The sequence below is a fragment of the Podarcis muralis genome, chromosome 12, assembly GCF_964188315.1.
Source record: "Podarcis muralis chromosome 12, rPodMur119.hap1.1, whole genome shotgun sequence".
Lineage (NCBI taxonomy): Eukaryota > Metazoa > Chordata > Lepidosauria > Squamata > Lacertidae > Podarcis > Podarcis muralis.
Genome location: NC_135666.1, coordinates 21,751,147 through 21,821,768, shown reverse-complemented (window position 1 = coordinate 21,821,768; position 70,622 = coordinate 21,751,147). Strand labels below are relative to the sequence as shown.

Genomic DNA, 70,622 nt, shown 5'->3' with positions numbered 1-70,622 from the left:
TTGTGTTTCTTTACACAGCAGCATGTTTGAAAGAAGGAGAACAGGAGGAGGTTATGTGAGCCCTAGGATTACTATATGCCTACCTTGGAATCTGCTTATACCTGTACTGAAAAGCCCAAGAAGATAGAAGGTTTAAGGACTGCCCTTCTGGAGGTTAACTTTTTTAGGCTTTGGAATGTGGTACAATGCCCTCCTCACAGAGTAGATTCTGAATTATTTATTTAGAGGAAGAAAAAAAAGAAACCATCAGAAAGAAAAGAAGTTGTCCTGACCTGCACGTCTTTTTCCCACCTGGGGCTGCTGCAGCACTCTGACTCCATGCTGGATAATTGGGTGCGGGAATGGCTACTGGCGCTGGAGGTCCCAAACCTTTTCCTGCACTGATGCAGAGTTGGGGTCAGACTCCTCACAGGCATTCCTGGTGTCATAGCCGAAGAATCTAAACCTTCAGAAATAGCAATTCATGTTTTTATGAAGACACAAAAAGCATTGTAGCCAGTTTCATGGCAAATCAGCTCAACAGTGAGGGAAGACTAGAAAAAGTATGTAACTATCAGCTTGCCCTGCCTTACAGCCCCACCCCCCGCTCACAATTCCAGAAGAATTCTTGATAATTATTTTTACTGTGACATTCAATATGAATAATACAATACAGTGGTGCCCCGCAAGACGAATGCCTTGCAAGACGGAAAACCCGCTAGACGAAAGGGTTTTCCGTTTTGGAGGTGCTTCGCAAAACGAATTTCCTATGGGCTTGCTTCACAAGACGAAAATGTCTTGCGAGTTCCTGCAGGGTTTTTTTCCTTTCCCTCTCTTTTTCCCAAGCCGCTAAGCCGCTTATCAGCTGATCCGCTAAACAGCTGATCGCAAAGCCGCTTATCAGCTGACCCGCTAAGCTGCTAATCAGCTGATCCGCTAAGCCCGCTAAGCCGCTAATAGCGTTAATCCGCTAATGGGCTTGCTTCACAAGATGAAAAAACCGCAAGACGAAGAGACTCGCGGAACGGATTCTTTTCGTCTTGCGAGGCACCACTGTAGAAGTACATTATGCAAGTGGCAATGAAGCAAGGTCTTATTTCAATTATTATAAAATACAACCAAGCTATAAAAAGTAGTAATATAAATGCAGTCAAAAGACAAAAAGGGGGAAATGGGATTGGTGCAATATGGAATTCTGCCCGGTGGAGAGGGTGTGAATGTGGTTGCTACACTTGGTCGCTACATTACACTGGCACTAAGATTAGCCACTTATCTGGAGGAAAGAAACCATCTCAATAAATAATATGAAAGAGAAAAGAAAACAAGGCAGTCAAGGCAGCTAGAATGCCCACCTATCTATTCTGGAGAATAAAACTGCATTCACATCACAGCAATTTGGTTTCTCTGTTGAAGGCTGAGGCTAAGACAAGCCCCAAATCTCAAAAGTTTAAAGACTATTTCAATAAAACAGTGTGAACCCTAGTTCTGTATATCTGAATTTCTTTGGGATCAGCCACCAGAAACCCTTCTTGGCAGCTTGCAATACAGAAATACCGTATACAGGCAGTGACCATTTTAGGCATGTCCAATATGTGCATGACCACATGCGTGCACACCACACTGAACCTGGAAGTGTCACAAAAGGGGATGTGGTGATCACACACAGTGCCGCCACTGCAATTGCTTTTTCCTGTACCCTGTATCTCACGGGGACACACAGAGTCCAGTCAGTTGTTAACATAAACAAATAATCAAGTTTATTTTTAAATGCAGGAACAAGCTTATGGTTTCAGTTAATTTTTCTCTTGTCAGTTTCTTATTCTTAGTTCCTAACAACTCCAAACTGATTATTCCAACTATCTATCTGACTCCACCTACCAATTCCTCTCACTCTCACAATACAACTCTACCAACCCACACCTAAACCTCTCTCTTCCTTCTTCAACTCCCAAACCTCAACTCTCAACTCCCAAACCTCAACTGACTTTCAAAACCTCCCACTCTAACTTTTATTCCCCCCTTGCATTCTCACTGGCCAATCACATCACACCTATTTTAACCCTTTCCTTATGACCCATCCTAGGAGGCAAACGCCACAGGGGGCAGAACGGAGTAGGGTAGAGGCAGAATGGGGTGTTTGCAGGCTTTCTCAATGGTGTTTCAAATACAGGTATACACAATTTCACTTAAATGCACATAACCCCTACATAAATTGGGAGTTGCCTGTATTAATAATAAACACCTACAAAGCACCACCACACACAAATCCCAAAGCTGTACAAAAAGCAGCATAAATGATAATGAATAAATTAAAAGTTAAAAGAACCTGGAGCTGGAAGGAGACCACAATATGTTCCATGACCTATGTTCCAAAAATGGGTCACCACCACCTGCCACATCTCTGATGGCAAGGGCATTCACAAGAAAGTATTTAGACACATGAAGATAGGAAACTCTTTTATACTTACATGCTTTCAGTAGCTTGTTTGACACAGAACTGTAGTCTTTGTGGTTCACGGATAGCGGGGAAACAAATCGTTGAGAAAGCTGAGGTGTATTTCCACAAAGAGGGCTTGGACTAGGTGCATGCACTGTCCCTGCCACTGGGGTATACTGTCAAAATGAGAAGCTTGTTCAACAGATACACAAACAACCAGATATAAGACAGTCCATAACATTTTATTATTTCATATCCTATACACACTTGATGTAACTGGATCTTTGCAACAAAAGGTTCTTGTAACATGCTTTATGCCAGGGACAAGGAAGTTGTAGCCCTCCAGATGTTGCTGGACAAGAACTCTCACCATCCCTGGCTATTGGCCATGTTAGCTGAGGGTGATGGGAGTTGGGGTCCACAACATATGGAGGACCATAGACTCCCCATCCCTGCTTTACAGGGGGAAGGAAACATCAGCTGAAATTCAGGGACTGTCTAATACTCCAAAAGATTGAGAACTTTCTCAGGAAATTTATTAGAACCAGGAAAAGAGTTGTGCTCACAGGTTGAGAAACATGCTTTCCATGCAGGAAGTCCCAGGATCAATACCTACTGTCAGGGAACTGACATCGGAGCAGAGGAGAGAGGGGGTGCTTCCCGACTCTGCAGGAGAAGGAACTAGTAAGGGTAGAGAGAGAACGTCATCTGGGGAAGAATGTCCAGGGGACACCAGGAAGGAGGAAGAGAGGGAAAGCATCTTGGAGGAGAGGCTCCGAGACTCTGGCACTGAAGGCAGTGAAGAGAGTGGAGGGCCGCCCCTGGGCACGCCCACTCTGCGCAGAAGGGTTTCGCGCAGAGAGGGGAGGCGGAGAGTAACGGTCAAGGAGCTTCTATGCTGGAGGAAATTTAGAAAACGCCCACTCACGGATTCGTCGAGCGACTGAGCAGCAGCAGCACCCAAGCTGCTCAGTCAGGGAAGACACACCACAATCCTAAGCAGTTTGGAACAGCTAGAAGGTTACACACAAGCAACCCCTATTCCTGTGACAGCAATCCGTGAGTCTTTTACGTTGCTTGTGTGCTAGAGCACTGGGGAACAGTCATGAGTCAAACAGAAGGAGCAGGCGCCGGAGAGGGAGCCAGAGGCGGGCAGAGTCTTGAGGAGAGAAATCGAGACCTGGAGCAGCAACTGGCACTACTAGCGGCGCGGCTGGATGAGAGGAGGACACATGACGCCCAGGGAAAGATCACCCCCATCGCAAGAAAGGTACCGGGACTAGTGCAGAAGTTTGGGGGCAACCCCAGAGACTATAACGCTTTTAAGACTGAAGTGCAGTATGCGTTGGATCTGCAGTACCATGATTTTACCGACGATGGGGGGAGAGTTGCTTTCGTGGTGGGGCACCTGGAGGGGCGAGCCAGGGATTGGGTCCGCCCCTTGATGGCAGCGGAGAATGCTGCCTTGAAGGACCTGAGAAAGTTCTTTTCCGCGATGGACCACATGTTCTCGAGTGATGTGGAACTGAGTGTGACGCGCAAAGAACTGATGGGGTGCAAACAAGGAAACCAGTCAGTGAGAGAGTACTGGTCGAGATTTGCTATGCTGATCCATAAACTTGGGTGGGATTTGAGTTCGGAACCGATTCAAATGCTTTTTGAGGAGGGGCTATCCCCTTGGGTGAGAGACGAACTTTCCCGCTCGCCCCGCCTGCAATCGATGGATCAGCTGACCAAGTTGGCGCTCGCTGTGGGAGTTAGACAAGAGACGCGCGCTTTGGAAAGGCGGGAAGGGAGGCCAGAGCGTTGGCAGGAGAACCGGATTCCAGACATGCCAACGTCAGCAGTGCCGCCCGAGGAGCCAATGGAGATCGGAGGAGTGAGCGCGCGCGGGCTTTCAAACTCCAGCGAGGTACGCAAGAAGGAGGGGAAAAACAGCAAGAGGTGTTTCCTCTGCCAGCAGCCGGGACATTTTGCCAGAGCATGCCCTCAGAAGAAGGCGTGGCAAGGAATGGTGGGGGCAGTGGGGAGTGAGGAGGAGAAGAAGGAGGAGCCGGGAAACGGCAAGGCTTGGCTGCAGGAAGGAGGGCACAGCAGCCAGGCGAGCAATCAGTAGAAGTGCCCAAACCAGAACCCCCCCGAGCAGCCATTGCAATAGAGGTGGTACTAGAACTCCCAAACGGACACCCCATCAAGGTGAAGGCGCTGCTGGATTCAGGCAGCTCGTGCAACTTCTTTAGCAAGGACTTTGCGCTAGAGCACCAGCTCCAGGTGGTGCCTTTGGAACATCCACTGCAAGTAACCACGATAGATGGGAGAGAACTTTTGGGAGGGGAAGTAACCCACCAAACCCCTCCCATGAAAATGACAGTTTCCAGACACACTGAAACCATTGCCTTTCACGTAGCCACCCTAGCAGGACCACCCATCATACTGGGAATGAGTTGGTTGGCATTACACGACCCAGTAGTAGGGTGGCACCAGAGGACAGTCACGTTTGGATCAGCTCACTGCGTAGAGCACTGCCACGGAGGGGAAACCTCGAGGATGGCAGTAGCCAGGGTGGCAGGAATGGCGGTGGGAGAAAAGGGGAGAGTACCACCTCAGTATGCAGACCTGGAAGAAGTCTTCAGTGAGAGAGAGGCGGATAGACTCCCCCCTCACCGGCCCTTTGACTGTCAGATAAATCTACTCCCAGGGGCACAGTTACCAGTGGGTAAGCTGTACGCCATGTCTGATAGGGAGATGCAGGAGTTGAGAAAGTTCATTGACAAGAATCTGAAGAGGGGTTTTATACGTGAATCAAGGGCGGTGGGGGGCAGTCCAGTGTTCTTTGTGGACAAAAGAGACTCCAAAGAACTACGCTTGGTCGTAGATTTCAGGTCCGTGAACAGGGTGTCGGAGCCTGTGACCTTCCCCATGCCCAGGATTGATGACATTTTGGCCAGGGTGAGGGAGGGGAAGATCTTTACTAAGCTGGACCTTCGGGGGGCGTACAACTTGATAAGGATGAGGGAGGGGGATGAATGGAAAACCACCATGTTCACCCCTCTGGGAGCCTTTGAGTACTTAGTTATGCCCTTCGGACTCCAATCAGGCTCATCGACATTTCAAAGTTTTATGCACCACGTGTTGGGGTCATTGCTCTACAAGAATTGTGTAGCCTTCCTGGACGACGTCCTAATCTATTCAGAGAACGAAGAGCAACATGTAAAAGACGTCAGGGAAGTACTGAAGAGACTGCAGGAGCACCAGCTGTGGGTCAAACTGGAGAAGTGCCAATTCCACGTGCGAGAGGTGGAGTTCCTTGGCTATCGGCTGTCAGACAAGGGCTTGGCGATGGACCCGGGCAAGGTGCAAGCAGTGCTAGAATGGAAGCCTCCCAAGAACAGGAAGGACGTGCAGAGGTTCTTGGGGTTTGCAAATTTCTACAGGAAGTTCATCAAGAACTTTGCACATCTAACGGCACCCATAACGGATTGCCTCAGCAGTAAGAAGAAGTTCGAATGGACGGAAGAGGCCCAGCGTTCCTTTGAAAGGCTCAAGAGGGCTTTTGCGTCGGAAGAGCAGCTCTTACATGTGGATCTGCGGAAGCCAATGAGGCTTGAGACGGACGCGTCAGACAGAGCGGTGGGGGGAATATTGCTCCAGCAGGCACATGGGGAGTGGAAACCGTGTGCCTTCTTCTCAAGAAAGCTTAACAAGTCAGAGCAAAACTACACAGTTTACAATCGAGAACTGCTGGCCATTCACGAAGCGTTTCGACGGTGGCGACATTTTCTCATAGGGGCGCAGCATAAGGTCCAGGTGTGTACTGACCACAAGAACCTGGAGTATTGGAGAACGGCCAGAGTGCTCAACCAACGACAGGTGCGGTGGGCTCAAGAGTTCTCCAAGTTTAATTTTGAGATTAGGTACGTGCCCGGGAAGGAAAATGTCAGAGCAGACGCCCTCTCCCGCAAGCCTGAATATGAAGAGGGGGAGGGAGGACAAGTAGCACGACATGTCATTCCAGAGGAAAATTGGGTCTGTGGGGGAGTGTTCGTAGGGAGGCAAGAGCTAGCCGGGTTGACGAGGGATGATCAATATGCACAAACCAAGATGCGAGAGATTGGGACCCCTGGGGAAACTCAAGGGGAGTTTGAAGTCAAGGACGGAGCATTGTACTATAGGGGGGCCTTGTACATACCTGAGGGGGAATTGAGAAGCAGAATACTCAAACAGATGCATGACAATCCCACGGCGGGACATTTTGGACAACATAAAACCATGTTACGGGTGACCAGGGAATTTTGGTGGCCACGGGTGAGGGAGGATGTGAAGCAGTATGTACGAGGGTGCCAGGTTTGCCAGAGAGCGAAGGGGGAGAGGTCGGCTCCTGCGGGGTTACTGGAACCATTACCTACACCAGGGAGACCATGGGAGGTGGTATCAATTGACTTTATGACTGATTTACCCAAGGCCAGGGGAAAGACGGCAGTAATGGTGGTTGTTGATTTGATGACAAAGATGTGCCATTTTATCGCGTGTTCGCATGCGGTGACTGCAGAAGAAACGGCCAAATTGTTTGTAGAGCATGTTTTCAGGTTGCATGGCGCCCCCTTGAGGATTTTATCTGACAGAGGCCGGCAGTTCACGTCACGCTTCTGGAGAAAGCTTATGAGTCTGCTGGACGTGGAGGTGGTGTTCTCTACGGCCAGGCATCCGCAGACTAATGGACAGGCAGAGAGAGCGAACAGCGTGCTGCAACAATATCTACGATGCTACGTCCACGAGAGAGAGAAGGACTGGGTGGACAAATTAGCGTTGGCTGAGTTTGCATACAATAACGCAGAACATGTGTCCACAGGGATGAGCCCGTTTATGGCAAATTACGGGTGTCATCCCAGGGCTTTTCCAGGGGAAGGGGAGGGAAGTTGGAGTGTTCCCGCCGCGGAGCAGTTTGTGGAAGAAATGGCGGCTTTACACCAACAGCTTAAGTTAAACCTGGAGAGAGCCAAGGAAGTGTATAAGAGGCAGGCCGATCGGCACCGCAGGGAGGGAGAAAGCATAAGGGTGGGGGACCAGGTGTGGTTGTCCACCAAAGGGTTACCGTTCAAGGGAGGATGCAAGAAACTACGGCCAAAGAGGCTGGGACCGTTCGAAGTCACTCAGCAAGTCAATCCGGTGACCTTTAGGCTCAAATTGCCATATCACATGAAATTGCACCCGGTGTTTCACAGGTCCTTACTTTCACCATTCAGGGAAGGGAGGGAATGTCTGGGCCAGCAAAATAGAACACCCTTACAGCCACAGATGGAGGAAAGAGAACTCAGTGGACATGCAGCTGAGATTCTCGATTCCAGGTGGAAAGGAGGGAGGGTGGAGTATTTGGTGGCATGGGAGGGGGAAACAACTGAGGAAAATGCATGGGTACCAGCAGAAGAAATGAGGGATGAGTACCTGCAGGAGGAGTTTCATAGGAGGTACCCGAGAAAGCCCCAACCACCAGAGAGATTCTGGAGGGAGCAATTTGGAACCACCGATGAGGAGGAAGAGTTTGAGGGTTTTCCTGTCTCCGACGAGGAAGGGGGGGTTGGCCCGAAGAAGAATCGGAGTGGGAGGATTGGGAAGAGGAGAGAGAGAGCAGCAAGTGGAGAAGGGTGTTTGAACCGTCAGAGGGAGAAGAGAGTTCTTTCCGAGGGTTCCCTGAATCTCCGTCAGAGGGAAGGTCGGGGGGAGGGGAGGGCCCTGGGAGGGAGGTGGATGTCAGGGAACTGACATCGGAGCAGAGGAGAGAGGGGGTGCTTCCCGACTCTGCAGGAGAAGGAACTAGTAAGGGTAGAGAGAGAACGTCATCTGGGGAAGAATGTCCAGGGGACACCAGGAAGGAGGAAGAGAGGGAAAGCATCTTGGAGGAGAGGCTCCGAGACTCTGGCACTGAAGGCAGTGAAGAGAGTGGAGGGCCGCCCCTGGGCACGCCCACTCTGCGCAGAAGGGTTTCGCGCAGAGAGGGGAGGCGGAGAGTAACGGTCAAGGAGCTTCTATGCTGGAGGAAATTTAGAAAACGCCCACTCACGGATTCGTCGAGCGACTGAGCAGCAGCAGCACCCAAGCTGCTCAGTCAGGGAAGACACACCACAATCCTAAGCAGTTTGGAACAGCTAGAAGGTTACACACAAGCAACCCCTATTCCCGTGACACCTACCATTCCGTCTGAAACTGCCAGTCAGTGCAGACAATACTGAGCTTTATGGACCAAAAGTATAAGCCTATGTTCTAATCATCTGGGAAACAGGAAATTATTTTGTCTACTTACAAAACCCAAGGAACTGATGAGAGACAGCACTTGTCCAGGAGTGCGTGAATAGTCTTGCATAGGTTTAGACATGGATGGTGTAGTGAGAATATCCATCATATTTAGTTCTGAAGAAAGAGTAAGAGTATTAGGACCTGCTTTATAATTTGGTTTTAAAAAGTATTTTTAGACTGCAGTGAAGCGCATTTAGCTCTAACTTTAGACTTGGCTATAGGCCCCATATGAACAGTAGAAATGGTGATAGGAGCACCAGGTTGGGAAAATGATTTAACATCATGAGCTGGTTTGTACATAACACTAAGTCAAACAATGGTTTAGTGTGAATATGTGGCTCCTGGAGAGAAAATGCTGCAGCTACAACACTCTTCCCTCAGTCATCTTGCTACTGAGCTGCTGCGAGCCAAGGCATCATTTAGCTCATGGTTTGTCTCGCTCCAGATAAACCATAAGCTGCAACAGAGGCTTAGGTTTACAGCAGAGGTGGGGAAATTCTGGCCACCAGGGGGTCTGATTTGGGCTTTGAGGCCATTTTCCCATCCACCCCCTGATGCAGGGAGGACAGGGCTTAATCCTGCACTGGCTGCTGGAGGAGACAAACCACAAGCCCAGATTCAGATAGCACACTGAGCCAAACCATGGCTTAAGCTTATGGGGTACATCAGCAAGAGGTCCTGGGGAGGAGCACAGTGGTCACGCAATTTCCTCTCTAGGAACCCTCAGACTTGTGCATTTGTGCTAAGCCATGGTCTGACTTAGTGTTATATTTGAACCAGCGCTACATCCAAGTCTTTCCTCCATCCCCAACATCTCCCTTGGATGTCCCATCACCTGAGGGAATTAATTGTGCTGTACTGAATTGTTATAATCTGTGTAAAATGCACAGGGGATTATCTGATCAAATGGTATAAATCTTAGTACATTGTTTAGCTATTTATACTTGCACTTACCAGTAGAGGTCACTGCAAGCCAAAATATTACTTTATTAAATTCCATAAGCTTGAGCATAGTAAAACGAAAAGCAGATCCTCACAATGTTGTTTTTTTGGCAATGTGGAGAGTTCCAAGCTTCTCCAAATGTTCAATTAAATAAGAAAAAAATATAGGCATGTTAAAGAGGCTTGTTTTGCATGTAGCTGGCAGCAGTTCCCACACTGTGGCTCTTGGAAAATAACTTGAAGAAATTGCTTCTTTTGATCTACACAGAAGCATATACCTAAGGTCAGGATTGCTACTGAAGATGAAAAATATATGTGAATCAGACTGAAGAAGTTTTACAGGGGGAAAAACTTAAACTGAAAAAGCACAAAAATGCTTACATTACACCTTGCAAATATTTCCGTAAGAGTCACCAGCCTGAAAAACTATTTGACTTTCACATGTGCCAGCACAATCCTATGCTTGTTTACGAGGAAGCAAGTCCTGCTATTCAAGGAATCCTACTTGCTAGTGAGTGTTTATAGCAGCTTTCCTCATCCTGGCATTTTGGATGACCATTCCCATCAGTCCCAACCAGCATGACCAATGGTCAATGATGATGGAATCTGCAGTCCAAAACATATGGAGGGCCTCAGGTTTGGGAAAGGCCGGTTTATAGGATTGAAGCGGTTGTCACAAGCAACCTGGAGGGAAAAAATGAACTTCTCCAACTTAAAAAAAAATGTCCCTGTCTGGTCACCTACAGGTGACGAGGCAGACTTGTTAACAATGAATCTTGGTACATCTAAACTAATGCTAAGCATCAATATATATCTGGGAGAATTCCAATCATCTCTTAGATACACACACATATACACATGTGTACGCATGAGATGGGCTGCGGTGTATACATGTCTCACCTCTATTCAGAGTAACTCTGGAGAGACCAAAGTCTGTCAACTTAATGTGACCCTCATTAGATATCAGCATATTGTCTGGCTTCAGGTCTCTGCAGGTATAAAGAAAATGAAATAACATTGCAGCACAGATGCAGGTGGCTTATTGTAACATGGGGCACTGTTTTCAGAGGTCACTCCCCACTTCCCACAAAAAGCTATCAAAGGAACATTCATCCATGCTAGGTCAGCAGGTCTATGCACCGTAGCTTTCATAAGAAATAAGTCTAATAAGTTTGCATAAGAAATAAGTCTAATAAGTTTGCATGTAAAGGACACAAATCCCTGTGCTTCAAAAGAGGAGGGAATATTTGTCATATGTTAGTAGGGTTATTTTTTGCCATTAAGTATGATATAAATGCAATAAATAACAAAAAATAAAAACAATAAGGAGGTGGTAGTGTAAACTCCAGCAAGACACCTCAACAGGTGCATAGGATTTTTTTCTTCCTTTGATGAGGTTTTGCATTTATGTTAATATCACTTACTGGAAAACAAAATACCATTAGGAGAACAAGCTAAGTGACAGATTTGATTCCTTGAGGAACTGTGTTGAACTGCAAAGGCAACAGCTAGACTGACATTAAAAGTAACATAAGAGGGGAATTCAATTCTGCCTTGCTTAAACACCCGCAGTCTCCCTGGTCTCAACTAAAAGTGAATGAAATGCAGCAAGAAAAGCATCAAAAACCAATTTTACCTGTGGATTATCCCATGCCTGTGAAGGTAATCAAGAGCCAGTGCTACTTCAGAAATATACTTCACTGCCATTTCTTCATCAAAATAGCCGTATATGTGAAGAAGAGATTTAACATCTCCACCAATGAGATACTCCATTACCTGCCAGTGAAAAATGTTACTATAAAAGACATTCATTGTTCTCTTAGATCAGAGATAACATCTATTATAATTCTATGCTTGGAGTGTGTGTGAAGTTCCTGATTTCCTTATATTACTGTTTTCTAGAATGCATGCCAGTTTCTAGAGAGGCCATGTCAGAAGTCATGATATAGGCAGAAAAGGAAATTAAATTATGGGGATTTTTAAAAGGGCCAAATCAATGGTGCCTTAATACAGAGATATACTTGGGGTCTCTACAACTTGTTTCTTTTCCAAGTTGACTATCCTGAAAAAAGGTCAAAGTTGGTCAAGAAGAGAACAGAAAACAAAAAACAAATTAGAAATGTTTTTAAATGCTACCTTTCAAAGAAGACAGACTTCTCTAAAACTGGCTGGGGAGCATATTTTGGAAGCTACCTTAAGGCACTGTAAGTAGTTTACTCACCAAGTAGACATTGTTGGCAGACTGAAGTGAGTAGTATAAGTGCACAATGAAAGGACTTTTACTGAGAGCCAGGGCATCTCTCTCTGCCTGCACCTGATGGACCATATTCTTATTGATCAGGTCAGCTTTTTTTACTACCTGTAAAGCAATACATGAATAGGTTGATAAACAGAAGAGGGAGGAATTCATTGTTTGTTTGCTTTTTAAAATGTTTTCATCTATCCAATATGTCACACTTTCAACAGATACTTACGTTTCCAGCATATCAAACCAAGTAGTAAGAAATAACTGAAAATGCTATTACTGATAACTGGTAAAATAAAGGCATACAAGCTAATACAGCAAATCTGAAACCTAGGGGCTAGTCTCAACTCACTTACCTGAGAATAAGCCCTACTGAATTCAACAGGCCTTCTGAGTGGACCTAGTTAAGATTGCATTCCGAAACAGTAACAGCCAATTGAAGCCCAATGGGTGCCTAGCTAAAGTGAAAGAAAGTGTATATTTGCTGTTATTAATAGCTTGTGGAAATAGTTGTGGGGAGAGGGGAAGGAGGCCTGGAGCATAACTGACAGCATGTGACACCTGTAGGCGGGGCCTCCTTGGCTAGGAGCCACCACAGAAAAGTCTCTTGTCTCTGGTCTCCACCCTCGAGGAGGCGGGAAGGCACCAGTCGGATGGCAAACAGATGAAAAATATAGAAGAAGAAGAAGAAGAAGAAGAAGAAGAAGAAGAAGAGCCGGATTTAGGTATAAGCTAAACAAGCTATAGCTTAGGGCCCCACTCTCTTGGGGGTCCAAAAAAATGTAAAGGAAAAAACCTAGATGTACATTTCCAAAATATAAGATAAAAAACAAATAAAATAAAGCCTACATACAGCAACAATGTTTTGTATTGTGTAGGGTCCTATTTGTTATGTGCAAATGGCTTTAGATACCTATTAGGTCCATAAATTGCCATACAGTGGTACCTCGGGTTAAGTACTTAATTACTTCTGGAGGTCCGTTCTTAACCTGAAACTGTTCTTAACCTGAAGCGCCACTTTAGCTAATGGGGCTTCCTGCTGCCGCCGTGCTGCCAGAGCACGATTTCTGTTCTCATCCTGAAGCAAAGTTCTTAACCGGAGGTAGTATTTCTGGGTTAGCGGAGTCTGTAACCTGAAGCGTATGTAACCCGAGGTACCACGGTATAGCATCATAGGCGCCGACCCCATGGGGCCTGAGGGGGCCCGAGCCCCCTCAAAAATTTTATTGGGGGGGCTCCGCCCCCCCAATAATTAAAAAAATTATCGCGCGCCTTGGCTCCCGCGGCCGGCGAGGGGAGCCCGGGCCGCGCGCGGCTGCTGCTGCCGGCTCTCCTGGGGGCGCCGCCTCCCCGGGCGGGAACGCTGCGGTTGCGCGAGGGAGGAGGGCGGCCCCCGGGGGCTGGGAGAGCCGGGCTGCCGTGGCCGAGAGGGCTGCTCTGCCGGGCGCCGCTGACATAATTTAAGCAAATTATCGCGCGCCTTGGCTCCCGCGGCCGGCGAGGGGAGCCCGGGCCGCGCGCGGCTGCTGCTGCTGCCGCCGCCGTTTGTGGTCATGGCGGAGCTGCCGCCTAGGGAGGAGGGGAGAGGGGGCTGGCGGGGGGGGCAGGCGGTGAAGGGGGCTTGGCTGCGCTCTCTCTCTCTCTCTCTCTCGGGCTCTCTCTCTCTCTCTCTCTCTCTGGCTCTCTCATAGGCGCCGACTCCATGGGGCTAGGCGCAGCACGCTCTCCCCTATTCGCTCACGAGGAGGCGGCGCCACTTTATTTGCATATTCATGAGCTTATTTATTATTCATGAGCTTTCCCGGGCCCCCCCAATATTTTTTATAAGTCCGCGTCCCTGTATAGCATATATTCAACACAAAAAAGCGACAATTTGTTGTTGACAAAGGACAGCTGGACATAGAAAGGGGCCCATTACCTTCAGTAGCTTAGGGCCTCATCAAACCTAAATCCGGCCCTCATAATAATAATAGTAATAACAATAATAACATAAGGAAGCCGGTGGGCACTGCAGCGCGGAGGCCGCTCACCTTGACAGCGTACAGCTTCCCCGCTTTGCGGCCCAGGTAGACCTTCCCGAAGGCGCCTCGGCTGATGGGCTTGACGATGGCGAAGTCCTCGATGGAGGGCGGCTGGGGCGCCGCACCGCGCCTCGCCCGGGACGAGCCGGGCGCCGTCTCCTCACGCAGGCTGCTGTCCTGGGGAGGCGCCGCCGCCGGCTCCACCGACCCCATCCTCGCCTCCCTCCTCCTCCTCCTCCTCCTCCGCCCGCTCTCTTCCTCTCCCGTCCCCCCACCCGGCGGGGCCCCAGCCCCAGCTTCGCCCCGCGACAAATTCAAAGCTAAGCTCCGCCCCCCAGCGTGCGTGCGTATGACGCCGGACGTCAACTGAAAAAAAAGGGGTGGAAACGGTCCGCACGCCGGACACCCGGCCAAGTCGTAGAGGTAGACTCGAATTAAGAGGTTTTCGACAAACACTTCCGGCTGAGCATCGGCGTCTCTCGCCCTCCCGTTGGACTTCGAAAAGCGAAGGGTATTGTCGCTTTTCAACACCACAGGGCGGGGCTGCTGGTCTGATATTCAAGAGACAGGGCGTGTTCGTTTCATCAGATGTCAAACAGATAAACAACTACAGTATATGGCTTTTAGAGGACATCTGAAGGAAGGGGTGTTTTAAATGCTTGGTGTTTTACGGTGTTTTTTATATTTTGCTGGAGTGGCTGGGGCATATAAATAGTAAAATAATCATCACCTCATCTCTCTGTCCGGAGAGAACCAACAACCACAATCATATCATGCAAGCTTTCAAGTTTTCCTGAACTCTTCATCAGGCTGCATGCTAAACAAAACAATGGGGTGGAGGTGGGGCGGGGAATAGAACTGTCCAGGAGTCCTTTATCTTTAAGGGTGTGCGAAAGGCAGAAATTAGATGGATATTGGTGTCTAATATCACCATTGTAATGGATGAAGCATCACCAGTTCAATTGCTGTATGTCATGCACCTATTAAAGGTCAAGGAACCTGGAGTGGGGGAGGGGGGTTATTGGAAACTTTTACGTGATTGTATATGTTTTAACAAAGTGTAAAGAGTAGGGTTAAATGTCAATAAAATGTAAAAAAAAGATTTTGTGACAACTCAAATGAATGAAGCCAGTGCTTTTTTTCTAGGGGTATGCATACCGCTAAACATTTTGTGAATCTTTGTACTTTTGTCCATTTCCTGCATTTTATTTTCTCCGATTTGGACTATAAAATGGTGATTTTCTTGAGTCAAAATGAGAGTACTCCTAAACATTTTTTTAGAAAAATGCACTGAATAAAGCAGATGTAGTTGTTGAAAAATGCACATTTTGCATTTCGTTGTCATTTAGCCCCAGCTTTTACCTGTCAGTTGAAGATAACACTTTATGTATTTGATGCAGTGAACTGTGGGTCAATGAAAGATTGTACCATAATAAATCTGTTGCTGTGTGTGTCATTTTGTATATAATCTGTCTATATAAATATTAGCATTTATAAATTGCTACTGAGTTCAAGGCCAAATGTGGTTTTGGGAGAAGGGCTATAGCTCAATGTTATGATCTTGTATATAGCTTGTATACACCTTGTATACAGGCCCCAGGTTCAGTCCCCAGCTTCCACATAGGGCTGGGCCACGGTGAGAACAGGGTGCTGGACCTGGACTAGATGGGCCTCTGGCCTGATCCGGCAGGCTCTTCATATTTATTTATTTATTTATTTATTTATTTATTTATTCATTCATTCATTCATTCGTTTATAACCCACCGTGCCTCCCCATTTTATCCTCACAACAACCCTGTGAGGTAGGTTAGGCTGAGGGTAAGTGACCCATGGGTTTTGAACCTTGGACTCCCAGGTCCTAATCTGTCACCCTAATCGCTACACTGCCCTCTTATGTTCCTGCTATGCTCTTTAACGATGATGATAATGCAGGCCGTGCAACTGGGTTGCCTGAGTGAGGTTTCTCGGTAGGAAAAGCATTAGCAAGCAACACGAATGCAATACGAGCTGCTCCTCTGCACCCCAAAGCATCTAGCTCTAGGAACCCCAACGGCGCATCCATCCCGCCCTCAAAACTCCCCGCTGAGTCTTAAGCGCCGCTCCACGTTGGCTAAGAAAAGGGGAGAGAGAGAGAGAGAGACCTGCGGGTGACCCGGAAGCACTTCTTCCTGGGCCGCCCACATCCGGGCTAGCGGACGAGCGTTCGCGTCGGGTTCGTAGCGGGCTGTGCCGGCGGCAGGAGGCGGCCATTTTCCATGAGAGCGGAGTAGCCTCCGAGTTCCCCTTTTCCCCCTGTCCAGGAAGAGCCCGGAAGGGCCGAGAAGCGAGGCCCCGGCCTGACGCTGCGGAGAGCGGGCCGGTCCGTCTGCGGGGCCGGAAGTGGCGACGATGTTTTCCTTCTCCACGACGGTGCAGCCTCAGGTAAAGGCCTCGCGGGGGGAGGGCGGGGAGTCTCTCTCCGGGAGGAGCAGCTATTGTTCTGCGTAGCTACTCGGGCGGCTGCGAGAGCCGGGCCCAAGATGTCGCCGGCGGCGGCGGCCGCGGCTGGGAAGAGATCTGGGGCGGAAGGAGAAGTGGCCGCCGGCTGCCCGGCCACTTAAAGAGAGGCGGGTTTCGCGCCGGCTTTGCTCGGGAGCGAGTCGAGGTTTCGCGACCCTAGAAGAAGAGCCCAGCTGGATCCTGTTTCCGAACAGACAGCTTCCTCTCACGAAGCCCGCAAACAGCCTCCGGAGGACAGTGGATTGGCCTAGTATCGAATATCCAGGGCTCTGCTGGTGCTGAATATGGAGATTCTGCTTAGCCACCCGTGTTTAAAATCTCCGTGGTTCGCGGCGCCGTTCTCAATGTTATCACTTTCCCCTTTAAAAAAAGTAATCAGCGCAGCATGTCTTTGGAAATTAAACCGTGACGTATTATTTCCATTTGCCAGTTCGGACGCTGGTGCTTGTGAATTTCATTAGAAAAGGGACAGATTACTGTATTTCCCCGTGTATAAGACTATATTTCCTCCCAAACTTTTAAAGTTTAAACTTGGGGCTCGTCTTATACACAGAATGTTTAAAATTTATTTCTTAATTTGGGGCTCAAAAAATTGGGGTCGTCTTATACATGGGAGCGTCTTACAGATGGAAAAATATGGTATCCATGCACCTTACTGGGTGACATTCAATGTCATGCAAATAGACTTCTCTCAACCCCTTTCCCTACACAACCCTCCACATCCGCAGTGGAGGCCCCCCTCAAAATAATAAAACCTCTGAAATAGGTTTGGGGGGAATAGCGGGGCTCAATTCTTCCAGTCTGTTTACTCCTAGAAAAACACTATTGAACTTTATCAAATGCTAATAAAATTATGAATCTTCGTTTTAGCCTACCTGCTTAATTGTCTTTTTTCTGAACTAAAAAAGCCCAAGCACTTCAACTTTTCCTGAATAGCATTGTTAGACACACAAGTTCTAGGTAGGCAGGTCTTGGGTTTAAAGGTCAGTTGGGTTGGTGTATAGTAGAGAATAAAGAATTTTATTATCCGTTTAACAAAATTTAGAAGATTTTGTTTAGTTGTCATGGCTAGCAACTGTTGGTAGGCTAATCGTCCGTGAATGCTTTATATGGTTTAAATTGATGTTACGTTGTCATGTTTAATGTCCTAACATCTCAGAAAAGCATCTGCACCCTTCCCATCTAATGCTGCACAGTGGACGCTCGGGTTGCGAATGTGATCTGTGTGGGAAGCACGTTCGCAACCCGCAGCCCCGCATTTGCGCACGCGCGGATCGCAATTTGGTGCTTCTGCGCAAGCGCCAAAACCCAGATGTAACCCATTCTGGTACTTCCAGGTTCGGCACAGTGCACAACCTGAAGCGTCTGTAACCCAAGGTATGACTGTAGTTGCCTTTTTGAAGAATTTTGTATGATGACATTTATTGCATTCCTATGTAGAATGCTTGGGGGGGGGGCACTAAATCATGCACTTGAGTTGGGGGAATGTTGAAAGCAAGATGGGACACCAAACAGGTATGTCAAGTTTCCAGTTAGAGTAGTATGTAAAGAAATGTGTTGTTGTTTTAAAAGTCCAGTCGTACCTCTTGTTACGTCAGTCTCCGGTTGCGTGTTTTAAGGATACGAACACGGCAACCCTGGGAGTGTATATTTCCAGGTTTTACCATGCGCGCATGCGCAGAAGCACTCTGAACTTCGCGTGCGCAGAAGCAGTTCCCTAGTTGCAGACTTTTCGGGGTGTGAACGGCACCCTGCAACAGATCGAGTCCGTAACTAGAGGTACCACTGTATGTTCTGTTTTGTTGAAGCTTATGCACTTAAGCAATTTCTTGTGATCAGAAGAAAAGCCAATGAGAGATGAGCCCTGAAGCAAGAACAGTAGAAATTGATTCTTCTTTGAGAACTGCTGAATGCACAGCTAGACAGAAAGAATACTAAATTACATTGAACCCTGCCTTTTTGTAAATATCAGGAAATTTGCGAGAGGCTGTTTCTCCTAATAAGCAGGGCATGGTTTTTTGGTACTGAAGGAAATTAACTATTTCCTTGCAATAATACGTTTATTCTTTTAAAAAAGTTGTTGCTTTGTGTTGTAGAAAACATGCCCAAAGCATTGTTGTTGTTTTTTTAAAAAAAGGAAAAAAAAATTGTTGTAAAAATTCAGATTAGATTAACGTAGTCATTTTAAAGATAGTGCTTTCACATAAACTTTCTTTTATACTAGGTCACAGTTCCATTGAGTCACCTCATCAATGCCTTCCATTCACCCATAACTCCAGCTCCATCATTTGCTACACCATCTACCCAGTGTGTACAAAAGGAAGCAGCACCCGAACATGAGGTACAGAATAGCGAGGTAAGAATCTTCTGATAGGAGTGATAGGTTTATTTGTGTTCGTGTATCATTTAGCATGATTTAAATTTGCTTGGTGCCTTACATGTGGCATAAAAAGGAATCTTATAAAGCGAATTTTGATACTCTTTTTAGTATTCTATACTGTGCTGTAACAATCCAATGGAGTAGTATTATTATATACAAAGCTCTCTACTTAGTTTTGAAAAGATAGAATTTTCTGATATGCAAGTATTCATTTGTGCACAGCTGGTTAAATATTTTTTGTGCACTGCAGTTACAAATATAATGACAATTGTTATTAAATTTATTACCCTGTTCTGCTGAATTTGCCTTTTTGAGGAATAAGACAACTTACTTGGTCTCTAAGGTGCTACTGGACATTTCTTAAATTTTTTTGGAAGGATTCTTTTAAAGACTTTTTTAGAACAAAAACTTTTTTTAAGGACTTGATTCTTTTAAAGGATTTTTTTCTGGGAAGAGCTTTTTTAATAATCTTTTTCAAGATTTTATTTATTTCGACTACGGCAGACCAACACGGCTACCTACCTGAATCTAGAGATTTGGGGTTGGGTTGCAGTCCTGCGTGCATTTACCTGAGAATAAAGTTCAGAGTTAACATGCATAGGATTGTATTGCCAGTTACAGCAGAAATTATAACTCTTTGAAACTGTTAGTTTATGAGGATAACTGATGTAGAGCTACAGCCCTTCAGTTTGAATTAGCGATGTATATTTTGCAATAAGGTCAATGATAATTTCTTGATGTTTGAAACTGCACTAAATAAAGGCTTTTATTGTACATAGATACTACTTTCATTTGCTTTGAGTAAAGAGCAGTGACTTCAACTTAGAAATTGTATTTTGGAAATTAGTGACTGCACAGTTTAAACAATTGATGGAAATAAGTTGATATTTTGAATAGCCTCAATGATTGGGGCTTGCGGGAATGAAATGGGAAAAGAGTGTGTGTTCCAATCTGTTTCTACTTTGGGGACCCTTTTTAGAATCATAATAGTTGGACATTTCTTCTCTTTTTCTTGTTTTGAGTAATCTGATTATCTTAAACATTTCCATTCTTCATCTGTTCTTTTTACAGCCAGTACTTAATATACGAGACCTAGGACTTTCTGACTTGAAAGCTAGCCAGTTTGATGAACTAGTGGACAGGCTACTACCTGGCTATCGTGTAGAAAACAAAATCTCTTCACACTGGCAAACATCGTATATATCTGCACAGTCCTTCTTTGAAAATAAGTATGGTATGTCTTAGGATATTATGGCAGCGAAAAGTTGAATCACTTACTGAATTGAAGCCAAGGCAGCATCACATCCCACCTCTTAATATATGGTTCCAGTGAGATGCTTGCTTTCTGCTTCATTTCCATGCTTATTTCTTCTATTAGGCCTCTGTAATGCAGGGATGGCAAGGACATTTCAGCATGAATCCTCTTTCCCTTCTGGGCGTCCCTCAGGTGGATGTAGGAGTGTGTGTGTCATGCCTCTGCTGAGCAAGACCAGAGGCAAAAGTGGGCAGAGCAACAAACATGAATTTGTGGACCACAAAGTAGTTGCACAATTGTGTTATTAGACATAAAACACATATTGCTCACATCAGTGGCCATAGTTAAGAGCAATAAGAAACATGCAAAGAATGTGTGCACACCCATTTAATTCTAAATGGGACTGTACCTGAACTTGGACATGTAAATAACCACTTCCCTAATTTCATATGGTGAGTAAGAACTTTCTTAAGGCAACTGAGTACTGGAGCTTTTATATACTTAAATAAGTGATTCTTTTACAGGCTGTTGACATACTATTAAGTACCAACGTAGTTCAGTGTGGGCTAGTAAACATTTTTGTGGACCTTTTTTTCAGGGCTGCTTTTCATAATATTACAGGGACTGAATAAAATATTATTTGCAGCCTAAGAATACAAAAAGCAATCTTGTTCCCAAGAGGAAGCTCTGTTAAGCACAGCAGAACTCACAGATAAATGTGGATAGGATAAGCATGTTCATTTGAGAGTGAATCAGACTGATTAACTCTCAAATGAAATTAAAAATGTGAAGTTTATTTTTTATATGTTTTGAAATAGATTTTGGAGACTCATTTTATCCTGTAAAATATTTTAAACCTATAAAGATTTTCTAAAGCCATTGTTTAGCTTAGTGATTGCAAAATAATAATAATGTTTTTATGGTAACTTCCTAGGTTTCACAGATGTCTTTAGTGTCTTGCGCTCATCTTACCTGTACAGACAGCATCCTAGCCCCCTCCAGAGTGTATGTTCAGATCTTCAGCGTTGGCCAGGTATGAAGTAAGAATATTCTTCTTGATTAAATTGATTTATCTGGCTGAAGAACGTAGTATATACTACAAGATGAATCCTGAGTTCCCATCAGTGGAACTCTGCTCATGTGATGCTTATTAGAGGAAGGAGGTTATTCTCCCTGGCTAATTCCTGTGCCTCTGAAAAGCTGTTCCAGAGGGTTGGAACTTATCCCTGCTTCACAGGAGGTGGACCTGGAGGCTGGGAATGGGACAACTCTGGATCCAACTCTCTAAAATTACTTATTATTTATATGATATAGATGAAAGTATTTTGCATTTGAACATATTTAGAGTATATTATTATCTTTACTCAGTAGTCATAATAATTAGTTGTATTTTTGAAATTTTAATGTAACACTTGTAGTGACAGTCAAGCCTTCTCAGATTACTGTTTCTCACAAGTTTAGAATTCTCGACTGAACTTCATTGAAGGGAAGGGAGTTAGTATACTACCTAACTAGCAATTGCCTAACTTGCAACTTATGCAGGTACTCTTATTTGTCTGTTATTTACGGTTTCTACGAAGTTTGGAGACTCCACAGGAGCTTTTGTACATATGAATGTTCTGTATTTAGCAAGATCTTAGAACGTATACATTTCCAAAATGTCCTTAAAAATTGCTTGCTGGAATAGAGTGAATTGTTGTTGCTATAGGATGGCGAGTGTTGCTATTCTTTTAAATAACATAACTGGGATCCAAAGAGCAGCCTGAAGGGTGCTTAATGGGGGGCTGAATTTTCAAATTTGAACAGCAGCCCCATTCCTTTTCCCGTGCTGTATTAAGCTGCTTTGAAACTCCAGATATTTTTGTATGTGATTGCTGTACAGCATGGAGGAGTACTGTTTTGGGGGAACTACTCAAATCACAGACACACCCACCCACACCCACCCAAAAGCACAGAACCTGGTGTTTGGCTCTTTGCGTAGGCTGTGTTTCAGGACTTAACTAAAAAATTAAGTAAGGAAAGAATTTGCATAAGAACTTCTGTTACGTTATCTTGAAACAATGTGTTATGTGTTTTAAGTTTTTATTCAGACACGAGGTTTTAAGACACTGAAATCAAGAGCAAGGCGGCTGCAGTCTTCATCAGAACGATTAACAGAAACAGAAAATGTAGCGCCCTCATTTGTAAAGGCAAGTCTAAAGATTTGTGTGTTCCGATCATAACCTCTTCTGATGCCTGTTTTATATGGTGTCTTAAAAAATACCTGACCCATTAAAAAATTGGAAGCCAAGTCCCTCTTCTCAGGCGTTTGCAGACTGAAGTAATTGAGGACAGGTAAAAGGTGGTTGAAATGGAGGGATCAGGAAGAGATAAGGGATTTATGAATCATGATGGTAGTTGTTAGAAAGCTGATGTAAGAAAAGATGGGTAAAAGGGATAATTGCTGATAGGAGGTATACAAGTAGAATCCTTCTGAAATACGTAGATGACTAACTATATACCTTTTCACATGTAGAATGTTAACAATTTCAGCTGAATGGTACTGTAATCCAAGCACTGTAAAATCCAACAGACAGGAATGTCCTGGAGACTGATGGATAGTGAGATTTCACTGTAATTACCGCATTTTTTGCTCTATAAGACTCACTTTTTCCCTCCTAAAAAGTAAGGGGAAATGTGTGTGCATCTTATGTAGCGAATGCAGGCTGCGCAGCTATCCCAGAAGCCAGAACTGCAAGAGGGATTGCTGCTTTCACTGTGCAGCGATCCCTCTTGCTGTTCTGGCTTCTGAGATTCAGAATATTTTTTTTCTTGTTTTCCTCCTCCAAAAACTATGTGCGTCTTGTGGTCTGGTGCGTTTTATAGAGCGAAAAATACGGTATTTGAATTGCTGCACAGAATTCTAGGTTGCTGTCCAGTTAGTTACAGTAATTGCTTGTACAACAGACTTTCGCTCACACCAACTTTCCATTCCTCCCCACTGTGGCCTCCTGCTCTGGAGGGTTCCCCTGCCCCGAGCAGGAGGGGGTGCTTCAAGGTGAAGGACAGAAAAGGGAAGTCTCATCACATCCACTGCCACAAGGTTGGCTCTCACCCCGCATGATGCACTTGCGAGCCTTTCCCTTGCAAGTGGTAGCATTACTACTCTAATTATCCATTCATATAAAATGGAAAAGGTCAATGCATGCTGAACCTTAAGAGAGAGGAGAGTGCTCTTATGTTCATGTTCTGTCCCTGTTTCCCACATGCATCTGGCTGGCCACTGTGAGAACAGGATGTGAGAATAGGTGGCCTGATCCAGCAGGCTATTCTTATTATGTGCCCAAAAATCTGACCCCTGGTTTAAAAACTAATGCAAGTGTTTTCTCCATCAACTCCTTAGGGTCTCCTACTGAGAGATAGAGGACCTGATGTTGAAAGTGTAGATAAACTAATGAAAACAAAAAAGATACCTGAAGCTCAACAAGATGCCTTTAAAACTGGATTTGCAGAGGGCTTTTTGAAAGCACAGTCACTCAATCAACGTAATGGTTTGTTTGTCTTATTCAACGTGTTCTGTTTTGTATATGCGGTGTTAGAATGGTGTTACAGGTCACATTTAAAATACACGGTAAATGAACCCCCTTTGTGCCGTATCCATATATGGTAGGAAAAAAAGAATTAGGCAGCGGGTTCTTCATTGTCATTGCCCCACAATGTCATCCCCTTATCAGTTAGTCTAGCTGATTATCAGTTTCCTTGGATTTTATACCGTACAAAAATTGCTTGCCTAATATATATTTTTCTTCTTCAGATTCCATAAGACGAAATCGTTTCTTTGTCCTTGTTCTGATCCTGCTTGGCCTTTATGGTTTGTCAAAAACTCCTTTTTTATCTGGTAAATGCCCCTTTATGGATACTGGTTTGTTAACTTTTCATTCTTCTTTAATTTTTCATTTCCTGTTTTGCTTTGTAAGGCTAGTCTGTTATTTTAAGTCTAGATTAAAATCAGAAGTTGAACGAACTCACAAAGTGGTGTACGCTACTCCAGGTGAAAACATCTAGTGTTCTTTTCTCTGAAATGAGTAATAGTTGGGACAATATATCTTAGTAAAATTTGAACAAGAACATTTCATAGGCCTCACTTTTCTTAGGACAGTTGAATAGTTAGTTTTAGCAGTCTAAGTAGTCTCCTACTGCTTTTCAATACAGTCGTACCATGGTTCTCGAATGGAATCATTTAGTTTCTCAGATCAGACCATTATTTTTAAAGACAGAGTTGTATAGATCTAGTGTGTCATAGAATTACATCTATGGATATTTCTTCAACATTCTTCCAACCCAAGTAAGTTCTTGCATTTCTTCCAGAAGCTTTGGCAAAACATTGGCAGTGAGTTCAGTAATGTGTCATTGAGAGTTCCTCATTGTAGAGATTTGGTGTGCAGGTGATATGATTCAGATGTTGGAGATGGGCATGGGGGTACACTGCACAAGTCTTCATAGGTAGAAATATCTGTTTAGCTGGGACTCAGTGAATGGCCTGATAGTATTTGATGCTGAATCATTACTACAGCTAAACAGATGTGGTCATAGTCAGTTCTACGAGCCACACGTAAGAGTACGATACACGTGAACTAAAGAATTAATTTTTTAAAGAAATGCTTAGTTGAACATTGGTAGGCATAAAAATTGCTCTGACAAATGATACTGACAAAATGACTTGTCAGTACATTAATCTGTTTTAACCTTTGCTTTTAGTGCGTTTTCGAACAACTTCTGGACTTGACGCAGCTGTGGACCCTATTCAGATGAAAAATGTTACATTTGAACATGTCAAAGGGGTAAGTTCAAATGCTTGATGTCCACTAACTATTGAATTGAAATTTTTTAATGTAATGATATACCACACAATACTTTAAAAAGTTTCTAAGTAATTTACAAAAAACAGCAAACAGTGACACACAGAAGCCACAGTGTAATGCAATGCAAACTGCAACAGAACACTATAAAACATAAATCCAAAAACAAGCACAGCAGCACATGTTGAAACATTGTTAGGGTACAGGATCCTTTCCTTCGTCAGCCTTCCTCCTGCTTGTGACTGACAAATATAGAAACCACTGCCTGTGAATGCACCTGAGCTCACACACATCCACAGACTACTGGCTTTTCCATGCGTATGGATCATGCAATAAACCCAAGATGAATATTGGAGTGGGTCTACCAATATAGTTGGATAGTGGCCTCTCACACTAGCTTTTCTTCCTATAATACTTGTCAATATATGATGTGCCTCTTATTGCTCAGCTTCTGGCAGCTTATCTTTGCTGTGTCAGGAACTGTTCCATGATGATGCAGTGTAGCGTTGCCAGCGTAGGCGGCTACATTCTCCCATTTGCCTCCTGTAATGACGAAATTCCCCTCTGTTGATTTTCACAAAAGAATTACCCATGGAAAACAAATTCTACAGATGGATCCCTGTTACTTTTAAAAAAATCAGACGAAACAAAGTACTGCTTCCTTACATGCACCTCTGAGTATTGTGTTTTCTCTTAAATTGTTCCATCGTGATCTTACATGTGATCACAATTAAGGTTTAATTGCTCCCCCCCTGCACTGTACTCTTGATAAATTATGTAGGAATTAGTTCTTTCCCCCCTTTTACAGTTCTAGAGGCTTTACCTAGTATATGTTATTAACTGTATGCCTTGGTTTTTCAGTAAATGTTTTATGTTAAATAAACATAGGCCAGAGACCAGTGTAGTTCTGTGTCTGTTGTCCAGTGGGACTTCGGACTTTACTTTCTTAAAATAGCAGCCTTCCTCTTGCCACAGGGCAAACTGCTTTGGGAAGCATGGGAGTTTCCAGGCCAGCTGACTATACAGCAGGGGGCCTTGTATTTTAAAAGAAAAAAAGTTATACTGGGGGTGCACATGAGCCTTTGGCTGTGCTTAAAAATAGCTCAGGATTGTGACCACAAGTCTACCTAAATCTAATTTGGCGAAATTATAAAACAGGTCTTCTAAAAATGTTGGCATAATATATTTATTTCTAAATTTTAATTGAATGAAGGTTGAAGAAGCAAAGCAAGAGTTGCAAGAGGTGGTAGAATTCTTGAAAAATCCTCAGAAATTCACTGTACTGGGAGGTAAACTTCCTAAAGGTAAGTGTGAGCTTTTGATTATTGACAGGTGCTTTCATGGGGGTGTTCATACCACTTGTTACATTGCAGTCCTATTTGATTTATATGAGGCAGGTAATAATGTGTTGTCCCTGAGTGGGATATGTAACCTCATGTGCCTCTTTCATGAACATCGTTAAAATCCTACAGCAGGTATTCCTCCACCGTCAGAGGCATTCCACAGGGTCCCCTCACTCCCCCAACACACCCCTGCATTGTGGGATAAATTATACCAGTCCTGACATACTGGGAAGGAAACTAAAAAAAGAAAACTGCAAAGGGAAAGGAAGAATATATCCAAAGCAGGCATAGAAAAAGGCAGTTTGTCCACCTTTGCTACTCTTTTTGGATTGCTCTGCCCTTTGTGTCTTTTAAATTTGTATTTAGTTCACCCTCCCCTTTTGTAACTCTTCAGAATTAACCTTTTTCACTCAGGGGAATGTGTTTGTTGTCCAGATTTTCTTTATGTATACTCTTTGTATTGGGTGGGGAACCTCTGGCCTTTGGGCCTAATTAAGCTTTGCCATTTGGCCGAACAGCCTAATGATCTGACATCATGTATGATATCAGATCCGGTGTGGGCTGGTAAAAAGGTAGCTGGGCTCTTCCAAAAAGGGCTTCTGAAGTTTACAAAGAGCAGCACAGGGTTCTTTGCAAGCCCCAGGTGATGCTTTGAAATCCTGACAGTCAGCTGATTGTTGGGGTTGGAAGCGCCGTGTCACCTGACATTGTGATGTTAGGTGATAGACAGATGGGTGGTCCTGCCCTTATATTAAATACCTGCCAGATCCACATCCACATTCCTAGCCTGCATAGTTGTCCTCCTCCTAGCTGGGCTGAAATTTTCAGTGGCTAGAATCACTTGTTGAGAAATAATAAAAATTGGGGTAAACATGGGTGATAATCAGTTCTCCGTATGCTTTGTCATAATTTTATTTCATTCTTTCCCCAGGTATTCTGTTGGTCGGACCACCTGGAACTGGCAAGACTCTTCTTGCTAGAGCTGTGGCAGGAGAAGCTGATGTTCCATTCTATTATGCCTCTGGATCGGAATTTGACGAGATGTTTGTTGGCGTTGGAGCCAGTCGTATCAGAAACTTGTTTAGTGAGTACAACTTAGTTTTCCCTTGAACATTGGCTATTTTCATGAAGACATGTATACCTGAAGAAGCATCTCCACCCCCATCATTCAGCCCAGACACTGAGGTCCAGCTCCGAGGGCCTTCTGCCAGTTCCCTCATTGCAAGACGTGAGGTTACAGGGAACCAGGCAGAGGGCCTTCTTGGTAGTGGCACCTGCCCTGTGGAATGCCCTCCCATCAGATGTCAAGGAAATAAACAACTATCTGACTTTTAGAAGACATCTGAAGGTAGCCCTGTTTAGGGAAGTTTTTAATGTCTGATGTTTTAATGTATTTTTAACCTGTTGGCAGCCGCTCAGAGTGGATGGGGAAACCCAGCCAGATGGGTGGGGTATAAATAAACTATTTTTATTACTATTATTATTATTAACTTATTTCAGGAGTGTGGATGAACACACTTTGAAATTTAGCAGTTTCTTATTGAATAAATGCTCTTAAGTCTAAGCTCTCTATTAAAATAAAGAAGGCTCTAGCAGGCATCAGGAAAATTCAAAAACATTCTCTTATTATTATCTTTATATCAAAAGTCTGAATTCTGTCTAAACAGTTGTAACCCAATATACGTATGTATATATTCATTCCAGTCTGGACCTTTATCATGGGCCCATTGTTTTATCCCTAATTCAGAGAACAGTTGTTTTCCTTTTGACTGTTTTCTAGCTAAAATAGCAATATAGGCACCGAAAAGCTATTTTTCTGGAAAAGTGCAATTCATGAGGGTAGCCAGAATAAACTTGTGAATCTCATATTAGAAATGTGTGAATAATACAAAATGGTGTTTGTAGTATGAAGAAATAAATTTGACATGTTGCATTCTTAGGGGAAGCCAAAGCGAATGCGCCATGTGTTATATTCATTGATGAGCTGGATTCTGTTGGTGGCAAAAGGATAGAGTCTCCAATGCATCCCTACTCAAGACAGACTATAAATCAGCTCCTTGCTGAAATGGATGGGTAAATACTAATTTTCTTTCTGAGCTAAGGGATTATCTGTTATATAGGAACATCAAAATAAGGAGAATGAGCGTGGGGTTCAGAGGGAGAGGTGTGTGGCCCCCCCAGGCAGTAAAATAATTTGAAATATGATATGTTACTTGGAAAGAATATCATAGCCATTTAAGGTATGTTCAAATGCCTGGTATCCCCCTATATAGCAGGGTAGCCAAGCCCTGGGAAGCCCCAGATTACTACACTGCCCAGCAGCCATACAGTTTATACTGATGCTGCTATTCCAACTAGTTGGTAAGCCTGCAGCACCCTCTTCTTTCTTTGACCAGGGCACAAAGTGTTTGGTATGCAGGCAAGGATTGTCTAGGTGCACAGCATAGCATAGTTTAGTTAGTAGGGAGGATGCCTTGGTGGTTACACTAGAGTAGCAGGTCTACTGATCATTCTTTGGGCTGGTGTCACTAATTACAGCCTATCTACAAGCCTGTTTCATCGAGCCATTTGCCTTGATCACTTCTAATCCAGATTTAGGACATGTCACTCATAACTAAGCTTTCAAATTTGCACCCATAAGATGGCCATGAAAAGAGGATAGATTCTGAGGCAGAGTTCTCTGAATACCAGTTGCTGAGGGGCAAAAAATGGGAGGGCATGCCCTGCTGCGAGCTTCCTCGCAGCATCCAGCTAGCTGTTGTTGGAAATGAGATTTTGATTCACTGGACCTTTGGTCTGGTCCAGCAGGTCTGCTCTTACATTCTTACTAGTATTCTTCTGGCATGGCCGCAGATTTCCAAACAAATGGATGAGCCCCACTCTGGAGCCTTAGATTGCTTTGAGTCATGCCCAATAAAGGGCTTGCAGTGTGCGTTAAGCCCTCACTGGACTGCATGGACATTGCTGTACTCATTGTAAGAACAGAGAAACTCTTCACACCGAAGTATATTAACAAAAGCTCTCTTCTCTCTCTCTCTCACTCTCTAGCTTTAAACCCAACGAAGGCGTCATTATCATTGGTGCAACAAACTTCCCTGAAGCCTTAGATAAGTATGTGTGTGTGCGTATATATGCATAAAACATAACTTTGCATGGTTTGATTTTGTGCATATATGACTTTGAAAGCGTAGGTCAGTAATAGCTATTAAAATTTACATGGTACTATTCTTGCATCATGTCTATATTTTTATCTTTGAAGGCAGCACTCAGAAGGACTAGCCCCTTCTAGCTATCATTATCAGGAACAGCAAAAATGACAGCAACGGCAGCCGGGCAGCCGGAATGTATCTATGAAGTGTTGGTTCATAAAGTACCTTTTGCCTTGGGGGTTCCTGTAATCTAAGGAGGGTTGTGAGGGTTGTGTGGAGGCCATTTGCTTGTGTGAAACAATTTTTAGTAGGTCAGAAATATATTAGCTGCTCACTTTACCCCATCATGTTCTTAACTCTTAAAAAAATAAAAATCTTTTAAGTCATCTGGTTAGCAAGGATCTTAAATATATTGAATCATTCACAGAATTGTTTTTCCTCCCCAATTAGTGCTTTGATACGTCCTGGCCGCTTTGACATGCAAGTTACAGTCCCCAGGCCAGATGTCAGGGGCCGAACAGAGATTCTGAAATGGTACCTGAATAAAATAAAGTATGATGAATGTAAGTATAAATACGCAACTGTTATCTTGGGGGCAGGCAATACAGAAAGTTGTTGTAGAGTGGCTGTAAATTTTAATTCTAAGTCGCTCTGTGACCTCTCTAATTTAGAGCTGTGTTTTGAGTTCTGAATCACCTTGAATAAAACAAATCTCTCTGTTCCCCTTTCACTATACTGAGGAATCTGAAATGGCTATAGCTTTTTTTCCCTTTTGGCCAAAGTGGATGAAATTTAGGGCACATGAGCTGTTCCAGTGGATGAAAAGGTAAAGGTACCCCTGCCCGTACGGGCCAGTCTTGCCAGACTCTAGGGTTGTGTGCTCATCTCACTCTATAGGCCGGGAGCCGGTGCTGTCCGCAGACACTTCCGGGTCACGTGGCCAGCGTGACATCGCTGCTCTGGCGAGCCAGAGCCGCACACGGAAACACCGTTTACCTTCCCGCTAGTAAGCGGTCCCTATTTATCTACTTGCACCCGGGGGTGCTTTCGAACTGCTAGGTTGGCAGGCGCTGGGACCGAACGACAGGAGCGCACCCCGCCGCAGGGATTCGAACCGCCGACCTTTTGATCAGCAAGTCCTAGGTGCTGAGGCTTTAACCCACAGCGCCACCTGCGTCCCTTTCCAGTGGATTAGGTAAAGGTAAAGGGACCCCTGACCATTAGGTCTAGTCATGGCCAACTCTGGGGTTGCAGCGCTCATCTCGCTTTATTGGCCGAGGGAGCCGGCGTACCTATTTATCTACTTGCACTTGATGTGTTTTCGAACTGCTAGGTTGGCAGGAGCAGGGACCAAGCAACGGGAGCTCACCCGTCGCAGGGATTTGAACCGCCGACCTTCTGATCGGCAAGTCCTAGGCTCTGTGGTTTAACCCACAGCGCCACCCGTGTCCCTTTCCAGTGGGTTAAAGCATGCTAAATTGCAAGCAAATAGGTCCAGGGGCTTTTTGAGAGGTGGGGGGAGAAAACAGATTTATTTCCCCCCCCCCCCCCCGCGCAATCTAATTGGGTGGTGGTAGATAGGGAATAACTTCTTAATAAAGAAAGCATAACTGTTGATGTGCTTTAGCAAAGAACAATTCCAAGCTCTTCAGTACGCCACAGGCAACCTTTTGGACAGCCTCACTATTTTTAATGTCTACAAACATATAGGAAAATATGGAGCTATAAGGTAAAGAAAAGTATAGAAACACAGCAACACAAGACTTTGTAGAGGACATGATCTGTCGGTTTATTGACATTGTACTTTGATGTGGGGAGGTGAGGAAAACCCCCAATTCACTCCAGTTTTGGGCCCACACACAAAACCCCTAGTTATTACATGCTTGTGATTGAAATTCAGAATCTTGTCACCAGTGGGAGCCAGAGTCTTTGATTCTGCCTACAGTATTGCTTGAATAAATCAGTGCTCTGTTCTTGATCCATATTGTGATTATAGTGGCAATAAAATTAAAGTTCGCTTTAATGTGAAAAGCAGATTTAAAGAATATTTATTTTTCAGATTAGGTTGATATAGGTCTTTGTGTGTGTCTTACTGCAGCTATTGATGCAGAAATCATTGCAAGAGGAACGGTAGGATTTTCTGGAGCTGAGTTAGAAAACCTAGTGAACCAAGCTGCATTGAAAGCTGCGGTTGATGGGAAGGATATGGTTACTATGAAGGAGCTGGAATTCTCAAAGGACAAAATTCTTATGGGTAGGCTATTTCTGAATTTGAATTTCTGAATTCAGCGAGGTAAGTATTTTGACCTTGGGCACTTCATTGGAGTTAAGTTACAAATGCAGCGCTTACATGCTACACTGAGGGTTTTTGGGTTTGTAGAAATACAAAAAAGGGGGGAACCCCCAAATAGCCCAGTGAAGACAGAACATGCTCAATAGCCATGGAGCTCTGATTGGTGGTTGACTATTGAGAATAAACCATAGCAAACTGGGGCGGGGTGAATGGAATGGAGTATTCTGGAATGGAGTATCCTGGCTGGCTGGCTGGCTGGCATCTTGAGAAGAGCATTCCCCAGTGCAGTGTTTTGCTTGTTCTCCCCCTTGGATATACCAATAGCAAAATTTAGTGCTGAGTTATGGCTGTGGAGCCCAGGTGGGACTTCTGAGCATGCGCAGGGGAATCTCAAGGTTTGAAGAAGTAGAAAAAATATTTAGGGAGGAAACAAATAATGGGACAAAAAACCCTTCAGAACAGTTCAGTGAGGACTGAGCCTGCTAAGTCTCCAGGGCTGTGGGTGTGCGTTACGAATAGAATGGAGCATCTGCTTGCATTTGGTCACTTTTCAGCTTCTGTGATTTCCTTTCTTTGATTTCAGGCCCTGAGCGTAGAAGTGTAGAAATTGATGATAAGAATAAAACAATTACAGCCTATCATGAATCTGGGCATGCCATTATTGCATACTATACTAAAGATGCGATGCCAATCAACAAAGCTACCATTATGCCACGAGGGCCAACACTTGGACATGTGAGGATTTTGATTTTGTAGAGAATACCCACTTTTGACTGGACTTTGACCACTTTACTGCTTTACTTTTTCAACAGAGCTGATATCAAATACCTGGCAATATATTTCCATTATTTAATGTAATTGAAATGAGAACCTGGTTGGTTGCCATGGCATTCGTTACAGAGGTTCACCTTCATTACATAGGCGCCAGGCGAAAATGTTTCTCTATAACCAAGCCTTTGGCTGATTAACATCCTGTGGCCTTTTAAATGTGTTTGAAGGGAGGATTTACTGGTTTGTTTGTTTTTTGCTATGTATTTTATGTGTTCATTTTGTATCTTTATGATCTGAACCACCCTGTGATCTTCAGTTGAAGGGTGGTATACAAATTTAATAAATAATAATAATAATAATAATAATAATAATAAATTGCCATTTTAGAAATGTTTTATATACACCCTGCAGTGCTGTCAGTTCAAAAAAGACATCCACATTGTGGATGAAAACATTCATTCATCTGGCTCTGCTGCATTTTGAACTTTGGGACTGTATTGCCCAAATACATGCACAAAATTGTTTCATAGCAGAGTTGGAGGTTCCCTACTCCTGCTGCAGGGGCTGTGTGCAGAAGGGCTCTTACCTTTAGTGTACCGCAAGCCAAGACTGGCCATCAGCAAAAAGTTGCTGTTGATTTGTTTCTCGCATGACCATGACAGGTCCGGACAGAGCCTGCAAGACTGCAGGTGTCTACTCTTTGGGAAGCAGATTTTAGTTTGGGGTAGAGAAACCAACAAATGTCTCAGAAGAGTATCATGGCAGTTAGTATCCTCTAACTCGCCTTTGTTTCAAGATTGTCAAAGCAACTACAAAGTGTAATCCACGCGACGGTCACCTCCAGACTGGATTATTGTAACTCGCTCTATGTGGGGCTGCCCTTGAGACTGACCCAGAAACTCCAGCAGGTGCAGAATGCTGCAGCAAGACTCCTTACAAGGTCTTCGCTGCGAGATCACATTCACCCGGTGCTATACCAGCTGCACTGGCTCCCGGTGGAGTACAGGATCAGGTTTAAGGTGCTGGTTTTAACCTTTAAAGCTCTATACGGCCTAGGACCCTCGTACCTACGGGACCGCCTCTCCTGGTATGCCCCACAGAGAAACTTACGGTCTTCAAATAAAAACATCTTGAAGGTCCCAGGCCACAGAGAAGTTAGGCTGGCCTCAACTAGAGCCAGGGCTTTTTCGGCTGTGGCTCCGATCTGGTGGAACACTCTGTCACAAGAGACCAGGGCCCTGCGGGACTTGACATCTTTCCGCAGGGCCTGCAAGACAGAGCTGTTCCACCAGGCCTTTGGCCAGGGCACAGCCTGACTCCCTCCCTCGGCAATCTTCGCGGAGCTCTGGCCCAATGGTTGCCAGTGGCTTGAATTAATTTTATAATGAATGATTTTAGAATGTTGTTTATGCTGTACTTTTGTACTGTTTTATTGTTGTTAGCCGCCCTGAGCCCGGCTTCGGCTGGGGAGGGCGGGATATTATTATTATTATTATTATTTGCTGTTTCCATGAACTTTAATCTCTGCTCACACAATTTTGTATTAAAGGTGTCTTTGCTGCCAGAAAATGACAGGTGGAGTGAAACTAGGTCCCAGCTGCTTGCCCAGATGGATGTTAGCATGGGAGGAAGAGTTGCAGAAGAACTTATATTTGGGAGTGATTACATCACAACAGGTCAGGAAAACCCCGAAAGAAACAAGATTAGTATTCAAAATGTTTAACTTCAAAATCTGAATTACTTTTGTATAATTTCTTTTGTTGTTGTTGTTCATTTAGGCGCTTCTAGTGATTTTGACAACGCTACTAAAATAGCAAGGCTCATGGTGACTAAGTTTGGAATGAGTGAGAAGGTAAGATCTAAATATCTCCTGTTTGAGTTGTGGATGCTGTCCTCTTTTCTCTCCGCATTGATTAGGAGTCCTTCAGGACGTGGTATCAGATCCTTGTATTAAATTGCTGTTATCCCTCTCTGGATCTTTAGACGGTAGTGCATTATAAAGCGAAATGTACATTATAAAGTGAGAATGTGTATGTGACCAACTCAGCCTTATGGATTATCAAAGATATGAAGTGTGGGTGAATAAGAAACACGTTTTGTCATTTTCCCTTGGAGATTATACAAAGCAATTTACAGTATGGACTTGACAAAATAGTAGTGATAAATGAGACACTGCTGCTCTCCTGGCCTCCCAACGCAGGGTCACTGGCACTTACCAAGAGGGGTGGGGTGAAGCATGGGAGTATTAGATTGGTGCAGAACAATGGAGCCAGTCTCCCCAAGCTTCACCCCACCTCTTTCCCTCTGTGTTGGAAGTCAGGAAATCAGCTTTGCCCCACCCACAGCACCTCACCAGCCACTACTGTATACAGTGGTGCCCCGCAAGACGAATGCCTCGCAAGACGAAAAACTCGCTAGACGAAAGGGTTTTCCGTTTTTTGAGTCGTTCCGCAAGACAAATTTCCTTATGGGCTTGCTTCGCAAGACGAAACGTCTTGCGATTTCTTGCGAGTTTGTTTCCTTTTTCTTAAAGCCGCTAAGCCGTTAATAGCCGCTAATAGCCGTGTTTCGCAAGACGAAAAAACCGCAAGACAAAGAGACTCGCGGAACGGATTAATTTCGTCTTGCGAGGCACCACTGTATGTTACACTGCCATGTTCATTTCACAGCACATTTTTGCTCTATACCACAGGGAGAGCTCAATCACACATCAGTAAGCATTTACTCCTTCTGCCTGTATTTCCTTATATGTTTTGTTTCCTCCTGGTCTGCCCCTTCCTTTCTGTCATCACGGATAGTGAGATTTCTCTTAGATGCATGTTCTTTGCAATCTTTTTAAAAAGCAACAAGACGATGATTAAAAATTAATAAAGTGTGAATAATAGGATTATCCAGCAAAATGTGGATCGGTGACGAAGGCTGCAGTCGTATACACTTGCAGGGAGTAAGTCCAGTTGTGGACAGTGGGACTAACTTTTGAGTAGACATGATTAGATTTATGCTGACCAGCTGCCTCCCATCCAGATTTAACAAGAAAGCTGTGATATGGTGGTGGGATACTTCTGTGTACAGCTACAGCTGCTTAAATATTGGGCACCTTGGGGGCCTGTTGCATCACAGAAGATATTATTTGCAGGATGCTGGGATGTTAAATTGCACCACAATTGCAATGTAAAATGTCTCTTTCTCTTGTCTCTTTCTTTTGCTTTCTATAAGCTTGGTGTCATGACCTACACAGATACAGGGAAACTCAGTCCCGAAACTCAGTCCGCAATTGAACAAGAAATAAGAATGCTTTTAAAGGTAAGAAAAAGTGTGATGGACTAACTGGAATAAATATTGGATGAATAAAGTTTTCCTTCCCTTGGGTTTCATGTATATATCTAGTAAACCATAAAAATGGCCTAACTTCTAATTCAGTTCATGGCCCTGTTAAAAGTTCAGGAACTTCCTTTACCACTTATTAGCAGTAGAACATTCTTCTAGCTCCTTGTTGCTAATAGATTCCTTTTTCATATTCAGTTATTTTTCTATCTTCTTTTTCCCTTCCATCCATTGTGTTTCTTACTTGTTTTAAACTAAAACATTTTATGGAGTCTGGTTTCTGCAATGAGTATACAAGAATAAAATTGAAACGTGAATATTTGTGGCTTTATTGAAAATATTAGTTCAGGGGTCAATCTTAACAGTGTTTAGAATACATGTCTTCAATTTCCAGTTTCATTGCAAATGATCCTTAATGTTTGTGTGTGTGTTGTTGTTTTCTGTGATAGGAATCATACGAACGAGCGAAGAATATATTGAAGAACCGCACAAAAGAGCACAAGAATTTAGCGGAAGCATTGCTGACCTATGAGACTTTGGATGCCAAAGAAATTCAGATTGTTTTAGAGGGGAAAAAACTAGAAGTGAGATGATAACTTCCTTGTTAAGCGTTCTAATGGATTACTTGCAAGAATGCAGTAGTCTACTTATGCAGTGTAGCCCCCCCCCCATGTGTGTGTGGTAATAATCACATTTCTTAAAGATAAGCAATTTGTCTTGTGTGCTTTTGTTACATTTTACCTAACTTTTTGTATTTCCTTAGAAAGAGATGCCAGGAGCAAAAGAAGTTCCCACAAGTATAGATAATACGATCTCAGGGTTGCATCCCGCTTCTTTGGAAACCTCAAATACTGACGCTGAATAGTATGTTCTTAACATATCTTCCCTAGCTAATTGCTCCATGTGGACTTGGACGTGTTCAATCTTGCGGCTTGAGGTCCCTTGAAATGCTGCAGGATTTACAGGTTGCAGAGGGGATGACATCTCCATTTAGTCTTAATTCCATGGGCAGTTTATAAAACCATCACTCATCAGTTAGAAAAAACCCCCACAGATTTTATTTAGCAGGTCACATAAGACTACAGGAAGCTGGGAACTGGCATTGCTGTAACAGAGCTGCTCCCTGCCCCTCATTGGTCTTCTTATAAATGCCAGGGTGTTGGAATCCTGGAGCACAATAACTGGTCAAAGAAATAATAGGGTTTTCTGTTTGGATGCCTTTAGATCACATGACGGGGGGGGGGGAACGGAGTGGAATTGTAACAGCTATGAAGAATTGCACTGCCTCTTTGGTGTCAGTTGGGAGTACATTTCCAGTTTAGTTTAAGTGGTATGGGGGTGTAACTGCATTGCTCTGAAAGGTGCTGTCCTGTTGGATTTTTAAAAATGAGATCGTGTACAGCTGTTTTGAGAGCTCCATCAATTTTCTTAGATGCCCGTATTGAATCAGTCAGAGAGTAGTTTAGATTCCTCTTTTTGTTCCTTTTAAATCAGTCCATTTCCCCCAATAAAAATACAATTTTTTTATTTGAAATCTTGAAGTCCTTCAACCCAGGTTATGAGCACATAGTACCCAAACAGTAAAATGTGTTCAGTTATCTTCTGAAATGTTAGGAGTTGGGCTAGGGTGGAATGAGAAACAATTGCTAGTAATACTAGTGTTTTCTGGGAGGATGGGAAATGGGTGGGTTATTCTCACAACTTTAACCCCTACATTCAAAACAGGCATTTAAAACAGAAAAGGTTTTGTGTCAGTCAGTGGGGGGAATGGAAGAAAGTTGGCAGTGAACTTTCAAACTAGTGCTAACATGACGTTGCTGTGAATACAACTTGACAGTGTACTTACTTTTGAATTGGTTTAAGAATTCTTTCATTCAGCAAATCCAGTACTTCAGTGCAACTTTCTTTTTTTGCTTTTCCCATTCAGCTAATCTAGTAACACATGGAGGGACCTCAAGACCCTGTCTTAAAGCAGAATACCAAGCTGCTATGCTGACACATTACAAATATACTCTTTGCAGTGACTTACAGTGAAAGATGTGCAAATAAGGCATGCGTGGCACCTTTTTTAAAGACAATAAAGGTTTGTTTTAATTATGCAGAAAGCTTTTCCTCATTGTAAATTGCTTTATCTCTGGTTTCCCTCTTATGTAAATTGAGGTGTACAAAACATATCTTAAACCTGTAAATAAATTTGAGAGTTAACCGAAATGTGGAATTTTTTTAGTGAATTGGATTTCCAAATAATCTTTCGTTCGTTTCCTTCCTTCCTTCAAAATTGATTTGTTTGCTGTTACTTCAGCACGTTAGAGAAAAATAATGCAAGTGGGGAGACAGGAGAGGAAAACATCCCAACATTCCCTGGCTTCCCATCAGCTGGAAAATGTACCCATGGAAAGTTCCCTATTACCCAAAAGATTCTGCTCCATCTCAGCAAATTAATATCATATGCCTTTCATGCTATAAATTTGAACTGCATCTGCACACCTAGCTACCATATATGCTAATAATATAAAATTTTAATTAGCAATAGTTCCTACTGATTATCCAGATTTAATACTATTCCTCACAAAAACTGGGATTCTGAAGTGAGATATCCACACAACAGAAGTTGCCTTGAGTTCCAGTCACAACAGAGAGACAGCTTAAGGTCCAAAGAGTTTGACTGCTGCAGAAGATCAGGCTTCAGTAATACAGTTCGGGACTTGATATATTCATACACTTTGTAGGCTTTGCAGATAAAGATATGTACAAGTAGAAAGTATTTCTGTTGCTCCAGCAATTCAAGACGTAACACAGTTTCCGACAGCACTCACTGACTGACTCTCAGGACAAGACACCGGACAGCTGAGCAGAGATGCCTCCATCACCTATATCAGGCATCCCCAAACTCGGCCCTTCAGATGGTTTGGGGCCACAACTCCCATCACCCCTAGGTAACAGGACCAGTTGTCAGGGATGATGGGAACTGTAGTCCCAAAACATCTGGAGGGCCGAGTTTGGGGATGCCTGACCTATACAGGTGGCACTGGACTGTTGCCATAGCAACTGGCTTGGCTGACTCTGACCCTATTGCCTTATCCTCATACATGGGATGATTTGAGCTCATCAAGGAAATTATCCCTTTCCTCCATGTCTGATTCCTCCAAAAACAAATTCCACAATACTTCAAACTTATAAGATGTGGAACCGTAGGTAGACAAATGCATACTACTACAACATCCCACGAACCCCCTAGACGTAATAATTTTAAAAAAACAATGAGAGGACGACATAGGCTATGAGATTAACCCCACTCAGTGGACCAGAATGTGGTCTAAACCCCCCTTTAAATCCATATCAACGAAAAGGAAAGAACTCACTCTGAAACTCACCTACAGGTGGTACCTAACACCAAGGAAATTAGCGCTAATATGCCCAGGAACCTCACCAAAATGCTGGAGAGGGTGCACCTCCACAGGCACATACCTCCACATGCGGTGGGAATGCCCCCAAATCCAACTATTCTGGACAACAGCCATACGAGAAATATGTAAAATAATAAAGAATTAGAAATCACCCCAGAACTGGGCCTACTAAACATCTTCCAAGACAATAATGCCCACTCACATCACAAAGAACTCATAACCCACCTACTCTCAGCAGCCAGAAACATAACCAGACACTGGAGAGGCCTGTCAGGAGTAAGCATGGACCAATGGTACCAAATAGTATGGAAAACAGCCTTACTAGAAAAATTAACCAATAAACTGAAACTGACATAGAAGCATGATCAATAGAATATGGCTATCCTGATTCAAAAAACACCCACCCAACTCACACATGAAAACAAGGTTCACCACAGCCAATCACAAACAAGCAACCACACCCCAACTTCTCTCTCCACCAAAGGAACACAAGCGAATAGCAAAGAGAACCTGCACAAACGACGCTGACACAAAACTCTACACATACATTAAGTAAAAAAGAAACCTCCCCACCCCACCCACCATGGCCCCTCCACCTTTTCTTCCCTTTTCTTCCTAATGTAACACTAATGTCTCAACAAATGAAACTGACCTGTAGAAAAGGTAAATTAAAAAAAGAGACATTGCACATACTTTTATAAACCAAGAAATCTTGCAAAAAACATTAAAAAAAAGAAATTTTTAAAAAAATATGACACAAGCGAAACTTGCTATATTGTATATTTTGGGTGCTGATACCACAGCATCTTTGGTTTAACAGAGAACATAAGATATACTACCTTAGGCCCCTACAGATCTGGGATAAGGAGGGGTTCCCACTTCAATAGGTGGTATTTCCAAGCAGCTTTGAACTTTGGCACCAAATTTCTTTTTAAAAAGGCACTGATTATGTATTCCTTTCTCTAAAGCAACCTCCCCCAACCTGGTATCCTCCAGTTTTGCACTACAATTCCCATCAGCCTCTGCTGGCACTGTCAATGGTCTGGGATGGTGGGAGTTGTAGACCAACAACATCTGAAGGACACTAGGTTAGTTAAAAGCTCTAAAGGCACCTTGGGTGACAAAGATGTACCGGTAACAGCACAGGTTGAAAATTCTCAACATTTCTTCCAGTACATCACCAGTCTCTAACCCAACCCAAATGGAGGCCCATAGTTTACAGCAGGTGTGGAGAACTTCTGGTCCGTAAGCATAATTAGCAGGGGTGCATTTTTGTAAACCACTTTGAGGTGGTTTTTTTGTTTGTTTTTTACATTCAATCAGTATAGAATTTTAATGAAATAAATAATAAGGTCTGTGAGGCCTCATTTGGCCCACAAGACTATTTCAGCCAAGCCATGTCTGCCCGCCCTACATCAAGTGTTGACCAGGTAAAAACATGGCTCAACTGAAAGGGGTTTTGAGGCACTGTCAATCAGTGGAATGGTAGTACCTGAAATATCCTAAGCAAACAGCTGTGTTTGCTTTGCAACACCTGACAATCAGCTAATCATTGGGTCTTACGAAGCCCTATGAAAAGTGCTCTGCAAGACCCATGTGGGCAAAAGGGCCACCTGATGTAATCGTGATGTCAGTGGTCCTGCTCACTTTCCAAAGTTGGCCCGCAAGTGGTGGGAGAGAGAACACTGAGGAACAATAATAATAATAATAAATTTTATTTATTATCTGAGGCAAAACTGGGCTCATAGAGGCTAACATCAAATATATGACATATTACCATAAAATCAAGCAATCAATTAAAATACATCCTACATCCTAAAATCAAGTCAGAATCAAAGTAAAACCCAATCAGATGGCAGCCTGCAAGGTAGGGATGGGGACCTTAAATGCTCACCAGGAAGAGTCCACTCCTGTCCGCTAGGTAATTAGTTCCATTATGGAACTGCTCTCATTGTAATATTGTCATGTTTACATTAGGCGGTTTCATAATACAGTATTTGTATCTTAGAGAGGAACTCCTCCAGCACTGGAGCTCTGGGCACTGACTGGAAGCTGTCTATTTGGCATTTTACTACAAAAGCCGAAGAAAGTTAGGAACACAGGAATAAAAATGAGACCGTGAACAGCCCCAAACAAGATCACCAGAAACATGATCTTAAAAAAGGTTCTGAAGATGTAAGAGGATGCCATGGAGAGTACAATAACTCCCAAGATAGTGGAAATAGCTCCCTGTGTAACAGGGTAGCCAAGGATGTACAAAGCATCCACAGCCTTGTCATTCACTTTGTGTTTCTCACTGGCAACAAAATTATAAGAAATATGGGCTGAGAAGTCTACTGAAAACCCTATGCAAATTACAAGGTTGATCATGGATATGGAATCAAGATTCACATTCCAGAAGGACATGAAACCAGCTACACCGACAATAACAGAGGCAATAGCAAAGGTTACCCACAAAGAACAAAGAGGATTGGGAATGAGTAGTAAGGAAATGAGTAGCATGGCTCCAGCAGCAATCACAATAGCTTGAACTGTGTCCTGAGCGATCACAAGATATTGATCAAAGTATATAAAAGCTGGATGATAAACCATTAACGGTACCTTGCAGTCCTTAGCAAGACCTCTCAGCTCATTTAAAAGACTCCTCTCATCCACTGCAGTAGTAACATTGACTGTCTGTATGAAAAAACGTGATGCTATTATTTCTGTAGCAATAACATAAACATCCCACTTGAAGTCTGGATTAATCCCAAAAAGGGTGGCTAAATTGTCAATGAAAAGCCTACGGTCATCTATATTGAAAGACATACGTTTAGCGACATCTTGGTAAGTTCTCAACCAGGACACTGATAAATTCTTGTTGACGTAGGATGAGCTTTCTAGTGCGTTCATACAGTTTTCAACATCTGCACGGACAGATGAATCCCAATAAGCTTTGCTTTCAGTAACAACCACCATAACCCTTGGACCATATTCTGAAAAATATTCCTTTTCCCATTCATAATACTGGATGACATAAGAATTGTCACTAGCTAGATTTCGAAGATCTATACCTTCTTGGACTTGAGTGCAGCCAAAAATACTAATACCCAAGTAGATGAGATAAAGGACTACCACAAGCACCTTGGTCCAGCTGTGCATAAGGAAGGGACCGTAATACTTTCTAAAGAATCCATTCATGGGGTGTTCAGTCTCTGCTCCAGTGGACTCATCAAAAGACCCTCCTACACAGCACATGTTATATGTGCAGCCCTGAGAGTCCTGAGGCTCATTGTTCACTTTCATGAATGTGAGCCAGTGTCTGTTGCTTTCTTCTCGTCTCCCATTTAAAGCAAGAACTGCCCCCAAGAATGTCAGGTTGTATAAGTAGCAGAACACAAAGGCTGTTCCTGTATAGATGCAAAATGCCTGAACGGACTGGAATGGAGTTGCAATTCCAATGTAAAAGGCTAACACGTCTGTGAGGGTTGTGATGGTAATGGATACAGCTGCTTTTCCATAGGTGTCAGCCATTCGCTCTCTGACACTGTCCTTCACTTTAGTCTGCTGCCAGCAAGACACCAGGATGAACATGTCATCAACACCAACCCCTGAAGAACGGCAAATATATAACATATTAGTTCCTATATGTCATGCGAGAAGAGAAATACAGTGGTACCTTGATACTTGAATGGCTTGGCTCCCCAAAAAAACGGCTCCTTAATGCCGCAAACCCGTAGATATGTAATTTTCACCCATCATGATTCTTAAATATATTAATGAAAAGCCCAATGGAGAAGTCAGGAGGAATGTGTACATTTGCTAACTTACCAAGGATAAGAAATGGCGAATTTGCAACTGTGACAACAAACGGCTCCCCACAAAAGAGCAGCAATCCAAAGCTGCTGACGACAGATAAGCCTGCTGACAGCACCCCAAAAGCTGCAACCCACACTTTTGTCCGTACACAGTCCAGCCTGAAACAGAGATTAAGAAGATTCTAATTCGATTCAGAGTATCACGGTCCATGTACTAATCCCCCCTCCCACTGAACCAAGCTAAACCCGTTAGCACCACATGGATCGGCTATGCATGCACTGAAGCTGTGTGAAGCTTTGTTTTGAAGCCCTAGTTGCACAAAATATCTCAAAAAAGGATGCAAGCTTCCAAGCTCCCCAGAATGCTTCATCAGCTAGACAGTAAACAAACTAAGGAGGGGGGAGAACAAAGTTGGCTGTTGGTAAGGCCATTGAGTCTGCATTCTTCGATGGAATGTGGGAAAGATGGCAGACATTCAGATGAAGCTTGGTAGATCTACTACCTCCTCCTAATACATAATAATAATAATAGTAATAATAATAATAATAGTAATAATAGTAATAATTTATTATTTCTACCCTGCCCATCTGGCTGGGTTTCCCCAGCCACTCTGGGCGGCTTCCAACAGAAGGTTAAACATACATTAAAACATCAATCATTAAAAACTTCCCTAAACAGGGCTGATTTCAGATGGCTTCTAAATGTCATATAGTTGTTTATTTCTTTGACATCTGATGGGAGGGCATTCCACAGGGCGGGTGCTACTACCGAGAAGGCCCTCTGCCTGGTTCCCTGTAACTTCGCTTCTCACAGTGAGGATACCGCCAGAAGGCCCTCAGCGCTGGATTTAAGTGTCCGGACAGAGCAATGGGGGTGGAGACGCTCCTTCAGGTATCCAGGACCAAGGCCGTTTAGGGCTTTAAAGATCAGCACCAACACTTTGAATTGTGCTCAGAAATGTACTGGGGGCCAATGTAGGTCTTTCAAGACCAGTGTTATGTGGTCTTGGCCGCTGCTCCCAGTCACCAGTCTAGCTGCCACATTCTGGATTAGTTGGGAGTTTCTGGGTCACCTTCAAAGGTAGCCCCACACAGAACGCGTTGCAGTAGTCCAAGCGGGAGATAACTAGAGCATGCACCACTTTGGCGAGACAGTCTGCGGGCAGGTAGGGTCTCAGCCTGTGTACCAGATGGAGCTGGTAGACAGCTGTCCTGGACTCAGAATTGACCTGCACCTCCATGCACAGCTGTGAGTCCAAAATGACTCCCAGGCTGTGCACCTGCTCCTTCACAGACACAGTTGCCCCATTCAGAACCAGGGAGTCCCCCATACACTCTCACAAAATGAAAAGATAAAAATTACTTCCCTTTTCTCAGCAATTACCTTGAGCATGAGATAATTGAGAAGGTTATTGTTAAGGTATACGTGATGGAAAACAAAGGGACCACTTCCTTAGTATTTTTTTCAAACTCTTCTTGTCTGGACAATGAAGTAAAATAAGCCACCTGCCATAGGGAGCGGTGGGGGGGGGGGGGAGAGAGAAAAGGTCACATGTTAAATATTTTCTCTCTCTTAATATATAAATCTATTTTTTTTAAATAATATTTATTATTTTTCCAAAAACACTGGGGAAAAAGAAAAAAAGAAAAAGAAAAACAATACAACACATCAAATTAACAAAACAAGACAAAGACAATAAAATAAATCAAACAATTTCATTATCCCATCTTTCATTCACTTATTTCCACGACCTCCTCACACCTCCCTTTTTGTATTCCACTTCTGTTAATTATTTCAGCAATTCCTTTCCATCTTCCTCTGTTTTCTATCCTATAATTATCTTAACTCATTCTAACCTTATTTTTTCCTTTAATACTCTATTAACCTATCTGTACTTAATTCCTTATAATATTTCTACTAAAGCCATATAACTTCATTTCAACATTTTTCTAACATTAATTAATTTTACAATATTTCTGTAGATAGTCTTTAAACTTTTTCCAATCTTCTTCCACCAACTCCTCTCCCTGGTCTCGGATTCTGCCAGTCATTTCCGCCAGTTCCATGTAGTCCATCAACTTCATCTGCCATTCTTCCCGGATGGGCAAATCTTGTGTCTTCCAATACTTCGCGATGAGTATTCTTGCTGCTGTTGTTGCATACATAAAAAAAGTTCTATCCTTCTTTGGCACCAATTGGCCGACCATGCCCAGGAGAAAGGCCTCTGGTTTCTTCAAGAAGGTATATTTAAATACCTTTTTCATTTCATTATAAATCATCTCCCAGAATGTCTTAATCCTTGGGCACGTCCACCAAAGGTGAAAGAATGTGCCTTCAGTCTCATTACATTTCCAACATTTATTTTCAGGCAAATGGTAAATTTTTGCAAGCTTGATTGGTGTCATGTACCACCTATAAATCATTTTCATTAAGTTTTCTCTTAGGGCATTACATGCCGTAAATTTCATACCTGTGGTCCATAACTGTTCCCAGTCAGCCATCATTATATTCTGTCCAACATCTTGTGCCCATTTAATCATAGCTGATTTCACCATTTTATCCTGAGTGTTCCATTTCAACAGCAAGTTATACATTCTTGACAAATTCTTAATTTTAGAATCTAGCAATTCTGTTTCCAATTTTGATTTTTCCACCTGGAAACCAACTTTTTTGTCCAAATTATATGCCTCCATTATTTGATAATAATGGAGCCAATCTCGCACTTTATTTTTCAATTTTTCAAAGCTCTGCAATTTTAGTCTGTCTCCCTCTTGTTCCAGAATTTCCCAATATTTCGGCCATTTGGCCTCCATATTGAGTTTTTTCTGTGCCTTCGCTTCCATTGGTGACAACCATCTTGGGGTTTTCTTTTCTAACAAATCTTTCTATCTTATCCATACATTAAACAATGCTTTTCTGACAATATGATTTTTAAACGCTTTATGTGCTTTTACCTTATCGTACCACAAATATGCATGCCAACCAAATACATTATTAAAACCTTCTAGGTCCAACACATCAGTGTTTTCAAGTAGCAGCCAACAAAAGGCAGCTGATTCATAGTAGAGTTTTAAGTCTGGCAGGGCAAATCCACCTCTTTCTTTAGCATCAGTTAATATCTTAAATTTTATTCGGGACTTCTTGCCCTGCCAAACAAATCTGGAAATATCTTTCTGCCACTTCTTGAAACAATCCATCTTGTCCAAAACAAGAACAACATCCTTGGCAGCACATTCATTTTTATCACAGCAATTCGGCCTAACAATGATAACTTCAAGTTTGACCATATTTCTAAGTCCTTTTTCACTTCAATCCAACTTTTTTCATAATTATCCTTAAATAGATTTACATTTTTAGCAGTCATATTAACCCCTAAATATTTCACTTTCTTAACCAATGTTAGTCCTGTCTCTTCCTGAAATTTCTCTCTCTCATTTACAGTTAAATTTTTCTCTAAAACCTGAGTTTTCATCTTATTCAGCTTAAAACCTGCTACTTGCCCAAATTCTTGAATCAGTTCCAATACCCTTTTTGTACTAGATTCTGGTTCCTGTAGGGTCAATACTAAATCATCAGCAAATGCTTTCAGTTTATACTGTTTAACTCCCACTTGTATACCTTTGACCTCTTGGTCCTTTCTTATCATGTTTAACAAAACCTCAAGGACCGATATAAAAAGCAGTGGAGAAATTGGGCAACCTTGTCGTGTCCCTTTCTCAATCTTAAACTCTTCTGTCACTACATTATTCACAATTAATTTTGCCTTTTGTTCTGAATAAATTGCACCTATACCATTTTCAAAACCTTGGCCTACCCCCATCCCCTGTAGATTCTTCTTCATAAAACTCCAAGAAATGTTGTCAAAGGATTTCTCCGCGTCCACAAATATCAAGACAGCCTTAGTATTAATATTCACTTGAAGTTTTTCTAAAATATTAATTATATTCCTCATATTGTCAGACAAATGTCTGCCCGCTTGATCTTTATGAATTTCTTCTACTAACACCTTTTTTAATCTTTTGGCCAAAATGTCTGCAAAAATTTTATAATCCACATTTAGCAACGATATGGGGCGGTAGTTTTTGAGCTGTGTCTTTTCAGTCTGTTTTCGGTATAAGTGTAATGTAAGCTTCCTTCCACGACTCTGGTGCCTTTCTTCCTTCCAATATTTCATTACAGACTTCCATCAATGGTTGTATTAACCAATCTTTCAAAGATCTGTAATATCTTGAAGTCAAACCATCTGGTCCTGGAGATTTACCTAATTGCATGTTCTGAATAGCCCCTTCCACCTCCTGGTCCGTTATTTTGTAGTTCAACATTAGTTGTTTTTCCTGTGAGATTTTGTGTAGTCCATTTATTTTCAAGAATCGATCAATGTCCATTTCGTTTTGCTTCTCCTGTGTATAAAGTTGTTTGAAATACCTCTGGAAACACTTCCTAATCTCCACTGGGTTCTGTATATTTTTTCTTTCCACTTCCAAATTCGTGATAGTATTGAGTTTTTGTCTTTTTTTCATTTGCCAGGCCAACAATTTCCCACATTTATTTACCGATTCAAATGTCTTTTGCCTCATCTGTTTAATCTTCCATTCTATTTCCTGATTCATCAGCTTCGCATATTGTACCTGGTATAACTTTATCTCTTTCAGAATCTCCTGTGACTTTGGTTTTGCTCTCAGTTTCTTCTCTCCTTCCCCTATCTTTCCCAGGATTTTATCCTTTTTTTCATTCTGAGTTCTCTTCTTAATTGCATTCTGTTGTATTAGGAATCCTCTCATAACCGCTTTGCTTGCATCCCAAATTACTCTTTTTTCCACTGTAGTGTTCATGTTTATCTCAAAATAATCTCAGAGTTTTTTTGGCCTTCTTGGTCACCTCTTCATTCCTAAACAAGGTGTCATTCATCCTCCATCTGAAGGAGCCGCTTGGCATTAATTTCATTTCCATCTTCACCGCATTATGGTCCGAACAAGTTTTGGGGCAGATCTCCACTTTGCTAGTCTTCGGAGCCAGTCCCCTGGTTACCCAGATTTGGTCAATTCTTGTCCACATCATTTTAGCCTCAGAGAAGAAAGTTCCCTCTCTTCCCAGAGGGTTCTTCATTCTCCAAATATCAACTAAATCCATATTTTCAGTCATGTCAAAAAGGGTTTTTGGTAGTCTACCATCTTTGGTGACTACCTGTCTCTGTGCCTTATCCATATTTGTAGACACCACTCCATTCATATCTCCCATCAAAATCATATTATAATCCATCAGGGTCTCATGTAACTTCTTAAAGAATTCCGATTTTCCTTCATTTGGTGCATATATACCTAGAATCAAAAATTTCTCTCCTTGTGATTGAATTTCAATTGCTACAAATCTTCCTTGGTCGTCTTTAAATAAGAATTTCGGTGATAGGCTCTCCTTTGCATAGAGGACCACTCCTCTTTTTTTAATTTTGTCTGATGAAATGAATTCTTGGCCCAATCTTTTATTACTCATTATTTTCCTGTGTAGCCTTATCACATGTGTTTCTTGTAAACAAATTAAGTCCAAATGTTCTTTTTTCAATAAATGAAAGACTTTCCGCCTCTTTTCAGGGGAATTTAGTCCATTCACATTCCAGCTCAAAACCTGCAACACCATCATGTAATTACGCTAATGTTCCTCCAACTGCACCCAATGCTTGCTCTTCTTCTGTTGGTAGTAATGGTAGCACGTTCACTGGGGAGTCCAGTCCAAAAGACAATGTTGATATGTCCAATGTTCCCCTGTTTGGTGATCTTCTGTCCGATGCTCTCTGCTCTGGTGCTCTATCTGGTGATCTTCTGTCCGATGCTCTTGGCTCTTTTCCAAGTCCCTTCTGCAAATCTTCCTCGTACTTGTACAAAAACTTCACTTTATCCTCTACTGATCTTATTTTTATTTTCCTACCTTTGAAACTGAAAGATAGGCCTTGGGGAAACTCCCACCTAAAGATAATTTTATTCTTTCTCAGCAGGGCAACAATATCTCCGTAGTCAGGCCTAAGATCCAAAAGATATTTCGGGACATCTTTAAAAATTACCACTCTTGACTGTTGTACTTCTAGGTTCTTCTGGTAGTGCCAACCCAAGATTCTATCTCTCTCTTCTTTAGATCGAAGAGTAATCAAGCAGTCTCTTATTATATTCTTCTCTTCCCCCCCTCCTCTTCCAAGTCTGAAGGCCCTCACTATTCTAAACTCTTCTTGTCCCAAGTCCAGGTCCCAAAAATCAGCAAATTCCTGTGTAATAAAGTCTATCAAACTTTCCTTCTCAAATTCAGGTAGGCCTCTGATCCTCAAATTTGTCTGTTTTTCTTTAAGTTCAATCATAGCAAGCGTCAGCTTATGTTCATCAAGTTGCCTCTGTAGGGCTGGGACTCTCTCTTTCACCAATTGTGTTACTTTACATTCAGCAGCTGCAGCCTTTTCCCTAGCTTCCTCCGCAGTCTGCTGTGTATCAATTTCTGAATCGTTTCTGTATTGGTATTCACCTTTAGTCCCAAATTGTTTATGCTTTTCGTATTTAAATCAATTTTATTAGTTGCCGCGTCCACTTTCTTATTAAGCTGTTCCAATGAGTCATTTATCTTACTTAACGCAACCGCTAGTACCTCTTCTGATAGCATTCCTTTTGATTTTGGTTGTGCTGATATAGACACAGCAGCAGCCGGAGGGAGGGGATCTGGTATTGAACTTCTCCTAGGTTGCTGCCTAATCTTCCCAGACCTTAATGTTTTTTCAGCAGTTGGCAAATCTATTTTTTCCTTTCCATTTGCCATAACACTTAAACGATTCAAGGTCAGTCCCAGAGTCTCACAGTTTCTTATCTTACAGCTGGAAATTCCCCTAGCTCCACACTTGTAGAACTCTTGTAAAACAACCAGTTTCAAAAACTTCCACTAGGGGGAAACAGTTTCAATTTATGTTACTTGTATTGATCAATAATGTCCTCTTTTAAACACAGTTCAAACATCCAAAGTTAGTTTCCATTTTCTGTTACTATTTATTCCTTTTTAGAAACAACCAGAGACTGTAGAAACAATGTAGAAACAATGTATTTGTCTTACTTAGCTAGCTGTCAGTGAACGTTCTATAAGCTGTCAATGGACATTCCAAAAGACGTCAATCCAGCTAGCAGCCCGTTTCCAGGGTCAGAGCGGCAGTATTCTGACTCTCTTCACTCTCTCCTGCAGGTCTACTCAGTCCACAACTTCCCCCCTCTTCTCCTGCCCCCGAGGGGGGATTAAATGTTCTTTACCGTTGAAATTTTAGTCATTTGCAAAGGGCTTTCCAAGGCTTCAGCTTACAGCCTTTTTGCTTCAGTCTATTTACAAAAAGGGGAGGCGGACTTCCTGTATTGAACCTCTCCGCTTCGATACCAAATTATACGTTTAGAAATCTAATTCTCCCGTTCCAGCTCTACTCACGGGTAATTGCTTTAGATTCAAATTGTCCACAGGAAAAAGTCAGCGCTCTCCGGCAACAGCTATGCGGCTTCGCTCCGTGGAAGAAGCAGACGACTCGAAGCACCGCACCACTCACCGCACGTCGCTCCGGAACCCCGAAATCGGGTTTCCCCGCGAGTAGGGGAGGCGCAAAAGGTGCCCGCCGAATCCCACGTTCACAGGTTTCTCCTGCCTGTGATTTTTTGCGGGTCTCTGCCTTTGCCGTAGCGGCCAGACCCAATTTTCCACGGGGCAAATTCCTCCCGGTCAGAGGAATTCAGCCATTGCCGATGGCGCCAACCCGGAAGTCCTTGATATATAAATCTAAATGCTCACAAGAGTATAAAGACAGGGTGCAATTAGCAGAATATAAGTGGGACCTGAAATACATTTTGCAGCATGGAGTGTTCCTGCTTAGGGGCCCAGGATAGCAAACAATAAAAACATCCTTAAAACAATTCCAATACTGATGTAGACTGGGAAAGATCTCTACTTGCTAAGAGCAAGGTTCTTCAGGAGGCACTTAAAAGACAGCCGATACAGCGTCTGTGTAATATTCAAGCAGTGGGGAGTAATTCCAAAGGACAGGTGTCACAGCACTAAAGGCCCAAGTCCTACATTGTGCGGAACAGACCTCCTGATCAGGTGGTATCTGCTGGAGGCCCTCAGTGACTTGATTTGCCATATAAGGGGTGAGGTGGTCTTTCAGATAGCCCTTCCTAAACAGTGCACGACTTCATACACCAAGGGTTCAAGTTAGGCAGCCCTGCCCTCTTTGAGAATAATTCATTTCACTCCGCATCCCATTGGACACTCAACATTCTGAGGCCGCCCAGCAATTCTCAGTCTTCATTAAGCTGCTTGGTTGGGTTGGCTGAACAAAGTCTCTAATGCCTCAAGTCACCAATGTGTGCACAGCCTATGACTGGCAGAGGCCGCAGGTTAGCACCACTGTCTGGCTTCCAACTTCTAGAGACAGCCACGAGTTTACATAACTTTTAAAATGGGATTAGACAAATCCACGGAGGATAATAATACCGATGGCAACCAGCCATGATGCTATTCCATGTCTCCAGCTTCAGAAGCAGCATGCCTCTAAGTAATGTAAAGGATCCCTGACCATTAGGTCCAGTCGTGGATGACTCTGGGGATGTGGCACTCATCTTGCTTTACTGGCTCAGGGATGTGGCGTACGGCCAGCATGACTAAGCCGCTTCTGGTGAACCAGAGTAGCGCACAGAAACGCCGTTTACCTTTCCGCCGGAGTGGTACCTATTTATCTACTTGCACTTTGACGTGCTTTCGAACTGCTAGGTGGGCAGGAGCAGGGACCAAACAACGGGAGCTCACCCTGTCGCGGGGATTCAAACTGCTCGGAAAGCCCTAGGCTCTGTGGTTTAGACCACAATGCCACCCATGTCCCTTATGCCTCTAAGTACCAGAGTGAGTTCTGTTTAATAGGGTGAGAGGGGAAATACATGCTAATGAATGAAAAGCTGCAACAGACTAACCCAAATGGAATAAAACTTACTGTCTGGAGCAGTTCCTATACTTTTCTTCTGGATGCAAAGAGGCATATTAATAGCCTTACACTGAACAGTGTTACCTGGCTCCAGTACTCAAACCACATAGTGGTGGGGGGAGGGGGGAGGGAGAGAGAGAGAGAGAGAGAAAGGGTGGAACTATTCAGGCCTGGGTAGCACAGATAAGCAGAACTAGTTGCACTAATAACCACCCTAGCTGAGAAAACAGATACAGTACAAATTTTGCTTGGGCTTGTTAGCCAACCCTCATTTTTAGCAGCCAGTGAGGTTCTGCTTTCTGTTCTACAAATGCTAAGGGAGCAGGTCCTTTTTTGTTTTCATTTTTGCAAAGAAGGGGGAGGGGTTCCTATGGGTGAGGAGCTGTGGGTCGAATGATATGCATTTCGAACAAATCAGCCCATCACACTGACATAATCTGGCGGAGGTGTTGCTAAAGGTTAATTCAGGGCACCAAGCTTTTTGCAGTGGGGCCCAAATCTCAATCCCCTTGCTCCCCCTATTTAAAAATATTTTGAAAACTTTATTTATAGTGCAGTTGGAAGTCCTGCAAAGAATATTACTGTATTCTCCAAATCCCAGTCAACCACCATATTAATTTTCTAGAGGCATCTATAGTGGTGCCCTGCAAGACGAATGCCTCGCAAGACGAAAAACTCGCTAGACGAAAGAGTTTTCCGTTTTTTGAGTCGTTCCGCAAGACGAATTTCCCTATGGGCTTGCTTCGCAAGATGAAACGTCTTGTGAGTTCTTGCGAGTTTGTTTCCTTTTTCTTAAAGCCGCTAAGCCGTTAATAGCCGATAAGCCGCGCTTCGCAAGACGAAAAAACCGCAAGACGAAGAGACTCGCGGAACAGATTAATTTCGTCTTGCGAGGCACCACTGTATGCACATCAATTACATATGCAAATTATATGAAAAATTATGTGCTGGGCCTAGGCTCTGGATCATTTAAGTATTCATTTATTTATCTACATAATTTATTAATCATTTTATATCAAGGGTGGGGAACCTTTTTGACCATATCTCTCCCCATCCGACAGTCCAACTTTGACATGTGCGTAGAGGCAATTGACAGATAAGGTGGTCCTGTCAAAGTTGGCCCACGGGAACGGGGGAAGATGGTGCCCAAGCAGAACTGAAGTCCCAATGCATCAGCTGATGGGTGGTCCCTTCTGCTGGGATTGGTTGTATGTGCAGCTGATCTAGCCCTATCTCTGCCTGCCCTGTGCCTGACATCACATGTGACATCAGATGTAGGGCAGGTGGGTATGGTTTGGGCAAAATGGCCTTATGGGCCAAATGGTGAAGCATGGCAGGCCAAATTTGGCCCATGGGCTCAAGGTTTTCTGCCCCTGATTTACATCCAAGCATGTCCAAGCTGTGCAAAAGAAGTAATTCAGGAAACAGCATAAAAGCATAAAATGTGCATTATTTTGAAAGAGGCACTCCTTGGCATTCTTGCGTTGCCAGAGATGCTGCAATAGCTTGTTTTCTAATTACTTACTAAAATTAAATGTTTGGCCGCCACTGAATGCCTCCACTTGCTGATGCAGGTGCGTTAGGCATGGGGAACCTCTGACCCTAGTGGTTTGACTTCAGATCCTGTTCGCTCCAGTAAGCATGGCAGCATGCATCAGGCAGACACAGAGAGTCATATCGCGGCTCTATCGTGCCAGGAGACGCTTACCTGGATGGTTGCGAGGTTCAAAGATTTCAGCACGCCCGGGATGCGCTCCAGAAACGTCCGGAGCCAGAGCGCGCTGTCGTTTCTGCGAGAAGCCTCATCCTCCTGCAAGTAGTAGAAGAGGCGCAGCGCTTTGGCCGCCCGGACGGGGCGCGCCGGCCCATCCCCGGGGCCCAAGTCGAGGCCTCCCAGAAAGGGGGGCAGGAAAAGGGGGTTGGCAGTGAGCGGAGGGACGTAGAGCGGGAAAGTGAGGTCGGGCAGCAGCGCCTGTATCCCGGCCGGGTCGCCTTGCACCAAGCTGAGCAGCGGGTTGGCGCTGCTGCAGTTGTGGCCGGGGCTGCTCCGCGCGCAGAGCTGGGCGAAGGAGAGCGCGGCGCCGTCGGGGCTGCGGAGCCCCCGCACCGCCTGGTCCAGCGCCAGCAGCTCGGCGAAGGCCTCCCGGGTGAGGAGCGAGCCTCCGCCGCGGGCCACGGCCAGGAGGGAGGCGAAGGAGCCCTCGGTGCTCAGCCTCTCGGCCGAGAAGCGCCGCGCGTCGTCGGTGGGGAAGTGCGCCTGCACGAAGCGCCGCTCGCCCTTGGCGGGGCCCCCGAGCGGCGTGAACTGGCCCTCGATGTCGTTGTCCTCCAGGCTGCTCAGGAACACGAAGCCGGCGCCCAAAGCGGCCGAGAGCGCCACGGGCACGAGCAGGAAGGGCCACGGGTGCGCGCCCACCAAGCCGCCTAAGTCCCGCAGCGCGCGCGACAGGGGCCTCTCCACGCAGTCCGTGTGACAGTTTTGAGGCGCCATCGCCTTTTCTCTTTCTCCTCCTCCCAGCGGCGAAGAGAGCAGGAGCTCAGACCGTTATCTGAGGAAGTCAGGCGTAGGGCAGCCCGGCCCCACTTAGCACGAGTGTGCTGGGAAGTTTCTAAAACATCTCGAAAAGGGGGAATTGAGCGGGGAAAGAGGTAAAAATGGCCGCTGGGCGAGGTTCGCCGGGAAACGCCCACCCGTTAACCGCCTCCGAAGTCGGTTGGGGGGGATTCTGAGGGAAACCCCGTTCAGCGAAGGCATCAGTTTCTTGGCTGCAATCTGGCTGCTACGTCTGAGGGAAACTCCGGAGAAAATCCAGAACGAGAGGGCGCAGTGCCTTTTTATTTTTTATTTTTTTTAAATATTTTTTATTGCTTTGTTTTCCAGGGTCAAAGTACAACATTGATACATCGTCAGTAACACAACAAAAGCTTTTTTTTTTTTTTTTACAAAGTAGAGAAACAAGAAAAAAAAAGATTCACTTTTTCAAATCCTTTTTCAACATCTACTGGACTTCCCCACATCCTCCATCCCTGCATTCTTTACAATAAAAATCAACAGCAAATTAAAACCTTGTTTCATGTGTATTTGTATTTTCATCTAATTATTTACTCTAAAAGTTAAACTTTTCTCAAACATAACTTAGTTTCAATCATTTCCGAATCTCAATACTGAAGCATGTTTTTCTCAAAACTTAGCAAATTCTCAACATTCATATAACTTAAAATGTTTTTGTAAATAGTCCTTAAATTTCCTTCGTCTCGGCAGTCTTTTTTCCGCAAGGGTGGGCGACCTGCGGCTCTCCAGATCTGCTTGATGACTGGCCGTTCTGGAGAGGGAGTCCTAACATCTGGAGGGCCACTGGTTCCCCACAGTTAATCTAGGTTCTGTTTAGAAAAACAGATGCATATATACCATATTTTTCGCCCCATAGGATGCACTTTCCCCCCTCCAAATTTGAAGGGGAAATGTGTGTGCGTCCTATGGGGCGAATGCAGGCTTTCACTGAAGCCTGGAGAGCGAGAGGGATTGGTGCGTACACCGACCCCTCTCACTCTCCAGGCTTCGCGCACTGGGCTCCCACGGCTTGCGGAGAAGTTGCCTGCATGCTGAAGCCTGGGCGCACTGAGCCCAGACTTCGCGCAGCACTCCGCAAGGCGCGGGAGCCCAGCGCTGGCCTCCCGCAGCTTGCGGAGAGTTGCCTGCATGCCAAAGGCTGGGCGCGCTGAGCTCAGCGCGCCCAGGCTTTGCGCAGGTCTCCGCAAGGCGCGGGAGCCCGGCGCCAGGCTCCCATGGCTTGCGGAGAGTTGCCTGTTCTGGGGTCGGGGGAAGCTCGGGCTTCCCCCACGCCTGGGGGGGAAATAAAATTGTTTTCTTTTATTTCCCCCCCCAAAAAAACTAGGTGCGCCTATGGGACGGTGCGTCCTATAGGGCGAAAAATACGGTACTATATTGTTACAGACCGGAACCATTTGTTATCCTCAGCAAACTTAGCCGCTTCCCTGTTCACCCCCAACTCCAGATCAGTGTGAACTGGTTAATTTATTTTTCCTCACTTCACATAAGCTTTCCTGCTTACAAGGAGGAGCAAGTACTTATTCAGGACATTGAAATTCTGCTACCTATACACATCCTTCGGAGTCCTGTGGCATTAGAGGCATCACCAGAGATCATCCACACATTTTCAAGCCTGTCTTTGCAACCCTAACGACTGGAACATTTCCAGGGAAAAAAGAAGCTGAAAATATAAAGGCGCCAAGTAATGCATTTGCATTTTTTGTGTTTGCACGGCACAATCGCACTACTAGCCAGATTCCCTTGATTTGCTAGCTCATCATCATTTGGATGAGCTCCAGCCTAATGAAATGCTGGATCAGGGAGAAAGTTGGGTTACTCTTTCGGTCCTTCCAAGAATTTTACTATGCAAGCTGGTGTATCTTTCAAAGACTGTGTTCACACTTCTGCTTACTGTACACTTGCCGCATTTCCAGTGCGGAGTTTTTAATTCATGTTCCCATGACATGTTATGTATTTTGTACTCCATTATAAAATACTGCTGAGTCCTTAAGCCACTCCTAATTTGTCTCTCTCCTGCCATCAGCACCCTCAAAGAGAAACAAATCTGACAGTAATGAAGCTGTCCTGATGAGAACAGCCGAAGGCAGAAAGAGGCATGAAACACACTGGCGGGGGGGGGGGGGACGGACGACAACAACAACTTACCCGTATTTTTCGCTCTATAACACGCACCCGACCATAACACGCACGTAGTTTTTAGAGGAGGAAAACAAGGGAAAAAATATTCTAAACGAAACAGTGGATGTATGATTTTTGTGGTTCATGCTGTGGCCACAGACAAGTGATCTGACAGTGAGTTTGGAGTAGCCCAATGCAAAAATCCTGAGGATCCATGTGGATCCATGCTTTGTAACCACATTTTTGCACCACTGCGCCCCAGGCAAAAGTGGGTGCGTGATTTTTTGGGTGCAAGATGTAGCCATGGACATGCTATGTGATCTGATGGTGAATTTGGGGTGACCCAGTGCAAAAATCCTGAGGATCCATGTGGATCCGTGCTTTGAAACCACGTTTTAAGTGGGGAGGGAAGGAAAAGCACTCAAGGGACAAGGAGCACGCATGGAGTGTGTGGAGAAGGATGCTGCTAATAATGCAGAAGAGGGGTTTAAGGGGAGAAGAAGCACGCGTGGGATGGGTGGAGAAGGATGCTGCTAATTATGAAGAAGAGGGGTATAAGGAGAGAAGGCTCCTCTCCTCTCCCGCTTTGCTCCTTTAAAGCAAGCAGGCTCTGCTTTTCTCCCTCCTCCCCGCTCACCCCCAGCTTAGCGAGCTGAAAAACTTTGCTGCTATTTAGCGAGCTGAGTGGGGAGGAGAGAGGGACAGAGAGCCTGCTTGCTTTAAAGGAATCAACCGGACAGGAGCCGCTTACACTCGTGTAAGCGGCTCCTCTCCTCTCCCGCTTTGCTCCTTTAAAGAAGCAGGCTCTCTGTCCCTCTCTCCTCCCCACTCAGCGGCTCTTCTCCCGCTTTGCTGTTTCAAAGCAAGCCACAGAGGAGGGAAGGAAGGGGAGCCATGGATCCTCTGCTCACGACTGCAGCAGATCCCCCCCGCCACCCATAGGCATTCCCTCCATAACACGCACAGACATTTCCCCTTACTTTCTAGGAGGAAAAAAGTGAGTGTTATGGTGCAAAAAATATGGTAATAGCACTCTGAGGCAGGAATGTGAACACACCCCAAGTATTAAAAAAAATGTATTTTACTTTCAGTTTTACTTCTTATGCACATGACCTGATTGTTTAAGGAACTTGCTTGCTGCTGCATCTGCTGTTTTGATAGTATTTAGCTCCTTCTGATAAAAAAAATTAATGATGGGTGTCCCACGTATAAATATATATATTTTAAAAGCTTGCTGAAGACCAGCTAGGATCCAGAAGAGCAAAAAGGCACAGTTCTTTAAAGCTAGCACTAAGAAGATTTCACAGAGGTTGAATGAAGCAGTTTCGGAATAAACTGTGGTGAGAAACTGCAGATTCACAAGAGTTCATGAATCTAGAAATGATTATAATTATGTGATTGCCAAGCAAGTTCTGTTCAATGCCACAGTGAAGGGTTTTTGGGTGAAACGTAATTTGGGACACAGGTAAGGCTTATATGAGGGGCTTCAGGATACAACAAATAAATGGCATGGAAAATTAAAAGAAAGGAAAATAATATTCAAGAAATAATAAGACAGATAAGAGACAAAATGAAATGATCAAAAACCCAAAAAATGAAAAAGTAAGCCAAAAATAAAGATCTTACAATCACATATTTCCAACTTAATAAAATAAGGAAGTAGAAAGTAAAATAAATGCATGAGACAAAAGATATTTTGAATTGGCCAATAAAGCCAGCAGGATGCTGGCTTGGTTAATAAAAGAAAAACAGATAGAATCATAAACAAAATAATAGATCAAGGAGAAGAAACTACTGACCCGAAAAAAATTAAACAAAGTTTTATAAATTACTACAAAAAGCTGTATAAAACAGAGTTTAAAGATTAAAACAAAATAAAAAGAGTATTTGTTACAGAATAATTTACTGTCAATATTAGAAGAAGAATATAAATATTTAAATGCCGACATAGAAATAGAAGAAACTGCCCAAGTAATTAAAAAGATGTCAAACGGGAAATCGCCAGGTTCTGGCAAAATTTCAATGAGAATCATGTATGTATAGAAATAATGTATGGATCACACAATTTTACATGTACCACCTGCTTCCCCTAAAATATTGCAAAGAATCATGGCAACAGCACAATGATGAACAAATGTGAGTGATCCAGGAGACCACCCAGAAACTTATTAAGAGGTGTAGAAATCACCTAAGTAAATACATAAATCTATATTTTAACTGGGGCTGCATTATCTTTCTCTCATGTGCTAAAGAAAGCAAGTAAGGACACAGAGGAGAACAAAATTTCCAAACATTCCTTGGCTTCCCATCAGCTGGAAAATGTAGCCACGGAAATTTCCTTATTATGCAACAGACTGCCCCAGCTTGACATACTAAAATCATATGCCTTTCATGCTATAAATATAAATGAACCGCATCTGCGCACCTAGTTACCATATACGCTAACAATCAATATAAAATGTTGATTAGCAATAGCTCTTACTGATTCTCCAGATTTAATTCTATTTAATTCTTGTCACCTAGGCAGTCCAGGGCCCCTATGCACACTGCCCAGGCATTCGCCCTGGGGAGATCACTAGGTGGTGTGACTTCAGACCCAGAGGTGCACTTGATAGTCTCTGGAGACAGATAGATGCCAACAACAGTTCCTCCAACAATAAATTCCACAATGCTTTGAAGTTGTAAAAGATATGGAACAGTAGGTAGAGAAATAAATGCCGTGACAAAATCAGTCCCATATTTCTGCTGTAGTTGGTTAAGATAATTAAATAGCAACTATAATTCTCTGTGTGCTTGTTTTTTAAAATAAAAACCATGTTTAGGACTCTCTAAGATGATGTACTTTCAACACATATGGAAAAATCTGCAGGCCTCACTAAAGCTGAAAAGGAAAAAAAAGGGGGTTTGTTTTTTGCCAAAATCCAGAGGAAGAAAAATAAAAGCCAAAGCCTTAAAACGGTTCAGAAAATAAATCTTCCTGAAATCTTTAGTCTCAAAGTCTCTGACAATCTTTAAATGAAGCGAGGTACCAGACTTTGTACGATGAAAGACAAGCTGTGAAGTTTCGTGTATTCAGCAAATATGATGTCCAACACTGAACAGTGATTCCGGATATTGACTACTGTTACGTAGAATTCTTCGTCAGCGTGGTTGGTAGCACATTGTTAGTAGCACGTTGTTAGTAGCAGTGACTACATTATTACATGTACAACTCCCATAAGCCCCGTTGCCCCGTGTGTCATAACCATGCTGGATGGGCTGATGGTGTAGCCCAGTGCTTCCCAACCACTGTTCCATGGCACACTAGTGTGCCGCGAGATGTTGCCTGGTGTGCCGCGGGAAAAATTAAAAAATTGAAAGATTTTTTTTTTTAAGTCAAATTTTCGATTGGGGCGCCGTCACTAGATGACCCCTGGGGTTCCCTCTCTCCCTCCCGCTCTGCGCCTCCTTCCTCCTCCTCCTCCTCCGGGGAGGCCCTTCCTGGCTCTCGGCCAAGGCTTGGCGGCTGTCACTCACTCACTCGCTCGCCCACCCGTCCCTCCATCCCTGCACCCGGCCTCTCCCCCTCTGTCCCCGGCGCGGGGGCTGCCGGGATCCGTAGTCCCCTCGCCCTTGGGCTCCGCGCCCGCGCGGGGTGCGCGAACTACGTTTCCCAGCGTGGCCTGGCGGGCCGGGCATTTTGTTTGAAGCGCTCTTCTCCCGGCCATGGAATGAGCGCGGCGGCGGCCGGGCGGGCAGGGGCTCTTCCGCGCAGACCCCGCGCAGCCTGCCTGCACCCCCGCGGAGATCGGGCCGCAGGATGGAGGCCGGGGATCCCCGCGGAGGCGGAGGCTGCCCCCCAGGTAGGGCTGCGTCGGGGGGTTTTAATTTTTGCAATGCTGCATCCGCGCCAGAGGGGACGCATCGGACCGCGGGGAGACCCCTTGGCGTGCGTGCAAGGCAATGCATGCGTGCAGGCATTGCATGGAGTGCAGTGCAATGCAATGGCAATGCGGCGCCCTGCATGCATGCATGCAACTTCCACCGGCGCTCCGGACTTGGCAGGTGAGGGGGGTCCCCAGTGGGCGGCAGAGAGAGCCGGGAGGGCAAAGGGGAGCCGGGGGGGAGCGGCGCTGCTCCCCGAGCCGAGCCCGGGGGGAAACTTCGGCGTCGTTGCGCCGGGTGTTGGAAGCGGAGGCTGGCGGGGGCCCCTCACCTGCAAAAACCTGGTCGCCTCTCATATATTTCGTGCATTGCATTCATCGCCCGCTTTCTCCTCCTCTCCCGGGGGCGCGCGTGGTTCTCCCCGTGTTATCCTCGCAACAACAGCCCTGCGAGGTGGGTCAGGCGAGTGGCCCAAGGGAGCACCCAGGGATTGTCCTGGCCAGGTGGGGTGATTTGAACCCTGCTCTCTGCCCGGTCTTCGTCCCCATTTAGCCCCCACATGTGCATGACTGTGCATGACTGAGGTTTTCCCCCCTCGTCTTGGCTATGGTGTGAGTCTGTGCTGTTAATTAATGGGGTTCTGCCTTCGGAGAAGATGAGCCAGCCCTCAAGGAGGTGATTATGTAATTTGCTAGCAATTCATGTCCCTCCCGGCGTGACGCTGCGCGCTGACGTCACGGGGCTGTAATGGTGGTGTGCCTCGAGATTTTTTTCATGAAACAAGTGTGCCTTTGCCCAAAAAAGGTTGGGAAACACTGGTGTAGCCTTATGAGGCTTTGCCCTCAGGTGGGAAAAATATTGCACCTGGGAAAGGGAAGTGGGAGTCAACAGACACTCAAGGAATAGTTTTGGAGAAAAGGGTTTTTATTTCTACCATTCATGAACTGGTAGAAGGAGCAAGTGTAATAGTTCACAAAAAGCATGCACGAGTTCACAGTCATGTGCACAAGCATATATACCCATTTCCAGTTCCCTCCCCCTTTCTCCTCCCTCAGGAGTCCTGCCCATGAGTTCCTCTGAGCATGAACAGAAAGCTGTCTTGGGACTATTGGACTCTTCCCAGGAAAGGAGAATGAGAGTGGTTCAGCATGTCCAAGCATGCCCAAGAAGTTGCAACTAGGATGAGATAAGATTCATTTCCCAGGCCTGCTATGAACAGAGCCTATTCATTAGCCTTTAAAAGTAACATTTTGCCTTTTGCCACAGCATCTTGTGAGAAGAGCAGAGAAAAGCTGTTTTGGATTTTTAGAAGACAAAAGGAGTTTTGGACAGTTTTGAGGCCTGGTGTGATTATTGAAGCCTGGGGTGGTTTCACAGACAGGATTTGGGTATTCTGTCCCTTCATTCCCCCCTGTTTGTTTTTGGACAGCCGCCAGGCCTGTCCCAAATGGACCACTATCCTTTCTTGAGGCCACTGATGATTGCCCCAAGTTTGGGAGCTGGGAGCTGCCCGCAACTGTTGCTAGGTCAGCTGAGCGTCTCCTTTGATGGGGTGCAGTGGCTACTTGCTCAGGAATCCACATGGTAGGTGTTATGTAGTGTAGTTTCACCCTGGGCCAACAGGGGGATACTGTATATAGTTTTCACTCAGGTCTGTAGATAGTTTTCACTCAGGTCCGCGGCAGTTATTTTAGGCGGGAACTCTGGGCTGTTGTGGTTACAATGTGACAGCCGGCTGCCTATAAATACAGGCCGGCTGAGCTGTTCACTGTCAGTTCTATTCCAGCTTACCATAATAAAGAGCTACTTGAAGAGATCGCTGTGCCGGCTGCTATGTCAACCCACGACTTAACACTGGCGACGAGGATGGGATAGATGGACATCAGAGCACAGCCAGATGCGGCCAGCCTCTGAACTGAGCTGAATCACTGAGCTGAATCACAGAGCGAAATCACTGAGCGAAATCACTGGGCAGAACCAGTTCAGAGCTGACTGTTCTGGCTAGAGCACTGTGTTCCATCCATCGCCCTTCACGCCGGCATCGGAATCATGGCTTCACTTGTGCCTCTACCGCCGTTTGCGCCAGCCTCTGAATCATGGGACTCCTACCTCGCTCGGTTCGACTGCTACCTCCAAGCCAACGAACTGACAGCAGTATCACAGGATCGGAAGCGGGGCCTATTCCTCAGCCTCTGTGGGCCTGAGGTGTTTGAGACGGCCCGAGCGTTGGTTGCGCCTGAAGCAGTCCAGGCATCACCATGGGACACGATCCAAGAGAAGCTCCGCAACCACTACGCACCAAAGCCGTCCAAGATTGCTGCCCGCCATGCGTTCTACCACAGGAACCAGGCAGAGGGGGAGTCAATCAACAACTACACCACCGCCCTGCGACAGGCTGCAATGCACTGTGAGTTCCGAGACTTAGACGATGCCCTGATGGATCGAATCGTCTGCGGGGTCCGGGACATCCATCTGCAACGGCGTCTCCTAGCCAAGCCAGACCTCACGCTACAGAAAGCCATTGAGGAGGCTGTGGCCTCAGAAGCTGCTGAACGCTCCGCTCAGGAGATCCGCAAGTCCAGCAGCCTGCGTCTTGCTAGGGAGCCCGTTCCGGTGCATCATGAAGAGGCCAGCAGTGAGGAGGCATCCTCCAGTGAAGACGATGATGTGCACCAGACAAAGCGGGAGCGCAGGAAGTTCCAACAGAAGTCCAAGGGCCAACCGGAATGTGCTGGCTGCGGAGGCAACCATTCCCGTGCCAAGTGTCGATTCAGAGACGCCATCTGTAGGAGGTGTTCCAGAAGGGGCCACATCGCTAAGGTCTGCCGATCGGCTCCGTCTGACACCCCCCCTTCATCGACTCGCAAGTCCAAGTCTTCACTCCAGTCTGCCAAGGAAAGTTGTTTCGCTCTCACCAACTGCCGCTGCCCGTCTGGAACCACGATTGGCCAAACCGACTCGCCTACGAGACGCAAGCTGAACGTCACGGTGCTCATTGAAGGAGCTCCATGTGACATGGAGATCGACACCGGGTCTGCCCTGTCCATCGTGTCATGGAGCACCATCAAAAGACTGGTACCCAGAGTGTCCAAAAGGCAACTCGACTCTCACCGCGTACACCTGAGAGACTACCAGGGAAACGACGTTCCCGTGGTAGGCGTTGGCCGGTTCCGGATCGCCTTCAAGGATTTTTCGGGCCTGCTCCGGTTGGTGGTGGTCGAAGGTCAGCGGCCAAGCCTCCTAGGGCTAGACTGGTTTGATGCCCTCGGCCTGGAAGTCACCGGCATCAACTGCATCTCTAACGCAGAGACTGAGGGTCTGGTCAAAGACTTTGCCGAGGTTTTTGACGGCACCTTGGGCCAATATACAGGTACGCCCATCTCCTTTAGCCTGGATCCACAAGTCGCCCCCATCAAGCTAAAGCCACGCCGGGTTCCCTTTGCTCTCAAGGCTAAGGTGGACGAACAACTGGACAAACTGATCGCCCAAGGAGTTTTGGAGCCGGTTGACCACGCAAAGTGGGAAACCCCCATCGTCACGCCTGTCAAGCCAGATGGGTCGGTGAGAATCTGCGCTGACTACAAGTGCACGATCAACAAGGCACTTCAGCAGCACGCTTATCCGGTTCCTGTTGTCCAACACCTGCTGCATTCCCTGGGTGAGGGTAAGGTCTTCGCTAAGCTGGACCTTGCCCAAGCCTATCAACAACTGCCAGTCGATGATGCCACTGCTGAAGCCCAGACGATCGTCACCCACCGGGGGGCATTCCGTTGCCGCCGGTTGCAGTTCGGGGTGAGTGTGGCTCCTGGCATCTTCCAAGGCCTTATGGAGCGTCTCCTGCAAGGGCTTCCGGGCGTGGTACCATATTTTGATGACGTCTTGGTGTCTGCAGACTCACACCAGCAGCTGTTCGAGCGCCTCCGTGCCGTGCTGACCAGGTTCCAGGAGGCCGGGCTCAAGGTAAAAAGGGAGAAGTGCCAGATCGCCGTTCCACAGGTAGAGTTCCTGGGCTATCTTATCGATGCCTCCGGTCTTCATCCAACCACATCCAAGATCCGCGCTATCCAGCAGGCCCCCACTCCAAAGAACAAAACGGAGTTGCAGGCGTTCCTGGGGCTGCTGAACTTTTATAACATGTTCCTGCCCCACAAAGCCACAGTGGCTGAGCCTCTTCACCGACTCCTTAGCACTAAGACGCCTTGGGCCTGGGGTCATCGGGAGACGGCGGCCTTCAACGCGGTCAAGGCTCTCCTTTCTTCGGACAGTGTGCTGGTACAGTACAGTGAATCCAGGCCGCTGGTCCTTGCCTGCGACGCCTCACCTTTTGGCATCGGGGCTGTCCTTAGTCACCGTTTTCCAGATGGAAGAGAAGCACCGCTCGCCTACTTTTCCAGGACACTATCTCCGACGGAACGGAATTACAGCCAGCTCGACAAGGAGGCATTGGCACTTGTGGCTGGAGTGAAGAGGTTTCATGAATACCTCTATGGCAGGACTTTTGACCTCATCACTGACCACAAGCCACTCCTGGGCCTCCTCGCCGGTGATCGTCCAACTCCACCGGTCCTCTCACCACGCATGCTGCGATGGACTGTTTTCCTGGCTGCCTACCACTACCGGCTCATCCACCGCCCGGGGAAATCGATGGGCCATGCCGACGCCCTCAGCCGTTGCCCTCTTCCAGCATTTGTGGAAGACCCGGCTCCAGCTTCATCGCTCCTTCTGATTGAGGATCTTCCGGCAGCGCCTGTGTCGGCTGCCACTGTGGCCTCCGCATCTGCCCAGGATCGCACCATCAGCCGGGTGCTCAACTGGGTGTGGAGGGGGTGGCCACAAGGGCCCTTTGCATCGGAGTTCCAGCCCTTCGCAACCAGACAACATGAACTCTCAGCTCATCGCGGCTGTCTGCTGTGGGGAGACCGCGTCGTGATTCCCCAGGGACTCCGTCAGCGCGTCCTGGAGGCTCTGCACGTTGGCCACCCGGGAATTGTCAAAATGAAGGCGTTGGCTCGGTGTTACGTCTGGTGGCCTAATATGGACGATGCCATCACTGCCTGGGTGTCCGCCTGTCAAGCGTGCCAGGAGTCGAGGCCTGCACCACCGGCAGCTAAGGGATACACGTGGGAGACGCCAAAGACACCCTGGTCGAGGGTGCACATCGATCTGGCTGGCCCCTTTCACGGCCGGACCTTTATGGTAGTGGTGGACGCCTATTCCAAATGGCTGGAGGTCGCCCTGATGCCCTCCACCACTACCGAAGCTGTCATCCGGGTGCTGCGAGGCCTGTTTGCAACGCATGGGTGTCCTGATGTCCTTGTCTCTGACAACGGACCGCAGTTCACATCAGGCACGTTTGAGCGGTATCTTTTGGGACTGGGCATCCGCCATGCCCTAACGGCACCCTTTCATCCATCCAGCAACGGGCAAGCGGAAAGAATGGTGCGCTCGACAAAAGAGGCACTGGCGCGCCTGGACCGGGGAGACTGGCATGAGCGGGTCGCCGAATACTTGTTCGCGCAACACATCACCCCTCATGCGGCCACAGGGAGGAGTCCTGCGGAACTGCTTATGGGCCGCCGCCTCAGGTCACCGCTCGACCGGCTACACCCAGACTTTGCCGTGGCTGAACCCCCAGGCTGTGCCAACGCACCACGGTCATTTGTCCCAGGAAACCAGGTCTTTGCCCGGAACTATGTGGGGGACATCCCTTGGGTGCCAGCCACAGTAGTGGGAGTCACTGGACCTCGCTCGTACCAGGTGGCACTCGAAGACGGGCGCTTGTGGCGACGGCACATAGACCAACTTAGGCGCAGGGTTGGGGACTTGGACACTACCGAGGTGCCCCCAACTGCGCTTGCGGCTCCAGAAGAGACACGTACAGATGGCGAGGCCCCACCTACACCTCCCTCGCAAACTGCCAGCGTGGAGCCGAACCAAGCCGTCTCAGAACAGACTCAAACCACTCCACTTGCGGAGGCTCCACTCACAGCAGCGGATCCAGGGGAGTTGGTTCCAACGCCACCTAGGGTCGCACCACAGCCTCAGCGAGAACTGTGTGGCCCTCCGGACTTGGCTACCAGTCCCCGGCGGTCTGGCAGAGTTTCCAAGCGGCCAACTCATTTAAAGGACTATGTTGTTGGACAGGTATCACTGTTGGTCTAAGTATGGGAAATGTAACCGATATGCTTTTGTGCCTAATTGAACCATTACGCGTAGTGCTGTATATAAGGAAACCATTACGATTGTAACTAACGCCTTATCTCGGTGGGGAGGGGTGTTATGTAGTGTAGTTTCACCCTGGGCCAACAGGGGGATACTGTATATAGTTTTCACTCAGGTCTGTAGATAGTTTTCACTCAGGTCCGCGGCAGTTATTTTAGGCGGGAACTCTGGGCTGTTGTGGTTACAATGTGACAGCCGGCTGCCTATAAATACAGGCCGGCTGAGCTGTTCACTGTCAGTTCTATTCCAGCTTACCATAATAAAGAGCTACTTGAAGAGATCGCTGTGCCGGCTGCTATGTCAACCCACGACTTAACAGTAGGAATTAGGTAGGCTAGGAAGCACACTCCATACCATCCCTGTGGGTGGATATGAGAAGCCTGCCTGACACACGTCTGTGAGCAGAGACACTACCTTCCCCTTCTGAAGGCCACACCAAGCCAGAAAGAGTTCCTGGCGTGGACTCAGGTGTAACGGTTTGGGCTGGGAACGTACATGTCAGATTGTCACTGGCGCTCTTTGACACTGGCGCTCTTTGATTTATTGACCCAAAGCCAGCCAGTAATACGGTGATGGAATGATTGAGGTTGTAACTGATGATTCATTCCATTTGTGCACAGGGTCATTACCAAGTCGGTGCTGTGGTTCAAAGGGGGCTTTAGCTGAGTTCTGGACGCTCTGGGTGGAGCTCTGTCAGGTGGAAGCGGGCTGGGGTGTAATGTCCAAGCATGCCCAAGAAGTTGCAACTAGGATGAGATAAGATTCATTTCCCAGGCCTGCTATGAACAGAGCCTATTCATTGGCCTTTAAAAGTAACATTTTGCCTTTTGCCACGACATCTTGTGAGAAAAGCAGAAAAGAGCAGAGAAAAGCTGTTTTGGATTTTTAGAAGACAAAAGGAGTTTTGGACAGTTTTGAGGCCTGGTGTGATTATTGAAGCCTGGGGTGATTTCACAGACAGGATTTGGGTATTCTGTCCCTTCAATGGGAGTTGTAGTCCCAAACATCTGGAAGGCACCAGGTTCAGAAAGGCTGGTCTAAAGTGCTGTTTCATTTCCTAATTAGGTAAACTTACTTCATAGGGGCATAGAAAAGGGAATATGTCACATGCAAAATCATCCAAGCTTTTGTAATATGCCACTTCTAATTTTGTTTTGTTTCCTAAGAAAAGATCCTTGCTTGTTTCATTAGTATAGCTGCATAAACTCCCGAACCACTATCTCATTCAATGCATGTGGCGAGATGACTTCACCAATTTGTGGTCAGGAAAAATCCATGCCAAATTGCTGTCCTATGAGATCTTGCCCACTGAATTGCTCAAACTGGATCTAAATGTGGCAAAAAGGTGTATAAATCAAAGGCTGGATGATGTGGAGCTATACCAAAATTTCGTAGCTGGTGGTGGAGTCTGCTCGCCGTTAAATTTCGGCATAACCCCTATCTACCGCGCTCCGTCCTACTTAACATCGCTTATGGCCGCGTCTCACCGATATGCCTTCATTAGAGCTAGGTTTAATGTCTTTCCAACAAACGTGCTGAGACATAGATTCACTACGGGCCAAGTCCCTTCAATGTGTGCGTGTGAAATGAAAACATCTGAATCTCTACATCATGTTATGTTTATCTGCCCTTTGTACAGTTCAGCCCGTGCTAGTATACTAAACTCCATAATCCAGCCTATGGCTGACAAATCAGTAGACCCACAGCTGGCCTGGGTTCTTCAAGATGTGGATCCTTATATTACCCTACAGGTTGCTAAATTCCTAACAGCCGTCCTCTCGTACAAGAGACGGAATGGAATGTTAGCTGATTATTGATAGTTATAAGAATTTTCTATAATTACATCAGATATTGATTTTAGTGTAGTGCCTAAATTTTTTTTAATCTTAATCTTAATCTTAAACTTTTCTTATGAAAAGGCTAATATCTGTCCTTCTGAGTTGAGAACTGTGTTATACTACTTGTGGCTCGTACGAGTCCGCTGTTTTATTTGATTTGATTTGTTTTTATTTGTTTTGTTGTGTTGTGTTACATGATGGGCGTAAAGCCGAATAAACATTTTGATTTGATTTGATTAGTATAGCAGCAGTATGGGATTTTATCACTTCCTATGTATTATATTTTTATCCTACTTCTCCATTTTAAACATTTGTTGCAAAATAATAAAATGCCCCTTTTGATTTGGTTCCTCATCTTGTGTCTTTGAGGTGCATCACCAACCAAAGCATGTTGGCATGTTATTATTTTACAAAGATCAATGATTTCATGAGGATTTACTTTTATGAACCATTTTGAATCATCTTCTTTTGCTTCTTTTGTTTTTGGTGTTTTCCCTTTTACTTTTGCAGCTTTACCTGGAGTGGCTGGTTTTTCCATGTGTGATGGAAGTATATCACCTTAGAAAGTCATGAACATGGTTATTAAAAACAAGCACACATAGAATTATAGTTCCTATTTAATAATTTGAGCCAACTTCAGCAGAAACATGGGACTGATTTTCATCACGGATACCGGTATGTATTTCTCTACCTATGGTTCCACATCTTATTTTAAAACTTTGAAGTATTGTGGAATTTGTTTTTGGAGGAATCGGACATGGAGGAAGGGGTCAATTTCCTTCATCTGTCCTCATCTTGGTGTAAGGAAACATTTTTTCTATTTACGGATTTATTCTAGGCATAACCAAATTTTGCTTGTTGAACCTTGTCTCATTAGATAAGTGTTAAAGCATTCCCACTCCTTTTGAACTACATCAATTGGTTTATTCCTTAATGATTCGGTCATTTTTGCGAGTTCCAAGTACTTGCTTAACTTTACTTCCCATTCTTCTCTAGTAGGGATATGTTCACTTTTCCAGTACGGTACTTGGCTACCAGTACCCCAGCTGCCGTCACTACGTATAGAAATAATTTTGTTCTTTCTTTTGGGATATCCTTTGTTAAAATCACAGGAAGGAATGCTTCTGGTTTTCTGGGAAATGTGAATTTTAATAGTTTTTCCATTTCTTCATAGATCGTGCCCCAGAATTTTTAAATTCCTGGGCACAACCACCACACATGAAAGAAGGTTGCCACTTGTGATTTACATCTCCAACATTTGTTATTGTGGCTTCTGTTGATTTTCACCAGTTTTACCAGGGTTAAATACCACATTAACTGCATTTTCATGAAGTTTTCTTTAATTTGGTGACATGCCGTGAATTTTAATTTTATCTTCTATAGCTTCCCCCATTTTTCTAATTCTATCAGATGACCTAGGTCTTGTGCCCACTTTTTCATTACATCTTTTATTTTTTCATCTTTTAAATTCCAATTTAAGAGTAGCCTATACATTTTTGAAAGTTTTTATTATTATTTTGTAATCATTCTTTCTCTACATTTGAGGTTTTGTTATTGAATCCTTTCATTTTTTGTCTTTTTCTAGGACTGCATATAGCTGGTGGTATTCTAGCCAGGTTATTCCTAACTTTTTTAACTCTTCATGTTTCTTCAATTTAGGGCAGTTGTTTTGTTCTTCTACTAAGTCCCTATAAACTGGCCAGTTATTCCTCGTGTGTTTTGTGTGTGTGTGTGTGTGTGTGTATTGCTGTTGTTTCAATAGATGAGAGCCACCATGGGGTTTTCAGTACCAGTAGTGGTAGATATCTTTCCCATACAGCGTATAGGGCTTTCCTCACTATATGATTTAGGAATCCTCTATGGTTCCTAATTTTGTCATGTCCTAAATAACTATGCCAACCATAGACATTGTCCCAGCCCTCTATGTCCAATATTTCCATATTTTTTTAACAATATCCAATCTTGGATCTAAGTCAGACTTGACGCTTCGTAATATAATTTAAAATCCGGGACTGCAAAGCCTCCTCTATCCATAGTCTTCGTTAATAGTTTGAAT

General features: G+C 44.8%; 3 protein-coding genes across 11 annotated transcripts in view; 1 reads left to right on the top strand and 2 right to left on the bottom strand.

The window, feature by feature from the left end:
- MASTL (microtubule associated serine/threonine kinase like) overlaps positions 1 to 14,165 on the bottom strand; it is a 29,888-nt gene extending 15,723 nt beyond the window's left edge. For 2 of the 5 annotated variants that reach the window (XM_077936826.1, XM_077936827.1), the window contains exons 1-7: positions 13,925 to 14,164; positions 11,871 to 12,008; positions 11,286 to 11,425; positions 10,550 to 10,638; positions 8,715 to 8,821; positions 2,448 to 2,592; positions 273 to 445 (exon numbers count right to left, since the gene is read on the bottom strand). In XM_077936826.1, coding sequence (XP_077792952.1) covers positions 273 to 445; positions 2,448 to 2,592; positions 8,715 to 8,821; positions 10,550 to 10,638; positions 11,286 to 11,425; positions 11,871 to 12,008; positions 13,925 to 14,128 — 996 coding nt within the window. In that variant the 5' untranslated portion in view covers positions 14,129 to 14,164. Of the gene's footprint in view, positions 1 to 272; positions 446 to 2,447; positions 2,593 to 8,714; positions 8,822 to 10,549; positions 10,639 to 11,285; positions 11,426 to 11,870; positions 12,009 to 13,924 lie in introns of those variants that run through there. The other 3 variants (XM_077936828.1, XM_028750893.2, XM_077936829.1) reach the window with 3 other exon arrangements.
- Positions 14,166 to 16,100: 1,935 nt separating this feature from the next.
- Positions 16,101 to 37,978, top strand: YME1L1 (YME1 like 1 ATPase). Of its 5 annotated transcripts, none has more exons than XM_028751050.2 (21): positions 16,101 to 16,336; positions 18,639 to 18,770; positions 19,866 to 20,028; positions 20,984 to 21,082; positions 22,129 to 22,238; positions 23,432 to 23,579; positions 23,843 to 23,926; positions 24,787 to 24,869; positions 26,101 to 26,191; positions 27,162 to 27,314; positions 28,171 to 28,303; positions 29,279 to 29,341; positions 29,830 to 29,942; positions 31,478 to 31,633; positions 32,256 to 32,407; positions 33,993 to 34,119; positions 34,222 to 34,295; positions 35,660 to 35,746; positions 36,217 to 36,351; positions 36,531 to 36,631; positions 37,695 to 37,978. In XM_028751050.2, the coding sequence occupies exons 1-21, from the start codon at positions 16,304 to 16,306 to the stop codon at positions 37,696 to 37,698; spliced, it is 2,241 nt and encodes a 746-aa protein (XP_028606883.2). In that variant the 5' UTR covers positions 16,101 to 16,303; the 3' UTR covers positions 37,699 to 37,978. The 5 variants fall into 5 exon arrangements, with proteins under 5 accessions (XP_028606883.2, XP_028606886.2, XP_028606885.2 ...); XM_028751048.2 differs by lacking the exon at positions 16,101 to 16,336 and adding an exon at positions 16,461 to 16,785; XM_028751049.2 differs by lacking the exon at positions 16,101 to 16,336 and adding an exon at positions 16,463 to 16,785 and having other exon boundaries at positions 23,432 to 23,573.
- A 2,892-nt stretch (positions 37,979 to 40,870) lies between these two features.
- LOC114607232 (patched domain-containing protein 3-like) lies at positions 40,871 to 54,767 on the bottom strand. Its single transcript, XM_028750235.2, has 4 exons — positions 53,661 to 54,767; positions 44,356 to 44,477; positions 42,985 to 43,130; positions 40,871 to 42,764 (listed from the first exon to the last, which is right to left on the bottom strand). The coding sequence occupies exons 1-4, from the start codon at positions 54,441 to 54,443 to the stop codon at positions 41,179 to 41,181; spliced, it is 2,637 nt and encodes an 878-aa protein (XP_028606068.2). The 5' UTR covers positions 54,444 to 54,767; the 3' UTR covers positions 40,871 to 41,178.
- Between the last annotated feature and the right edge of the window lie 15,855 nt (positions 54,768 to 70,622).

Excerpts from the sequence above, each read along its gene's own strand:
- LOC114607232 (XM_028750235.2), bottom strand. The coding sequence starts at position 54,443 with ATGGCGCCTCAAAACTGTCACACGGACTGCGTGGAGAGGCCCCTGTCG. Across the intron at positions 44,478-53,660 it reads TGAACCTCGCAACCATCCAG|GTGGCTTATTTTACTTCATT; the intron begins GTAAGCGTCTCC and ends TCCCTATGGCAG. Across the intron at positions 42,765-42,984 it reads TTCGCCATTTCTTATCCTTG|GGGTTGGTGTTGATGACATG; the intron begins GTAAGTTAGCAA and ends GCCGTTCTTCAG.
- YME1L1 (XM_028751048.2), top strand. The coding sequence starts at position 16,699 with ATGGAGATTCTGCTTAGCCACCCGTGTTTAAAATCTCCGTGGTTCGCG. Across the intron at positions 35,747-36,216 it reads AAATAAGAATGCTTTTAAAG|GAATCATACGAACGAGCGAA; the intron begins GTAAGAAAAAGT and ends TTTCTGTGATAG. Across the intron at positions 36,352-36,530 it reads TAGAGGGGAAAAAACTAGAA|AAAGAGATGCCAGGAGCAAA; the intron begins GTGAGATGATAA and ends GTATTTCCTTAG.